This window comes from Fringilla coelebs (genome assembly GCF_963513975.1).
Source record: "Fringilla coelebs genome assembly, chromosome: 17".
NCBI classification, from domain to species: Eukaryota; Metazoa; Chordata; class Aves; order Passeriformes; family Fringillidae; genus Fringilla; species Fringilla coelebs.
Genome location: NC_140043.1, coordinates 7,523,751 through 7,595,662, shown reverse-complemented (window position 1 = coordinate 7,595,662; position 71,912 = coordinate 7,523,751). Strand labels below are relative to the sequence as shown.

Here is a 71,912-nt window from a genome sequence, read left to right as displayed (position 1 = left end):
GATTTTATGTTGTCCAAATATTGCATTTTTAATGCTTTTTGCTCATAGCTAAAAATGTAGGGAACTTTGGTAATGCAGAGGGTGGCTGATGTGAGGACAGAAGAAAAAGGGTGATGCAAGAATGAATAAAAGAGAATATGGTGGGGGGAAGACTGTAAATTAAAAGTAAAATGAACAGGTAGTGAGACTGAGCTGTGGGAATAGAAGGGTCCTAGTTGGAGGGGTGATATCCAGACCCCACTGCATCTGGCTGTGTGCAAGTGAAGCCCCTGGCAGACACCCAAGTCTATTCATGGAGAACCAGTTTGGGGAATGATGCCAGGCCTTCTAAAAAGAGCTCACCAGGACTTGCTTTCCCTGACGTCGGCGTCTGCTGGGGTGACGTTCATCACAAATGCGTGCGGCTGATGACTCTGATGGCACACGTACACGTCCTACTTGTCTGCTGTTCTCAGATGTAATCTAAACCATGGGCAGTGGCTCAACAGAAACAAGTGATAGGGGACAGGACACTAATAGCATTCTGAGATTTTCACCAGGTTTGAACATTCAGCCAGCATTAATGGCTGTACATCCCATGACAAGTGCATGGCAGCCTTCAGGAGCAAGCTGGAGGCTGTAGCACAGCAGTTCTGGATGAAGGTTCCTCATACAAACTGTCACTCTGGGCTTTCCTGGGCATGTGACAAGGAAACAGGATTCCCTCTTAACTGCTGGGCAGGTCCTGACCTTGCTGACGTGGAACTGCAGAAGTGGCAGCTCCAGGTTTATGGCTGCAGGGAAATCTGCATCTTTGCTATCTTCACCTGTGCTGCTGGAGGGAAGGCAGGTATCAGTCTCCTTTCCTTGCACTTCGTTCAATCCACTGATCTGATAGCCCAAAGGTTCTTTACTGCTTATTTTTAACAGATTTTGTATAAATTATAGACATCAGTTTCTACAGTCCAAAACTGATGAATCATCATTTTTAAAACCAAATATTTCTTTTGCAGTTTTACATATCTATAGCAGATAAAAGCTGTGAAGAGAAGAGAGATTTCCTAAAGGAAGTGGTATCACCATATTTTGAGAAAAAGAGCCAAGCTGTTGGAATCTGTGTTGCATTATGGGGTAATGCAATACCTCTGAGCACTTCCTGTTTATCATTAGAGATATAGTTTTCACCACATCATAAAACTTGCAAGCATTTGTTAATAAACACTCCTAGGGAAAAATAATATCTAAATATACAACCCCTGTGGCATCTGTCATTATAAACAAAAGAAGGTTTTCATTATATATATTGGAGGACAATTTGTGTGAAAGCAGCAGATTTTGAGGGTCCCATCCCGCTCTTGCTGAAGGCCATGTCACATCTCTCATTAGGTCACTGCACCCCACACATGATTCTTCTTATATGTAAACAGCAAGATGTTTGAATGAGCAAGTATAATTTTTACTATCATAATTCGTCATTTTCTTAAACAATGTGGGGATACAGAGACCAAACATCTGCAGAATGGCAGGAGAGAGTCTTACATGAAAATGGCAAAAGTAAGATTTGCTTTTAACAACAATAATCTGCCAGTGCTGAGGTACCTAATCAAATACACAAAGTGTGCAGATGTTCACAGTTGTGCTGTCTTGCTGTGTGGCCTTTCTAACTTGTCAGCTTCGTTCCTTCAATTAATTCTTCTGGATAAAGTAACCTAGCTGGGAAAGGAAGAGCTGGGGAAAAGAAGGGTGCAGATTTTTCAAAACCAGCAACCTTGATGGCACAATTTGCACCCCCAGCAGATGAAATCTTTGGCAAGGAAATGCAAATTATTGTGACTGATTCAGGATGTTCTTGTGATCTGGCTGGGACTTGGTCTGCAGCTGACAGACCCACGGGGTGGGAGTTGGGGAGGGAATTCAAGGTTTCTGCCAGTTCCATGGGGAAGCATTTTGATAGGCAACCGTACAACAACAACACTGTACAGTCAGACAGAAAGACAGGCTGGTGCCTCACACAGCTTCACCACTTAAATTCACTGTTAAGTTCAAAGCAAACTACAAGGCTTATCTGTTTGTTCAAGATGGGAACATCTGAACTGCAGTTTCATGTGGTAAGATCCTGCTGTATGGAAATGCAAGATGGGCAATGACTGTGTACAATTCTTACTTCTTTAAATGGCTATAGCATTTCAAACTCTGCCACACAGACTGTTATCAGTTAGACAAGAGGAAAGACTGAACATCAGAAAGATGTTCCCTCCAGCTACCAGCAGTAGATGTAGCAAAATTGAAAAATTAAGACATCTGTAGCTTTTTGGATTTTGAAAGTTTTAACAATGGGAAAATGATCTGGCTCACATTATCTTTGTCTTACCTGACATATGGTGGTTATTATTGGAGATACACAGAGCCTCATGATAAGAGATGCCTTTTATAAGTCCAATACATCCACTGTAATCAGGCACTACATTTATCTTACTGCATTACCAAGTCTCTGGGTTTTGTACAAGTGACACAAAATTATTGTGAGGATATATCAGTGTCCTGAATATCAACTAACTTTTCAATATGATGTCTCATTTCCAACTGATATTAACAGCCCAACTGAATCCCTGGCCTGGAAATCCTGAGACAAAGACAATAAAGACTGCTTAAAAAAACCAAAACGAAAACAAAACAAAAAAACAAACAAGAAAGAACACAATTCTTTTAGCAAGATATGGCAAAATATCCGTAGGATGATGCTCTGCATCCAATTTTCCCAGTGCCATTAGTGTGGCAGGATAAGGTTAAGTGATCAGGCTCTGCCAAGCAGCACGTGTGGGGGAGCAGACAGCAGATGTGCAGCCACTTAGCCTATGCCTTGTGCACCAGACCGTGGTATGGAAATGCACGTGGATATTTAATTGCTATTCAACTACAAGTTGCTTGGATTTATGAGTCTGGGAAGTGCAGATGCTGCAGTGAGGAATGAGTGTTTATTAGCACAGTAGCTGTGCTGGCCTCTCCTGCAGAGGCAAAGTGCCCCCATCTAGAGAAAATGGATTAAAAGGGGGCAGTGCACCACTCTCATGTCCCATTTACCTTTGTGAAGTACAGCTGGAAAAATGCCAATATATGGATACATTTCCATCATGAACTCTAAACAGATTTTACTGCTGCTTATCACAGATAATAAAAATGCAGCAGCTGTCCTCTTATCAAAACCCAATTTAGAGAAATGTATGGCTAAACAAGGGACATAAGCACCTTCAGGGGCAGCTACATGGATACATGAGAATAAACCCTTTAAGAGCCAGATTAGGAAGATGGGACCATTACCCTATACTCAAGCATTTTTCCAGTGCTTGTTGCAGTAACCTTCTGTAGTTACTCTGCACGTGTCCCCATTCCTTCTTGGTTCCTCTTGCACTCACTCTTCCCTATGCCAGCGTCCTGCTGGGCAGTTGCAGTCCCACTCAATCCTCTCTCTGCCCCAGGGGCTGGTGCTGCTGGGTGACCTTCCTTCACCTCCCTGCTCAGGCATGTTCATCCTGTGCCCTTCTGAGGGAAGCCCCACCTAGGTGGTGAAGTGAGAGGTTAAGCAAGGACAAGGCACCCCCCAAAACACCCCAAATGTGCAGCAAAATTCTGATGTTCATACTTCTCCCACTCACTGCAGTCTCAATTCTCACAGTGTCCAATTCTTCTCCTTTCCTGGACTGGTATATTTTTTACTGAATTCATTTTCTTGCAGTTTACTGAGCTGCATGAGCTCATTAAAGAGTCAGACAAGCACCAGACCTGCACAAAGAAAGCAGCATGACTGGAAGCAGAAGCATCATTTTGATACCAGCAGTCCTTTAGATTTGGCTCAGCTGCCAGGTGATATCACTCCCTAAGACTAGTTTCGGCTCTAAAATCAGGAGGTTTGACTGCACTGCTGAGAAACCTTCAGACACTTCTCTTGCCTTTGCCATCCTCTGCTGCACTTTTCTCTCTTTTTGAAAAATGCAGGAAAAAGCAATCATGAGGGCAGTTTTGTAATGACTTCCTTAACCACCTCCTTTCTGCTTGTTCTCTGCCTCTCCTGTTTTTGCCATCTCTGCTTCCCAAAGCCTCCCAGCTGGAATTCTCTGTGCTCCTGGTGACATTGTCCTACCCTCTCACGAGCAGCCTGGATCAGGAGAGCCTTTCCACTAAAAATTTTCCTTTGCAAACTGCACAAGCAAGACAGACAAACCCAGTCCTCCTTTCTCAGGACAAGTGTTCAAAAAAAAAGTATTACACAATCCCCAAGACATGCACATTACTCACCAAAACAATCCTGGGAATCCTACTTGTGCCTCTCCTTTCTCCCCAGTGGTACCAGTGCCCTGAAGGCAGGACCCAGTAGCAGGACTGTGGCTGTGTAAACCCAAAGCCTGCAATGGAGGGCACTGCTTTGTGCAATGATCAGCAGCCCTACTGTGAAGGACAGAAGTATCTTGCTGTGTTTGTTTTGTGACGTGTTCTGCTAATTTATACTGTTGGATTAATAAAAATAACAAGATAGAAGCTTCCAAATGGAATCCATTGCTAAATGTCCTTCATAGCTCTATTCTTGTTCCACACACGTTAGGAAGTGCACATTATCTGGTAAATCAAGACATTAGAAACAAATAAATGCCTTTATATTGTAAAGGGGGGGGGAAAAAGCCTTTCTAGAAATACTGTAGAAACAGTCACATCCTCTATTTCTGCCTTTTATAAAAGGCAGGCTGTGTCTTATTATCATCAAGGAAGAAGTAAACAAATGTAATTTAATCAGTTCTGTCTTTCGTTGATTTGCATCAGCAAGAATAAAAGACAAAGGCAGAATGGAAAACAGCAGCTTTGTGCTAAAAGTTTCAATGCACAAAATACTTCTTTCTCCAGCTGTCAAACATTAAAAAACGCTCTGCATACCAGTAATAATAAAAGTGTCAAACAATTGACCACAATGGGAATCACAATGCTTCATTAAAAGCTCTAAAGCAGAGTAGAAAAGGTTCCAGACATTTGCTAAACAGAACTAAATGCTCAGATACTTTCAAAAAGTGTCAGAAGATGCTTTCATCTAGTCTAGTCATGCAGATAAATATCTCCTTGCTTATTCCAGCCCAGTCTCCAAGCTCCTGCTGTTTCAGCAGTAACAGCTGCATGTGCAACTTGCTGTCCTGAGACTGAGGCAGCTCTAGTGCACCACAAGAGGTTAATGTCCTCTCCAGTGATGAGGCTCCATTGCATGTGGCATTGCAGGGATTTAATCAGTAATTTTGTATTTACATACATAATTATGTATTATTTGAGAGCCTAACCTATTTGTTCAGCTGACAGGCGATGTTGTGATAAGGAATTTCAGCAGACAGGATATTTATAGATCCTTTATCTCTATGTACAATCAGAGCTAAAACATCAAACAATACCCCGAATGAAGGGTTGTTCCAGTTCAACTTTACCCCATTGTTGCTTTTCCTTTTTTTTTTTTTTTTCCTCCCTGTCTAGTTAGTACCTAAAACTTGGCAGTGAGGGAAAAAAGGGAATGTGACTCACACTGACAACTTCATTTGCTGTAAGAGACCTCAGTAATTGCTCTAACCCACTTACAGGAAAGCTACCCCTCCTCTTTCTCTCCTTCTCCACCCTTGGACAGACAGAGGCCATGCTTGTAACAGGAGCAGCAGGCTGCTCCCAGAGGTCAGGCTATCGCTTAAGGAGTAACCGGGCCTTCCTTTTCACTTTCCTCCCTCCTTCTGCATTTCAAGTTAACCCCTCACAAGAATTTAGAGCAGCTTCAGCTTAAGGGGCATCTTCCCACCATGGCTTTTTCATGAACCTAATAATAAGCAGGGTTTGCAAAGGGCTCACAGCTCAAACACAGCAGGGGTGAGGTGGCTGCTCCCACAACACGCAGGGCTTGGCAGGCAGGACAGCAGCTCTAGGATAAAGCTGCCGAGGAGTCAAACAATTGTGGCCTTTTCCTTTCCTTGTTGGATGGGGGCAGGGAGTGGTAAATAGAAACAGAAGAATCAGCACAGTGCCATGCAGCACTCTACCAAAATATATTTTCATTTTTACTTACATAATCAACATGAGAGCACATTCGTAGTGAGGTGGCGGAACAGATGGCAAAGACTTCGTTTTCAGCAAGACGTTAATTAACAACAACTCGGGTTTCTGTTAGAGAGAGGGTTTGTTCTGCTCTAGCAGGGTTGAGATGGGTGCTTACTACATAAAGCAAAACTCAGTTTCCCCACACAAAATTGTGATTCTTGTTTCCATTACATCCCTGTTACTTTTCCAGGATACTCTAAGACAGCAACATCCCAAATGCAAAGCCTTATAAAAAACCATCACAAGTTTGGGTCCTACCAGAAGCTTGGGATTCTGCTTGCAAATACTTTTGAATGCTCTATGGATATATAAATACAGAGAGGAAAGGGAGGAAGAGTCCTGACTAAGAGAGTTGTGTGCAACTTAAACTGCAGGTGAGGCTTGTGTTATGTGCAGCAGCTTTCACAGAGATATGATTGAAGCTAAAGCTTCTTAGATGCTCTGCATGAAGTTCTCTCTCCTCTTTCCCACACACTTGGACTTCACATCTTCAGCACACTGATGCAGCTGAGTTGGGAAGAGCTGTCCCAAGGGGGACTGAAGCAGAAAGTAGCTATGAAATATATTTATTCAAACCACAGGCAGAGAATACATCACCCAGACACAATGAATAGGGAAATGGCACACGAAGCCGAAAAGTCTGGCCTCTATTTTTCATCTGATAAGCTGTCTGGACAGCCAGGCACACTGAACAGCCCACAAATATCCAGCTCTTCCCTCCCTGTGCTGCCAGGTGATAGGAGGTTGCTTTTCCCTGCATTACATTCAGCATCAGTGGCTCCCCAGAGTCACACGCCCAAGTCCTGCAGAGGCCTGTGGGCCACATTCCTCCAGGGATTACATCCATCCCAGCAGGAGAGAGGGAAGAGATGCAGGCCAGAAGGGATGGGCAAGCAGTGGGGAGGGAGGAGTTGAGGGGAGCAGGGAAGGAGTGAGCAATAGAGAACATCCAAATTAACCCAGGCAGGAGCTGGAGGGCAGTACTGCAGAAAAGTGAGAGGGGAAGCAGTCATACACTCCATTATGTAAAATAGGGCAACTGGGCATCTGGATTGATCTGCTGTGGAGCTTGGAAATGAACCCATTATTCCCATGTCTCAGCACTCATCCCTGTGCTGCCAGCAAATCTCTAACACCTGACAAGAAACGTCTCTGCCCATTCTAGTGACATGCACATCTAGAAAGGTTGCTGTTCCATTACTCCCACTTCCTCTGTGCAGGCAGTAGATGGCTGTGGGTCTGTGCTGCAAGCTGAAAATCACACCCTACTTGTTACCCAGAGGTACTGAACAATGCAATGATTCTTTATTTTCTTCAATTTGGGTTAAAAACATAGTTGGGATAACTGGAAAACTGTATGACAAGAATACTGCAGTTATCAAGTCTAACTAAAAATGAGTATGTGGTTGAACTAAGTGTCTGTTCCACCTTTCAGCACTTTAAATCAAAATTTCAGGTAGGCTCCTGTGCCTATTGCTCTCAACAACAAGAAAATACATCCTAACATTGTCATGCTGAGCACAACCAACCTGCAGAATTGTACAAGTCTTTGGCCTCCACCAGTTCATGTTGTGTTAAACCAGAAATGGGCCACAGAGAATATCTTGCATACATCAGATGGCAGAGATTCTTTGCAGAATGATTTTCAGGAGAAGTGCCAGATATCACTGAAACTGTGCTTAGGAGGTGCAAAGTAAAAGAAAGAAAAGAACACCAAAATTGTATTCTGCTTAGTCTGTCCTCCTCTTGCAGGGGTTAAGAGGGAGATGTGAGAATCAGCAGAACTGCTTCTGTACTTAGAGCTGATTTTTTGGGAGGAGAGAAGAGTGATGAAAAATCCTTTGCAGGTATTACCTTTAAAAAAAATATCAGCATAGAAGAAGTTAGCTCTTCAATCAAAACCAAAAAGAGAAGCGACCAACAGATGCACAGACAAGCACTGACTTCAGTGGAGCTGCAAGGCTGAATTTGGCTCCAATTCTGTGAAGTACTTTCAAAGCAGGAACATACTGCATACAAATGAGCATTAAATAATTCGCATCATTAAGAGAGCTCTGAGCAGCTCATCTGGACTTTGAAAAAAGCTAAAGCAAATGTAGATTGTTTGAATACCATTAGGGACAGTCATTAATGAGCACTAAGGCATCTACAGTATTGACACAGTGACCCATCCTCCTTCTGAGGTTATTTTCCTTATTGATTTGTATTTTCTTACACATGAGCTTTAGAGTGTGACAAAGCTCAGCAATTCAGGTAGGAACACCCCTTAAAGCACTATACAATTACATTTTTTTGTACAGTGCATCTTTTAATTTTGGTTTTAGAGAAACATGGCCTGTCTGTTTGGTGTAGATACCATAGACAGTTTCAACACCAATGAATATCAAAGAAACAAAGGCAAATAGGTAAATGGATTCATCCAGGGTGACACAGAAGGAGCTGTGTAACAGAAACAGTCCAAAGGCTCTGGATGCCTCGTTCCCAGGCTGAAGCATTTCACTCAATCAGCTCTAAGCAGAGCTGCTGTAGCACTGGGATAAAGTGTAGCCTCGTACCATATCTCGAATGCTGGGAAACAAGTGGGACAGTGCAGGGACAGTGCAGAAGAGATCAGGCAAAGAACACAAATTGTGCAAAGAACTGAAGGTACTCAGGTGCCAGAGCTGCAGGAGTTGAGAAGTGATGGAATACTGAGAGCTAAATATGTGCAGCAAAGTGCAAAGGGGGAGGCAGGGGCAGGCACCAGCCTACAGGCAGTCGAAGGGGAGCTGGAAGGAATCTTTAATGAAGGCAGAAATCATTCTGGGTGACTCAGAATATTGGTATTCACAAAGAGAATTGAGAACGGGCAAAAATAAATAAAGCTGAAAGCAAAACCCAAAGGCCAAATCCCTCTCAATAGCCAGAACACTGATATAATCTGAGCAACCAAACAACAGGTCCTTGTGAAAACCCCTCTCCAGCTACTTCCTGCACATCAGCCTCTCTCCCAGGCTGGCAAGGGCTGCAGGCAGCTCCCACTGCCCAGCCCCGGAGCTTTGCAGGCTGCTCTTGTGCTGACACCTTTTTTCTGCAAAATGCAGCTCTGGGTGGTCCTCCCTCCACACCCCCAGCCCTTGGCTTTCCTGTGACATCTCAACTAGTGCATTGTGTAACCTCACAAACTTCCCTGAGCAGCTCTGTGTGGCTTTCATTAGCTGCCAGCTTTTGTACATGACACAGGCACACACATCGGCCCCTGACAGACCCAAAGGCGCAGTAGTTTTATTTATGAGTGGATTTAATGCTAGCCAGCTTCAAGATCTTGCTGCCATCAGCCAAAAAATGTCTGCAGGCAGCCTTTAACTAAAACCCCAAGCTCTACAAGTTTTACAGTGAAGATTGGAAACCAGGTTAGTTTCAGTTTTATTTTTTTTATACAAGTGTGATGACTTTTGTTCTTTCCTTTTCTTCATTTTTAACTTCTCATTGAAGAGTAGTCAAAGAAGTTACAGTTATATATTTTGGAGCTGAGATCAGTAAGATTGAAGAACAGGAAAGACTTCCTGACAGTGAGATCTATTAGTCAATGGAGCAGTCTCCCAAAGGAGGTGCTGGGAGCACAAGAAGTGCTTTAGCAGAGCTAAAGGCAGTATTAAGTGCTCCAAGTGATGCAGCCAGCTCCCGAGGATTGCCATGACACACAGCAAGGACGCCTGCCATTAGCCTGCTAATGCACATCCTGGCCTGGCCAACTGCTAGTGGGAATAGCTAACTGACTTAAAAGGTTATTAACAAGAAAATATTAGAAGACAATTTTCTAATGGCAGGGGCAGTCTCTGCAATGTGTCTTCCATTACAAAAGGTGATTATTAGTAGGGGGAAGAAACAAACAGCTTTTGTTAGTATTTGTATTAGGGCTTATTCATTAGGTCTTCCTTAAACTACCTCAAAGTAAAAACCATTAAATTGCTCAGATCCTCTTCATGTCTAACTTGCCCTGCAGAAAACAGTACTTACCCATCTCTTGCTAGCATTACCAAGGAAATAAAAAAGTACAAACCACCAATTACAAAGGTTTTAGACTGGCAACACAGATCTATAATCTCTTTACCTTACAAAGCAAACAAACCCAAGACAAATTGAAATGCTACAATTCAGGCAAAACCCAGTCTTATGTTCTTTCTCATGGAAAAGTTTATAATTGGCGAGGGGAAGAAGATTAAACTATTTCCGAAATGTTTTAGTGTCAGTACAAAATCCAGCACTTGAAATGCTTTCCTTACAATTTTCTGATATCACTGCACTGTGCAGCGAGAACCTTGTCTCAGTGGTTTAGCTGGTAACTTTCAAACACCTTGTATTTAGACTTTCAACGTAACCTTAGTACTGAATGTCTGGAATTTGATACTCACTTTAGTGTCCTGATCCATCAGGACACTAAAAATTGTACAGACAACCAGCACATGGTCTATAGTAAGAGTAAGGTCTGTCCATGTATGAGTTGATATTTCTATCCCTCTGAAGAGATGGAAATCCTTTGGAGGGAGGACAGAGAGAGGGAGAGGATTGCTGTTTGGTTTTAAAAGCAGACTCACCAGTGTAACACCAAAGCCTGCCTGCACTGTGGAATTTGACCTTCATCTCACTGGCAACATTTCCGTTCTTCAGAAAGATATGGGGCAGAAAGAGGGACTTGGCAGAGTCATTTCAGCAGCTGATCCATTCTCCCATCTCCAAGTCCAACAGGGGGTTCAACAGGAGCAGGGCTAAAGTGGCTGTGCTCCAGGGAGCCTTCTGACAGCCAGCACTAAGGAGGACACAGTACCTGTAAAGACCAATGACCTTGTGCCAGTTAAGTCTATCAGGGAAAACTCTTGACGTGCCTCAGCCCATGCTGGTCATTCCAGCTGCTGGAACAGTTGTGTGGAATTAGCTGCATCAACAGAAAACAGTGGGGTAAAATATCTGTTGTCAGTGGCCCAACTCGTGTTACCTGTGCTTGTCTGTAACCCAACAATTAGATCCATCGTTAGCAGCTTGGCTTAATTATAACTTAGAACTTCTCCAAGCATAGATTTGCTCAAGATTTTAAATGACTATAATTAATTAGGCAGAAAGCCTGAAGTGTCTTCTCATCCATTGTTAGAATTATTTTTTTCCTTTCCCCGCATTGACACCAGAATGTGGTTTCATAAAGGAACTGGGCTGTCAATTACAAGATTAAAAAAGAGGCATCTCTTTGTAGAGAAACACCGAGAAACACCTTTTATATCCTATATAAAGAGAAAGAAGGCTTCAGAATTTTTTAATCTTGACTAAGAGATGCAAAAAGGAGTATCATTCTAACCTACACTTGTTTAGTCCCAGTCCCTATAGGAAAGATTTATTTCTTGCCTGCCATTTAAAAAGCTTTTTGCACCCTCCCCAAATTTCTGCTGTTATCAGAGATCTGGTATCGGGCAGCTGGGCCCCAGACGGAGCCAACGGCTTGGATCTTAATTAGTAAAAAGCAAGCCACACAATTAATGCCAGAAAAATGGCAACTTCTTAAAGGACACAGGGGAGGAAGGAAGGCGTCACCATGCAAAGAAACGCTTCCCACTCGGCTTTCCAGTGCCCACCCGCAGGACGAAAACATTAAAGGAAGGACAGCACTCGCAGAGGGCTCTTTAGCGCAGATTGTGGCCGCCGCCAAATGCCCGAGTACTCTCCCAGGCTCTTTGGCTCGCTCCGGGCGGAGGAAGGCGGGAGCCCTCTAGGGGTGGCACACAGAGCCCTGAAGGGACGCTGGGCACCTGCTGAGCCATTCATTCGCCTTTTCCATGCCGAGCCTCTCCTGCCTTCCCTGGGCACAGGAGCGCTGTCCTGGCACGTACAAGGGCTCAGCAGCTGAAGGTCAACACAGAAAATCAGGCTGGGTACAAGGAAGTCCCAGACTTTTTCCTGGAAGTGCTTATTCTACAGCCCAGAATATGATGTGGGAAGTCTCTTTTCTGTGGTTGGTTCAATCCTCCCAGGGAAAATGGAATATCACTAAAGTGCAGACTGCAGTTCTGGAGCTAGCCTGGCTAACCACAGCATAGCTGGAATTTTTTCTTCTAGGCTATGCAAAAAGGACTTGGTTTTGCCTTACTATGTGCCTCAAGCATACTGTGAACTCTTGTATAAAATGAGCAGGTTTATCTTTGTCAAGGCTTGTTCAAAATAGTCCTTTCCAAGAGCTACTTCTATTTGAAGGCTAGGTAACAGCTGCAGCATTTAAACATTTAAATATTTTCTCATTCTAATGAGAACTTAAGATCCTTTCCAAACAGCTCAACATAACAACATGAGAACATGGCAAACTCAAACTTCAAAACATTTTGACTCCAGTAAAAAAAAAAACCAAAACCAAACAACACCCAAAACAAAACAAGCATCAAAAAGCATCTAACCAGTTATTAAGAATTTACTGTAGTGCAACCAATAACAGATTTTGTTAGTGATCCAAACCAGAAGAGTGCAAGAACAGCTTAACACTTTGGAAAAAACCCACCAGGGTTGTTTTTTTTTAATATAAGAGATATTGACCACAAAAGTCCTGCACAGTTACATGAGCAAAACTGCAGTATCAGTTTGGTGAAACAGGTAAATACCCATTACAGCCTCTACATATAATTTACAAACAACTTTCTGCATGACATATTCAAGGTTATGCTCAATTTCTTAAAAAAAATTAGAGACAGTAAGATGAATGCCTGTAATCTACACTAGTGCTACTTGAATAGCAAACTTGATCTGGATGCAGAAAATGTTTTATCTATCCCTCACCAAATGGCAGAGATGTGAAGTCTGCATTACTAGGAGAAACCATATTTCTTTAAGTTCTCCCAGTCTCTGAAGAAGCACTTCTGCTCACTCTGTTTCCCAGGTGGAAGGGACAGGCATTTCCAGGATGTTGGCAGAGCCCTGGTTTTGGCTGGGATAGAGTTAATTTTCTTTCTAGTAGCTGGTACAGTGCTGTAGTTTAGATTCAGCGTGAGAATAATGTTGATAACACACTGATGCTGTAAGTTGTTGCTAAGCAGTGCTTACTCTAAATCAAGGGCATCTCAGTCTTCCAGGCTCTGCCAGTGAGGAGGTGCATAAGAAGCTGAGGGAGGGAGCACAACCAGAACAGCTGACCCAAACTGGCCAAAAGGCTGTTCCTTGACATTCACTTCCACAGGCATATTGATTGTTTCTTGCTCAAACCCTTCAGCAACAGAGCCTGCAATGACTGGATTCCTGGAGCAGAAGGTTGGCTCTGAGCCCCACATTGAACACATGGGTGGTGGGGATCTGTTGGATGAGAAGGAAAACGGTCACGAGTACAACAGCATGCCAAGAATCAGCAATGCCTGGATTTCATCTCCTACTGTTCAAAAGAAGACAGCAAAGCCAATGTTGGGCACCAGCAAGGAGAAACAACAGTGATGTCCAGTCCCGTTTTCAACTGCAGCTGGAACGGGCTCTGACCTAGAGGAAGGCAGTGCCCTCTGGGAAGGGAAGCACCAGGGATTCCCATGAGACACCAGGGTGACTTTGTTCAGCTCTGTGTTGTTATTGGCAAAGACCAGCTGTAGCTGCCTTTGGACTGTGGAGTTACCTGGCTGATGGATTCCCACAGGTGCTTTATAAAACCACAGAAGAACAGCAGCAGTCAGCTGCTGCTTGTGCTCCCTGGTGAGCCCAGTGAATCACAGGCTAGAAAACTGCTGCTAAACCTAGTCAAGCAAATCCCCAGCCTACACTTTTCTAGGAATTTGCTGCTTTTTTAGGGATTATTGCAAGTGAAGTTTCACCCCAGCAAATTTTCCTTTTAAAAACATTAAATAAAAACAAACAAAAAAAAGACATTTGAAACCATGAAATGGAAGATATTCTCAAGAGACTTGAGGTTTGATCTGAAGTAGGTTCAAGCATGCCCATAACATCTTGACCAGAACACACCTGATGATTCATTATGGTTATACTTATTTTTGTATTTCAAGAAATACTTCATATGCCTCTCTGTAATGCAGCATTCTGGGTTCTTGTAGACTTTTATTCTCTCTAGGATAAATACAAAAGCATTTAGACAAACTTCCTGAAAGATTGCATCTCTCAGATCCCCTTGTTAAAGCTTGCCTTTTGTCAGGTCTCCCGTCTCAGTCCTGCTCTCCTTATGTCTTCCTCTCACACAGATATGAACACCTGCACTTCAGAAACAACTCTAACACAGGTTAGCTTAGCTCCCAAGACTTACTTGTATTTCACGTTACCATTCCCCTTAGAACTTTCTCTATGTTCTGTAGTAAATTAGCCCTAACATACCCTGAGGATTTGCTCTCCAGCCTCCCACTTCAGTGGTCAAAGACTACTTCTTTAAGAAGTATTCAAGTAAATAAATTGTCACCATGTCTGGCTGCAACAGGTCTTTCTGATCATTATCCTGTTACTGCAGGACACCTGCAGTACACCCCACTTAACCTGCATTGTCACTGTGGTCAGCTGGGAAACAGCAGGAACAGATCAAATTAGAGGTACACAGTCCTGAAATGGTTTCAGTGGCATTCATCTTTTCACACTATGTAATCCCAAGGATTGCTTCCTTCTAGTGCTTCCACTGATCTCTCTTCTCCCAGAAAAGCCCTACGGAGGAAGGCAACATGGTGAGACAGGGTAACCACTCAAAGATGTGCAACCTGACCTACATGAAAAAAGTTACAACATGAGGCACCTGAAATATAAGAATAAAATAGATCTTTAAGAAAAGAAACAAACAGTGCTTTGAGTCACTATACTTTATTAATACTTCAGAACCATCAGATCCTACAGTGGCAAGTTCTTATCCCCACCTGTTTCCAATCACTGTTTTGAAACAACTTCTTGCAATATGCAAATAGATACATGAGGCACTGTGTGAATACAAAAGTGACAGTACAAAAAATTCCCAACAATTAAACCTCATGCAATACATACATATATAAAAAATATGGCAATGTAGCATAATACACACAAGCACTATTAGAACAATCCATGTAAATGAATGTACAATATGCATAGCATTTATGATCAATGACAACAGGTTTTCAACTTGTGCATAAAACCAGTCAGCTTAAATAAGAGTTTTAAGGGACTAGATAACTGGTTAAGCCACAGCTTATAAAACCTGCTGTACTGCAGCTTTTCTGCTCAGGGTCACAAGTGCAGATTAGCATATAAAATAAATAAGGACTATGATTCTACAAAACTTGGCTAACAGCTCCTATTTCAAAGTCACTGGCCCTCTTACTTCCATTCAAGGTTCATCAGCCAACACAGTGGCAAGAAATGTGCCTAAAGCAACAGCTCTGCTCTTGTACTGTTTTAATACTGATAAGAAGATATATTTTTAAGTCAGCAGGAGTAGTTACAGAGGTCTCACTTACCACTCCTCAAGCACTGGCGTTACAGTACGGGGCAGACACTGAAGAACGGCACTGGCTGAGAGGTCGCTGAGCCTCGGGCTGTGCTGCTGCTGCCACCCTGCCTGCTCAGCCAGCTGGGCTGGGACAGAGAGCTGGGGAGGGCAAGGAAGGCAGAAAGCTTTTCCCCCCACTCTCAACAGTGCAAATGTTTGAAAACAAACAATCTGCAGGAATAAGGAAAGACGGAGACAAGAACATTTCTGAAGTCCTGTAATCAGGGTGAGAGCTATTGTTACCTGAAATAAGCTTAATATTCCTATGAAGTAAAATACAAATATCAGGATTTTCTTCTTACATATCCAATACTGGTCCATGCCAAGGCAACAGTTATTGTAGTCTCTTATCTTCCTAGCTGACATGGTTCTTTTTACACTCTTGGTGTTGCAGGCCTCCAAAGATCGGACCAAATTCACTATGGACACAGACGAAGTGAAAATTACACAGTGGCAACTAAACTGACTTAACAGCCAACAGATTTTATAACCTAAAAAGCAGCATTTTGAGGGGGGAGAGGGTGGCAATGTAAAAGTACATAAAAGATAGAGAAAAAGAAAATTTGGAGCAAAATAGGGAGGACACAGAACAGAGCTGACTTTCAGAAGAGGAATTTAAAAGTCATTAAAGTTATTAAATTAAAGGAATTTAAAGTTAAAAACTTTATACTGGCCTTTTTTTTTTTTTTTTTTGTCAGTATAAAGTCTTGACCCCAAATTAAAAAAATCTTGCTATTATTAAATACACTAAAGAAAAATAAAAGTGGGAAAAACAGACAAAGAAAGCAGCAATAATCATGCAATATTCAGCCAAATGCCTTTTTACAATGGTTTCACCCTGGTTTCTTAGCTATTATCTCTTTATCCTTGGACATCCAAAAAGAAGCATCATTGCTTTGATAAAAGGATAAATAGCTCCTGGCAGGAAGGTCACACATTCCAGCTCCATTTGCCAAAGCAACAAACCTTTTACCTGCCTAATGTATGGCCTTGAAAGGGATAAATAACTTTAAGGAGTGATCCACTTGATCAGGAAGGACCAATGACATTCCTGTGCATGGAAATCCAAAACCATTTAATCAGTAATAATTTCAGTATTTTATATATTAATATCTCCTGGAAATTAGTAATCAGGCTTAATAGTTGAGAGAAAACTCAATAATCAGGATCCAGCATGTCACAAAGCCCAGATATATTTAACTTTCTAAGGAACTGAATGTATCTTGTCTCTTCAACTAAAAGGCACATAATAAGACATAAAACTCTGACTGAGAGGAGTTTGTTATCAAAATAAAACAGACATTACAACACAGCCAAATTCATTTGCTTGAAACAGCGGTTTTCAGCTGACAGTCCACTGCCAACTCTTCTAGGCTGCCTTTTTTTTTATTCCATTGTTTGCATTCCAAGAAGCTTGAAAACATTTCTTTTCCTATTGATTCAGTCCTCTCCTGCTTAACAAAAGCTGCATCTTGCTAAATTTTCTATGTGGCCAGCACAGCTGTCCCTTGTTTATTTTTGTGTGCATGAGCAGCAGCGTGTGCAGCTTGGAACATGCATTAAACCAGGGACACTGAAGAGTGTTCAGGTCTGATGGGTCACACCAAAATAACGGTTTATGTGATTCTCTGGAAGATGTTGGTTTCCTGTTCCATGCAGAGATAAGGTTATCTGTCACAAGATCCTACCAGCTCATTTTAAGGCATTACTTTAACAAGTGTCTACGACAGATACATGTTCAGAAGTGCAGTCACTCCTTCAAGTCTCCCTTTGTTTACTTCTCAGCTGACATGACTTATATAAATAAAAATAACTTTAAATTAAATAAAATCCAACCAAAACACATGCAGAAAGTGTCTGGCTTAGCTCTTAAGAGCTGTCAATGCTACAAAACAAATACTCCACAGGGCTGGCTGGTTGAGTGGCTCAATTTAGCAATGCAGAGAGGACCAGCCTCTTGGTTTTGATGCTGTTTGAAAGGTTTTGATGAGCTAGGCAGAAACCCCCCTGGTTTCCAGTACTACTCAAATGCTATAAATTTGTGTTTAGGAAGAGTACATAACTTCATTTAGATTGGGTAGTTTCACATTCATTTGAAAGCTCATTTTTCTCCTTTCCCTAACCTTCCTGAGTTGCATTTTGTTCATCAGAAGGGTTTGCTCCCCAAAAAGGGGGAATAAACCATTTTTTCCTAGTAGGAATCTGTCTGAAGGCACAGGCCCAATTGCAAAAGGGACAGTAATAGAACTAAGCAGGGAAATTTAAATCAGGCTTAACCAGAGCTAAATTATACATGAATCATCTGCAATCTGCTCTGTTGTGGCTAACATCCCCCCACCTTCTCCCTAAAGTGTTTGCTTGATACTCCAGTACTGTAAGACTAGAAACAGACAATGGCTGGTGCTGCTGCACATCCAGTACCTGCATCCACAAGAACACAAATAGTTTAATCAACAGAGTCAAATTTGCACTAAGAGTAGAGCTGAAATATTAACTTAGACTTTACTGTCTATGTCCTTTATAGATTGAGGATATTTGCTGGGTACTTTTTTTGCAATGCCATTTACATATACCAATTACAAAAGTTCTTAGCCACTTGTTTTGGAAACACCTTTTTTAGGTTAGTTTTTAGGTGTTTGGTTTTTTTGTTTTGGTTTTTGTTTTTGTTTTTTGCCTGGAAGGGAAGCTTCAACCCCAAATAACTCATTTAACCAATCAACTGAACACAAGTTTTCCAGTGTAGACAGCCAACTTATCTCCAGAATTCAGAAAACAAGAGAAGTACTTTTCCCAACATCCTACCAAAAAGTGGAAATTTTAGTGGCTCCTCATGACAGAAGGTTAATGGCACTGGAAATGCTTTTTGAAAGAGCAGTATCACATCTGACTTTGAATTGAGATAAGTGTGTATTAAATGCTATTAAAGTCATCACTGTGATTAACACTACTCAGCTGCCAGCACTGCTGTAACCACTCAGTGCCCAATTACTCATCCTGCAGGGCTCACCATCCCCTCCACTCATTAACACACTCCAGGTTTACTCACAGCAGCACTTGCACAGTGACCAGGAACTGCAGAGGCTGGGTGCTCCCTCTGAGCACAGGAGGATGTTTGGAAAAATCCATTTAGGAGCATTAGCTGTCATGGTAGTGCTGAGGGGTCACCTTGGACACTTTAGTGCTATTCCTTCTTTGGCTGTTTGAAGACAAGAGTTACCACAGCTGAGCTCTGCCTTTTCAATGGGTGTGTTTCTAATTCTTTCAAGCACTGGTATTTCGCTCTAAAGAACTGACATTTGTAGCTCTATTTTCCAGCCCACTTCCTTTTTAAAATAGGCATTAATAATACTTAAATGCATTCCTGTCTCTCTCTTTCACTCCTCCATCACTCAGAGGGTGGATTTTACTTAATCTCTCTCTGTTCTAAGAATTTTCCTGCGCTTCTATAATCCGTATTCTCAGAAAGAAAAAAAAAGCCAAAATGAACCCCCCAAACAAATGTTATTTGTAAAATTGTTCATCTTGTCTCCATCGGACCCAGAATATTCACTGTTTTAGGTGTGTGGCTTGGAAGGAGAGGATGGGGAAAAGAAGGGAAGGGAGAAGCATGAATTACCTATAAGCAAAAGAGATGTTGGATACCCACTAAACAGAAGAACTGAAGTCAGTTTCCAGCCAAACAACAAAAGAATTTAAGTGTGCTCTGTTTTAAAATTTCAGGCTTCTCTAAAGAGCAATTTTTCTTCTACTGAGTGCTAAAATGCACTCAGCAGACATTAATTGGTAGTCTAGTAAGACATGAAAATTATTGAACATTTGTCTTGAATCCTTCAGCTAATTTCTACAGCTTTCCCCCAAACCTTAGTTGGGATTTTGCTGTAGATGACACATCAGGAATTACTTATTCTAGCTATGGGATGCAAACTGCCTTTTTTGACCCATTACAATTTCTGTTGACCTGACCAGACTTTTTAAAGCTAGTAAGAAGTATCTGAAAATGAGAGAAATACTCTTAATCCATGCTGTAATCTCTCTGATTTCTCAAAGACTGCTCCTAGTCATTTGCATCTCAAAGAAATGAAGCACTATGTCAGTCAGAATGAATGCAAATGTAAGGGAACAGCTTCTAAGAATGCAGAATTTCTTCCCTAGAGCATTTCTTGAGAATTAGATTTTATGATTGCCACAGACAGCTTTCTAAAGGCCCACTTCACTTAGCTCTCATAAAACAGAAATTATAAAATTTGAAAAAATTATATTCTCACATAGCTGCAAGCATCCATCAAGAGACTTAGGACTTTCTTCCCCCTGTAATGCAAATCTGCCCAGAAAATGTTGAAAAAAATAACCATTACAAAGAGTTTGGCTTGTTCAATCCCTCTCACCTTTGAGGAAATCTGGCAAATTTCAGAAACTAAACCAATATCATGAACTTACCTATATTTCACACCTTCCTTCATAAATACAATAATTTTCCCTCTCCTGAGAACCCTCAGATAGCAATCAATTCTGCATGATTCTTACTATATTAATAATAGAACTATTTCTAAGACACCAAGAGGCACTAGTGGTCATCAGGATTTAGCATGGAATTGAATATCTGGCTAGAAATCAAAGACAGAGGAGTTGATAAATCCAAGGAGATTACTGAATAAGCCTGAGGACTTCCTTAACTGAAGAAGGTTCACTACAAACACTGATGCCCACCCCACCAGGCTGCCATAATGGAAATCCTTCCCCATACATTTTAAGACACCAAAATGTAGGGTGGAAAACTGCTTACAACCTTCTCAGCAGAAAAGCCCCTGTGTCAAAACAAGGCAGTTCCTGTCTGAGCTGCTGTGTAGTGAGAGAGGAGGTCACTGAGGAGTTCCTACATTAAAAACTCATCCTCAGTAATTCCAGCAAAAGCCTTGGGGTCACTGCACCATCCCACATCAGCAAAGGATCCAGAGACTGGGGACACAGACAGTGCTGCTCTGTTCCTCCTCTGAGCCATTCAGCTCTTCTACCTCAGCTTCCTCCCCAAACAACATTAATGCTCACCAGATTTTAATCAACAGGACTGACATATTGCAATGACGTGCTTCTAAATGTGGCATACAATCTTGCTGCCAGATGCAAAGCACTTCTTGTTTGGACACTGAAATTAATAACAAATTTACCATTGAGCCTTCAGATCTTGTTGAGTCCTGCTAGCCAGGCAAGACAAAACATAACCACAGGCTCTAGCACGTCATGAATAGAGCAGTTGTGCAAACACCCTCACACATTCATTACACTTCTTACATCCTCTGAGCTTCACAGTTCTTAGAAAGTTATTTTGACCCAAAACATTCACAAAGTGTGGCCAAATTAACCTTCCATTAGGAAAAAAAATTGTTACTAAACTGTTTCGAGTTTGTGTTACTAAATTTTTTGTGAAGGCCAGAAGTCACTTTTTAAATGAAAATATTACTCAGATTGTTACTTTATGATTAAACCTCTAGAGCATTCTGCACAGGGCAGGGAGTCAGTCACAGTGAAGCTTTTACTACAAACCACAAGATTTGGCAACAATGAAAGATGTTTTCTTGAAACCTAGTTACCACTAAAATAATTCACAAACTGAAACATTTAAGTGCATCAATGAAAACAAAAAGTCACATTAAAAAATGTAGAACTGGCTCACCAGACTATGATAGGCAGCCAGAAATCCTTGGGTGAAATATTTAAGGCACTTGAGGGTAGTCAGTTTTTTTTCACCAGATAATAAAGACAGAGCCGCTTGAAAATTCCAGTTTAAATAAAAACCACAACAAAATAAAGTAACACTGCAAAACATTCCTCAAATGTAAAGTTCAGAAAATTAACAAATAAACATTTACAAGAAAAATAAATTCCTCCTTTGCTATAGTACACAAAATAGAGGCAGGAAGAGGACATTTACCTGCTTGAGCACACAAATTGTAAAGATCTCTCTCAAATACCACAAGAGGGGTCTTTTCAGGTTGCCAAATAGCCAATAAGCATGTTTGTTAGGGAGAAATTATTCAGTGCAGTTAAATATCAGATTCCAGTTTATAAACCAGAGCATCCCAGAAAGCAGTTGATTTTCTGTCATTTTCCCTGGGATATTTCTAGCTAGCTTTCCTGCTTTTCTGGAGCATCCAGTTTTATTTTCTCCTCTCCATACACACAAATGTTAAGTGTTTATGTTTGAATAAAGAGGCCACATCATTCTTGTACTATCTTTGGTACAAACCAAAAGCACCTTACACAGCACACTGGTGTCACCCAGTCCCTGCACCCCAAGTCTGTTCCTACAGAACACACACAGGAAGAAGCTTTTCTGCAGTGGGGACAGCTTCTCCCCTCCAACTTCCAAAGTAACATCACAGTTAAGTACAACATACAGTGCTCTTTTAAAGCACTAATTCAAATTTTCACTCAGAATTCATGAAATGCATATTCTCATCCATTAGCTTATACCTATTATGGTTTCTTACCCTTCCAGGACAGAGGGATATGACCAACAGCCCTGGGACACACTTCAGTGTCTGCTCCCAGAGGTGAGATAGCTGTACAAATCTCCACGTCCGCTCAGTGTTTTTTGAGGGGATGGGGGAAAAAAGGGAGAAGGGAAAGACAAGTGGGAACTCAGTAAAAGGGATCTTGCCTTCCTGTTCCACGTTTGTCCATTTGTCTTTTTTCCTGATACATTTTGCCCACTGTATTAGAGGCTTCTTCAATGGAAAGCAGTTCCTTACATGAACTTACTTGAACCTTCTGGACTAAAGAGATTCTGTCACTGTGCGGCTGCTGCCTCACAGCTGAGGAAGTTAAAGGGTGAGCTCTGAGCATCATCATCAGCCCTAGGGCTCTTAGAGTCTCTGAGACAGTCTGCCAGGATATCCTGAGGATCTCTCAAGAAGACCACCAGAACAGTGATGTTGTCACTGGATCCATTCTCCTTGGCAGCAGCCACCAGTCTCTCTGCTGCTTTGAGCCCCACTCCTTTGGTCTGCATCAAATGATCCAGGACCAAGTCTACAACCTCATGGGGCTTGATGGCATCAAAGAATCCATCACAGGCAAGGAGCAGGTAATCTTCTGAGCCAGTCAGCTCAAAGGAATCTCCATCTGCATCACCAGAGACATAGGGCTTCTGGCAGATGTCACCTGAGACAAACATACAAAGCAAAGGCTTGATTACTTCAGATGGAAACAGGTACTTCTTTACCCACCAATTGCTTTTACCATCCTCAAGGATGGCCAGATCACGTTCCAGAGGTAGCTGCTGCAGAATGAGAGTAGTCAAAAGCCATGGAATAAGCACAGAAGACTTTTGTTTCTTTAAGGATGCTTGGAACCTACCTAAATCTGGTGGGTTTCTAAGGAGTTACTTTAACTTAAAAATTAAAAGTAACTCCTTAGAAAGTAAAAATTAAAGTAACTCCTTAGAAACCCCCCTAATTTTGCAGGCAAAATAAGGAATTTATTCCTAAGTTTTTTCTCTCAGAAATATATTTGTGCAAGGAGATAGTCAGGCCTTCATTTTGCAGAGGTGCTTCCTGAATGCCATTAGCCTTCAGAATGCCATTAAAAGAAAATTTTTCTCAGCTATCCAGATATACATCACAATGCCCTAAGAATCTGCTCATTATGTTTAGGTTATCAGTTTTGTATGGTTATACTGACCAAACATGGGTTGCTACTGATCCAAACAGCATTATACAAATTCCATACTAATCTGCTCCCACTCATACATTACATTTATCTACTGTATTGCTCAGGGTTTTTTCTCTTTCTGCCCTAATTGGCAATTAGCAAAGTAAGCTTGTTTAATAAGATTGTGAGAATACTACAATAAAAATGCCCTAAATTGCTGGATATTAAAGGACAATGCAGTGATTTGACTTAAGCAGAGAAATCCACAGTCAGGAGAAAGATACATTCATAATAAAGTGGACAAGACCCCCTCACAATTCAGACATTCAAGCAAGTAAAAAGGCTAGAGAAACATTTATTGCTTCCTCCACTTTTACAAATTAAATGCTGCATATTTGTTAAACTACTGTAAAACATTGCAGTACTTTAGGCATTTATAGGAAGCAAGATCTTAGTAGTAGGAAAAAAAATAGGACTATCATGGCTAGTATGTAAAATAAAACAACATTTTATTCTCATGATAAAACCAATAAGCTGATGTAGCTGCAAGCCATGTAAGTCCTTGCCTTATGGGAAAGACAGTAAGTAGTTTATTTGTTTGATGCTGAACAAGACACCATTTACAGTAAACACAGTCTCAGGTGGTGTGTTTCAATCAAATTTAATCCAAAGTTTACTGATTCTGATGGTTTATCTCACCAATTGCTCTGGAAACAGCCAAGGTACCATTAACCCGCCAGCAGTCCATGTAGGTTACACAGCCACCCAGAGTCTCAATCCTTGCTCTCTCATCCTGAAAAACAGTGGAATACATTTTGTTTGCTGCTCCAGCTTCTGTATTTCTACAATGAATATAGCAAACACACATATCAGAATCTAGCACAGAAACAGGCAGAGAGGATTACTGGAAACAAGCCATTACTTTCCATTGCTGCTATGGCTTGTCCACAAAAAAGCAGAATGCTCAAGTTTCTGTATCATCATATGCTTTCTCATATGGATGAGTAAATTTTCCTGCCACTTCTTCCCATTCCATACAGAGTTGGGTGAATATATAAATGTTCAGAATGAAATACACGATAACTAAGCTAAGTAACAATTGTCTTTGCATTGGTACCCTGTAACTACTCAGTTGTTACAAATATTCATGCAGTGAAGGCAAAGGGTCATGCAATGCCAGCTAAACTTGCAAAGACCCCCTCCAATTCCATGGAATAAAATATCTGGCTATGAAAATAGATAGGAAATGCAACACACTTTAAGCTAGTTAGGCAAATAGATTAGCATTAGCTTTTCAATGACAGTACTGCATATAACGAAAGATTTCCATCATGCTAATATGGAAGCTATTAATCTCAAATTACTAAAATATTCTGTAATAGGCAGATTTTAATTCACACACAAAAAGCCTGTGAAAGTCTTTAATTACTGCAAATTTTGAATAGTCTGAGCAGGAACTGAAGTCAGGAACTATCAGTACCATTCATTAGTACTTCCAAGCAGGTAAGGTGTAGGGATCACCTTGTCAAGACACAGGAGTGGATGCAAAACAAGAAATTGTTAATTCCATGCATCCTAACATCCAGTATATGTAATTATGTAAAGCACCAAACACTTAAAAAGGCTTAACTCCAAAAGGTTTCAGGAGAGAATCTGACATCACACACTTAAGAGGAAAAAACAAGTCAGACTTACTTCTCTCTCTGGTTTGTGAGGTTCCATTAATGTCACAGCTTTCCCTTGCTGCACCAGCATCACCTGAGAGTCCCCCAGCCATGCTATGTGCAGTTTGTTCCCCACAATCAATGCAGACACACCTGTTGTGCCACTCCGCAGCTTCTACAGAAGGAACACAGGCGTGTCAGGTGAATATTCAACAAGCCCTACTAGGATATATGGCAATATTGAAAACTTCAGTTTGATCACACTAAATGCAGCAGATTAGACCTGCTAATCCAAATGCAGGTACTTGAAAAAAGGGTACAAGATAGTAGAGAGATATGAAATAAACTATTTATAAAAGTATTTTCTAATATGCAGATGATAAATACTGTCTCTTATGTTCTTCCTTCCCTTGCTATTCATTCCAAAACTGATCTAGGAGACTAAGAGCTCAGTTGTTTAAAACAGACATGCAGAAAAGCAAAAGGATCTGAATTTCACTAGAATGAACATTTCACATCACAAACAAACACATCTCTACAATCCCTTCCACATTCTCCACCCTAGCAACTACAGATACCTTGCTCCACACAGATCTCCTTATCCTTGGGTATTTAAATGAGAATGTCAACAAAGGAAAAACATATAACTCTCCTAAATTCCCTGAAAAGATTAGTGAGAGTCAGACCTTATGAAATGCTGATCCCTCTTTCGTACCTCATTGGCAGAAATAAAGGTATTGACAATGAGTACTTCCACAGCAGTGTTATAATAAGAGTTCTCAAACAGTGTAATGTAGTTTTGAAGAAAGAATGTTCGTCGGATCAACTAAATTCAAAGTTTAATCTATAAGTTTAATGAATTGAGGAGTCTGATTCAAATCACAGAACACATTTTTCACTTACAATCACCAGTGACACTAATGGTGGGACAAGAAAGAGGAAGATAGCAACCATATTACCAGGAAGAAAGAAATCTCCTTTCCAGGTAAGAGGTAAGACAGCAGAACATCTAGAGGCTGCCTGGTTTAGACAAGGAGGCACCAGTATTCTCTCAAGTAATTGATATGTCAGAATCATTTAAATCACTTTAGTGCTTCTTTTCAATTACTCATCTTGAACTCTCAAGCACTGGTTTTCCTCAAAAAAAGAAATAATTTGATCAAACAAAATCTTTACATGTAGCATAATTTCATAAAGAAGCCAGTGATTCAAATAAACTGTAGTGTCAGAATTTTCTGGATAATACCACATTGTCCAACAGTTCTCAGTGTCATTTAAATAAAATGGAATTAATCTCTACCCACTCACCTCTCTTTTGGCTTTGAAAAGAAACATTTCATCTGTCTTCTGGAAAGAGCATTTCAAGGCTTCAGCTGGATTCTTAACAATCTCTTCATGTAACCCAACGTTTACGTGTAAGTGGGTTGCTGAGTAATTGGCAGCATCCACTCCACCATGGCCATCGAACACCGCAAAGTAAGCACGATCAACATCATCCTTTTGCAGGGAGGGAGAGAGGGGAAGACATTCATGGTCAAAACCAAAATAGCTCAGACTGCTACCAACAAGCAAATTCTTTATTCTGGGCTTTCATCCATACAAATGACAATTTAAGTCCATTTACACATGTACAAAATGGATAAAATGGGTACTTTGCAGGCCAATTACTTTTCTTTGTTTGCTGTTAGTCACTTCATGTCCCTAAGAATAACCTGGCACTGAAGCAGCAGACTGCTGCTTACATAGTCCTCAGCAGTTTCATGAACTGCACTTGTACAACTGCTATTTTCCATACCATAGAATGGTTTGGGTTGGAAGGACCTCGCAGACCATCTAATTCCAGCCCCTCTGCAAAGGGAAGGGACATCTACTAGACCAGGTTGCTCCAAGCCCCTCTCTTGTAGCCCCTTTAAGCACTAGAAGTTGCTATAAGGTGTCCCCAGAGTTTTCTCTTCTCCAGTCTGAACAACCTCAGCTCTCAGCCTGTCTTCACAGCAGAGGTGCTCCAGCCCTCTCATTATCTTTGTGGCCTCCTTTGGACTTGCTCCAGCAGATCCTTGTCATTTTTGTGTAGTGAGTCCCAGAGCTGGACAGGTGGGGTCTCACCAGAGCAGGGTGGAGGGGCAGGTTCCCCTCCCTCAGCCTGCTGCCTTCCCTGCTTTTGATGCAGCCCAGGACATATTTGGCTTTCTGGGCTGCAGGCACACATTGCTGGGTCACATAGAGCTTCTCATCAACAAACACCCCCAAGTCCTGCTCCTCAGGGCTGCTCTCAATCCATATATAAGTTGTGTCAGTCAAAAGAACATTGTAACTCCAGCAACATAACACTAGGTGAACTTCCCATCTTCCCATAACATAACTTATGACATGAATCCCAAAGTCACAAGATCCTCCCTGCATCACTTCTTTATCAGGGCAGTAGCTGGCCCCCAGCAATCTGAGTCACAGAGTCCTTGCTCCAATGCAGACATGACAAATAACTTATGGCAACAAATTCACAGATCATCCATCACCGGGGCCCTGTGCTTACAGCAATGCTGCAAACCTGCCCAGCCAGCTCCCCCATTGTGTCCAGACTTACTGAGAGACCGAAGAGCTGATTGAACTCGGGGAGCAGGACGTGGCGATCCTCCATCTTGCGCCGCGCGTTGCGGATGGCGTGGATGGACACCAGCAGGAAGCGCGCCAGGGGCCTCAGCGGTGGCAGCTGCTTCTGCCACTCGGAGCACACGTCCCGCAGCTTGTTAAAAAAGCAGCGCTGCAGCGACTCCCCATCCAGCACTGACAGCACAGAGGCAAAACAGTGAGTGCTCTGTCCCACCTTCCTACACTATTCCATCTTTTGGCCTGTCTTTCCCTCAAGTTTCTTTCCCTACAGCTACATACACATCTAGCACCCTGCCTTTACAGGCTCTGCAAGAATTAAAATGAGGTCCTGAGAATAATGTGGAGAGAAAGTTGCAATGGAAAACAGTGTAACATTAAGGAAAATAGCAGCTTCTTTTTGAAAATAGAGGTTTATCAAGCAGGTGATTACATTACAAAGACCCCCAAAAAATCAGTCTACTATATTAGACATAAATATTATTATGTAAGTAAAATCAGTAAGATAAAGCAGTAGGAGTTCATACATACTGAAAAGTAAAAGGGAATCATCAAGTGGGCAGAAAATCTTTTAAGATGAGATTGTTGCTGTCTTGAACACAAGGGCTGAAAAAGCACTGGCCTGGCTTTGGGTCAGGTTATGTCCTACTGAACCACTTCCACTGAAAAAACAAGGAAGTCTGAAAATGTTTGCTGAGGTCAATAGCTCAACTCATAGTTGAGCTGAACAGATTAGAATTTTAAGCTGTTATCTTTATCTTTTTAAATACTCATGGTTTTAGGAGCTGCAGGGAAAGAACACTTCCGCTACTCTCCAGCTTTGTCATTACAGAGCAGAACTGTAAACACCCATTGGGCATAGCGTGAAAAGCTCCAGCCAGATACTCAAATCCTTTTCTGGACAGATCCCAAAGATCAATTAATCCAAACTTGTTCATCAGAATGAATGGCTTGGTGCTTGGCATTGTGTTTAGCTCTGCAACACAGTATCCCTCCAAACAGGTAACAATTTAAAGTTTTGTTCTTTGAATAGGAAACCTGCCCCAATGCTAAACCAACTAACTTCCAGACACACTGAAAAGAACATTTATAGAGCAAAAATAATTTGCTGGTCACTACTGTATACTCTAAAGACAGTGCATGAACTATCTTTCCTAAATCTATTTTATCCTGACTCCTGCTAACACTGCTAGTATTAAAGCTTCCTCAGAATTCCTTTTTATAACTCCTGGTTCTCAAGCTTTTTTTTTTTTCTTCAGCAACAGTAGCTGGCCAGCTTCAGATGCATCTCTGGGCCTGGAGAATTGAAAGCTTAAATTTAAACACACATCTTTGATGAGCAGCCACTACATACTAACCAAAATTACTTTTGATTTGCTTAATATGTAGGTGTTAATGGACAAGCTATAAAAACCTTTAGATATTAAATCATACCAAACACAAAATAACTAAATAGGACAGCATCTCTGACAGCCTTGCCTACAGCTGTTAGCTTACATATTTGTAAATGTCTAGACTAATACTGACCAGAAGACACATATTGCTGTTTAAATATTAAGCTTGTGACATCTGACAAAGAATTTAGTATCTTAACAGCAGAAATGCCTCTGCAGTGTACCACAAACAGTGGTACTCACACGTGCACGCATTTCCCCCCCGCCGTTGCTTTTATATAATCACTTCTCTTTCATTCCAAGAATGCTTTTTTTGGCAGATTTATTACTGCAGTGCAGGAAGAGAGTCCATACTGTGCTGTAGCATGAGGAACAGCTTTCCTTCTAGTTGTACAGTTAAAGTGATGTAATAGCAATTACAAGATAGGGGAAAACAAGTACAGTCCAAGGGGGCAGAAAAATGAACATCTTTAAAGTAGCTGTTCCTTGCTGAGATCGGGCAACTCAAGTCCCTGAACAATGAGCCAATTTCCATCCTGTTTGGTAGGGGAATGAATGGTCAGTAGAGATTTGATCTAAATGGCAATGATGACAAGAAGGAAGAAACAAAATAGGCAGGAATATGTAAAATTGAAATTAAAGAAGGTTTCAACTATCAGAACAGGGAGGGCTCTAGGGCATTCATCCACAAGGAATAGTGAGAGAGAATGTGAACTAGTTGAATACGAAACTCATCCAAGGATTTTCCAACTTTGCCTGCACTATCTTAAAAGTAGACTCCAGTCCTATCTTTATGGCCTTCAGAGCAAAACAGCAGCCTGAATATTCTGCAAACGTCCCCAACATATAATAACCAGAGACATCAGACGCTTGTAGCCAAGAAAATGTCCACATCCTATCAAGTTCTTCATTACTTCTTGTTTCAAAACATTTTTTCTTTACTATTCAGATAGGGTTCATTTTGGTTTGTGGGCCCAAGATTTACATTAGACACAGAAGTACAGATTACAGTCCTAGGCTCACAAATGTATAGCAGTTCATGTCCTGTATTACTGCTACAGTTCACCTCAAAGATAATTACATGGGAGTCAATGAAGAGGCTGCAGCAGAGTGTCTGCAGGGTGCTCTGGTAACAGTTTCCAATTGCTTTGTGCAAACCTACATAATTATCCTAGGTGAGTTACAATATGCTGCTTCTGACTTTCCTGTAGAGGCTGCAGTGACCTGGTCACACCACATTCATATTTGCCAGCTCTCCCTCAAGGCAGAATCCTGCTGCAGGCCAGGTTAGCTGCAGTGAGTGAAGGCCACAAGCATTAGGGCAAGGGATGACATAATCAGGGTGCAGCATGGCTTAATTAACTGAGTTCCCCCTCCTGCTGTTTCAGACTTGGACATGAATGCTGAAAGAGGCTTCTGGGAAGTGTCATATCCTGGCCACTGCACTGCTCTGTTCGGGACACACTGAACTGCCTTTCAATTTATCCCAGGGAAATGGAAGGGTGAGTATTTCCTCTTACAGAACAGACTGGTTTGCCTAAGACATCTCTTCTCCATTTTTATCTTCTACTCTGCCTGCATCCTGCTCCGTTTAAATTCTTGGCACTGGGACTCAAGGTTTGGTGAAGTCTAACGTTAAACACTTCAGTACGTAAATGCAGTAGGACCATCTGTTACACAAGGCACAAACCCAATACTCAGTCACCAAGGTCTGTTCTCTCTCCAGTTCACTCAGGAAAAAATGCAGGCATCAGGTAGAAAAAATGCAAAGCTCTTCTTCCCTCAGTATCTCACTTTTATAGGGGAGAGTGGGAAGAACAGAAGTCATTGATACAAACTATTGAGCAACTTGTCAAGAGAAAGATCAGGAGTTTCAGGATGGTTAAGATGTAGAGGAGCCAGAGTCTGGTTGCCAAGACAAAAGCAAGATGGTTAATATAGATGAATTGAAGGTGTTGGTCTGGCTGTTCAACAACTGTGGTGATGTCAATGTCAAAACATGGAAATAATAAGGTCACTCTGCCAAAGGGAAAAGGACACACTCTTCCCTTTCAGAAAGCCAATGCACAGGATCAGTCAAGGCTCCAGACACTGTGTTTGCCTGTTGCCCACAAAACCAGGACAGCTTCCTTTCATCCCACAGGTATACAGCAAAAGTAAATGAAGTTCCATTCACTGCTGCTTGCCAGGCAGCCTAACCAAATAAATCTGGGAAACATTTCAAAACCTAAAGTCTTCTGGAAGACAGCCTCTGGGAAAACCACAGACAGAAGGAAAATATACTTACAGGTGAACCTTTCCTCATCTCCTTCTCCCTCTGTTTCCACATTTTGCAGCTTAAATTCAGTCAAGTCTTTTTGGAGAACTTCATCAACTGCAGCATGGATCAATGATGCTGCAAGAAGTGGTGAAACATCTCTGCTGGTAAGAAAAGGAAGGGAAAGCAAAACAGACTCCATTAGTTTAAACTGAGCTACAACCTTGTGGTGTATGGCTGGTGACCTCAGAAACCATTACACACAATAATACAAACTTCATTAGTAAACTAGTAGAGCAAACCATATGTTCAATATTTATTCACACAAATCTTTAGTAAGATCCTCAGTTAGACAACTGCTTTCTCAGGAATGTAAAGAGGAAGAAGCGTATGAATCATATTTTCAAACTGTTGCCTCACACTCCAGTCACAGATGGTACCTCTTTCTCTTGAGCTCTCAGATGGGAACTGCTACCTTCAATTCCAGCCTCTGAACACACACATTTTGTTTCTACTCACTACACAGCACTTCTTGCTTGCAGTCAACAATCTCACCACAGACAGCATCAAGATCTCAGCATTGTGGTAAATGCAAATCTCTAAAAAAGTTACTTGGAACTCTCCTTCCCTTCACAAGAAAAGTCACGCTTAATGCTAACCTACAGCCCTTATCATTCAGTTAATTCTGACTGGAAGTTTTCCAAAGAAACCACCCAGGCAAAGAGTTGAGACTGGAGACTAGGATGAGAAGATGTTCCACGTGTTGTTATTTGGACAAAACTTTTAGGTAGGCATCTAGAACACAATAATGCTACACAGTCTGCTCGCCATCTCCTGCTCACTCAATGCTTTACTCAAGCCACATGATTTATGAGAAGCACACACTTGCTATAATGTCTTTGAATATGTAAACAAATAAGTCCCATCCAACTCCAAAAGGAGGCTACTATAAAATAACTCCTACACTCACTACAGTCTCATGGCAAGCACCGACAACTACAGTATACATACAAAACAGGTTCCAGCCATTTTCTATGAGCACAATGAAGAATAAGCATCAACATCCATAAAAAGCCGCTTTATCCATTGTTCATGGAGTGTTTGATTCCCACAAGGCGTTGAATTACCCAACCAAAGCAAATACCACGCTAAGGTGCAAGTCAAGGACAAGACTTTGTTTTCCCAGGAAACATTTAGAAAGTTCTACATGAAACTGGTTTGCTGGGGAGTATGAAATGGTGGAAGCATTTGGTCTGTGATGTTGCTCAGCGATGAGTGGTTTGTGTGTACAGAAGGGCAGGGAGGGGAAGGCCGCGGGGTTTTAGATCCCAGACAACAAGCTGAAATGCATTTTGCCATTGTGCTCCTGAAAGAGGGGCCTTGTCACATCCTCACAGCCATGTATGAGTACCTCCTGTGGCAGCAAACAGAAAGCATTGTGTCAGTCAGCAGGCTCCAACACAGGCCTGCTTTATGCCACGCATTCTGTGGCAGTGACGGCCCAATTTAATGAGTTATTTCGGTACTTCAAATAGATGGCAACGTGTTTGCAGCCCTTTCAGTGCTAGCTGCAGTCATGTCACATCAAGGGAAAACAGAATGTGGCTTTTTATTTCTTTTTTAAGGCTGATATGTTTAGGGGAGTCAGTTCCTTTCCTAGCTCATTTAAATTAACAATGCCTGCTTATAATGGCTCTGACACTGACAGACAACCTTTTAAAAGGTCAGGCAAGAAATACATCCAAAACAGATATGGCACCCCTGCCCTCCAAAATCCTTCTTCCTGTTGTTGTTCATGTAAGAGAAAAAGAAAGAACTATGAAAATATAAGCCCCACAAACAATGTCAGATATGTTGTTGACACTGCTGAAAGTCAGAAGCTTTAGTCAAAGCACGTTTCAACTCCAAGAATAGAGACAAGAACCATTAAGAAAATAGCAATGCATTTAGCTGCACACTGAGAGCCACAGCTCCAGACATCTTCAGAATTTCTCTGCTATACTGGAGGAAAAAAAATGTATCTATCCTGGGTTCACAGCTCAACATCAGAAGAGGGCTTAATACTTTGATTTTAAATTTTGTACATTTCTGTTTTCCAGAGTCCAGAATTGCTGAACTGGGTCCATAAAAAGCAGCTTAAACAAAAGGAAATCTACTAAGTGCTATAATGCACAAGTGATGTATAAACCTCTGCTTACAGGATGCCTATAACAAAGGGGAAATTTACAAATTATGTCACATCCTTCAACTTTTTCCAGTTGCCACCCAGTTCCTAAAAAGGAAATTTTGTAATTCCTCAGTACTGATATGCTTCTTTCAACTTTGCTTCCTATGTATTTCCTCCCACTCCATAGTTCTGCAAATCTATAAGAAAGTGGTTTTTTATTGGGATTTTGTTATGCAGACAGCAACATCAAATAATTGATTCTGACACACAGAAAAAAGATAGAAGTCTAAAAAATACCAAACCTATTTAGTTCAAACTCAGTTCTGAACAGAACATATTTTTGATTACTTTATTAAATCTTCATCACAGCATTACCATATTTGACAAGACTGGTTTTCACTTGAGCTCAAGTAAGTGGAGCTCCAAAGAATGGCATCTTTCATTTAGGTTCAACATTTACCAGTTCTAAGTTCACATTCTAAATCAGAGACTTCAAGAGTTAACAAAATGTGTCATTAAAAAGGAGCAAGAACTGCTGCTTTAGTTGAGAGCTACAAGGTCTCACTTGGCTGGAGAGTATCTGGAAACAGCCACAGTACCTATGGCAACCAATGCAAAAGTAAACCACTGCAATTACCATTGCAGACTTCAAACCTTTCCTGTAAGCAAAGAAGAATGTCACTTATTGTTAAAACCTTCCTTTCAAAGAGGCCCAAGACACCCTGGTGATGAGCTGACCCAAGCATAATTTAATCTCCATGAATCAGAAGGAACACTGTAGCTGTTTCTTAAGTGGGAAACCAACTGTATTGGGAAGAAGAGGAAAGCTGGTGGGGTGTGTTACATGCACAGGATGCTACTTTAGGGGAATCTTAGAAGAAACACGTTAGCCTCATTTCTCTGACACGCAACACTAAACACTCAGCCCCAGCACACACAGGCTAGTAGTAAACAGACCTTGAATTTCTTTGCTGCAGGCTATTTCTTTGCTAACATAAAGGGTGTGTTCTGACCACAATAAAAATATTTTAAAAGAATTAAAGCATGTCGTAACAGTGCAGACAAGGCATCATAGCTTCACCAGCAGCTGAAGTCAGATCAACAGTGACTGGAGCATGGAGCTCATCTCCTCCAGCTACTCACAGCAAAACACAAAACTTGTTTCAAAACCTGAGTACAGGTAAAAGAGGTAAGTTAAAGAGTAAAGCAATACTTATGCTAATAAAGATGACACTTAAATTTATATGCCACCCTCCTCCTCAAAAGATTCTGGACTACTGGACATACACAGTACTGCTAAGTGGAGCTGTGCAAAGCTCCTGTTGATACACATACCTCCGGGCCAAAATAAAGTTACACACAGAAGTAGAATGCAATTATGATGTTTTGCATACTTTAGATTTGGCATAAATTACAGAACAGAACTTACTTCTCTTGTTCACCTTGTTTCTCTTCTGCAATACAATTTAGTTATCTATTTTTTTTTTCATTTCAAAAGACCAGCTGTCACACCACCACAGCCATACTGTAATCACATATGTCAGGTCAATCAAAAGACTGTTACTGACCCTTTTAGTACCAGTCTTCAGAAAGAAAAACACCAAAATACATACATGTTCTTTTGGGAAGCAGAAACACATAAAGATAACTTCTCACTCATTTTTTATTTGGGTCATTAAACCCCCAGTACACTTGCAGCAAGCGTTGCAAACAAGTCACCAGTTCAAAGATGTTCCCACCTCTTCCCTTCCAGTTTAAGAGAGCACATTCAGAAGTTTCTGGCAAAGCGTTTTTTGGATAACAGGGAAGCATCCAGAGCACCAAAGGTCAGGCCACCACACCCTGGCCAGAGCCTCAGCTACTACACTTTTTGTGAAGGCTTGAAAACAGCTGACAGACTTCCTGCAGTGCTCCATGCCCAGCTTATAGCGGCTTTGAGGAGTCAGAGTTGTGCAGCAGATGGCAGACCCCAAAAAGATGCTCCTCAACACTGAGAGCAGAGAAATGAGCTCTGTGTCACCTTGGAGAGTGGTACACAGCCTCTCTGGGATATGCCAAACACTCTATGTTTACACAAAGCCTTCTGCATTTTTACGCACCTATTTTGCAAGCATAAGAATTCATGTTCCCCCCACTCCAAATACACACATTCTCCCACAGTACAGTCAAAAAATCTGTTTGTATAAAATAAAGCACAAGAGATTACCAACTGTCTTGGCCAAGTATTGATTACTTACCTTTCAGATTAAAAAAAAAAGTTATTAATTTTGTTTCTAGACATTATTACCAAAGTCATGGCAACAAGGCCGCAGTGATACTTGCGGGCCAGAGCACCAGCGTGTAATCCTCTTTTCCTTTCAGACTGTGCATACACACATGTTGGGGAGAACAAGTGCTAGATCTGAAAGCACAAGCTCTAGCATAAGTCAGCTGCAGCTGCCTTACATCTGAGGGAAGAGGTGCCCTTATTTGCTCCATGGGCTCTGGAACAGAAGATCACACAGAGCTCAGCTCTGGCACTGCAGGCTCGGGGTGTGTTTCTAGCATGTTGCAGCTCTATCAGCAGCGGGTTTAGTGCAGATCTGCAAATGCCAGCAGTTCTCTCCAGCAAGTGAAAGATCCTCTCACACTGCCAAAATAATAGCAGGTCACAAGTTTCCTCATAAACAAAAGCTGCTTGTATTCAGTATTTTCTCCCCAGTCTGATGCTTTTATTTTCCTCTTGCTTTTTATTCATATAATCAACTACAGAATGTTTCCACTCAAGCAGCTTTAAGCATTAGCATTTATTAGAGCAGTACCTAAAGTTCCCAGGGTGACGGTAGCCAGAAAAGTACAAATTTATATCCATTAAGGAGAGAACATCTGACATTCTACAATGCACAGGAAGTTGTTTCTTGTGCTAATGACATCAGATCATTAAAGGAGATGAACAAGAGGGAATCAAAACAAATACATAAACAATGCCACACACAGAATTTCCATCTCTTATGGTTACATGAAGCAGGTTTTTTTCCAGCTTTTCTTATGAAACTACCAGAAGCAGCAGCTTTAGAATCCAGAATCCATCTGTTCAGGCCCTTCAGTCATTACTGAACAGTTTTTATACAAAATGTGCAGTGAAGAGTCACCTGCTACTTTCATTTTATTCTCAGCAGGAAGAAAAACCCCACAGCAGAACAGGAGAGGCTTAATTCCACAAAAGCCACTTTTCAATTAAACCCTAAACATGTTGTTTCAAAATTGAGTATTTATCCTCAAACAACAACAGAAAGGTTGTTTCACACAGGTCATGAGAGCAAAATATGCAAACATGCTCTCAAGCAAGGAGAGGTACCAGTGCATTACATCAAATTGTTCAAATTAGGAATAAGGAAGTAAGTTTTAGGGAATTTATTAAAAGCAGAGGTCACAGTAGAAAGTAGTTTTCACAGAGGAAGAGACTAAATAGTGTTTTGAGATTGGGAAATTAGAGGCAAGATAAGATTTTCTCTTCCCCCTCCTCATACTAAAATCACACTAAGCATCAAAACATCAGAATCGCTGAATTAACTACTCTACAAGAAGGGAAAACTGGAAATAAAGATACCAGGGCCACACCTTGGTGTGAGCACTACAATGTAAAGCACAAAGATGCACAACAGGATGCCGAGGTAACAGCAGATCGCTTGGGAGGGGGCAGAACAGGAAGCCCAAGCCTCTCAACTGTTATTGTAGTAAATGTCCTCCAACAGGAAGGCTGCAGTAATTTCACATTGTTCTTTGGATATGTCACAGGATGGCCATACAAGTTTCAGCTCCTATCAAGGGGAAGATGAAATTTCTATATTTGGGGGTCTCACTTCATCTCATGTTCTGTTGCAATCAGGAATATTTCAGTTTAATTTCTAAAGCTTGGGAAGTAACTAATGGTCACTTCATTCACATTCACCTATTTTCACAGACTATCAGAACACAGCTATTACCCAAAAATGTATGTTAATTGAACTTCTGCAAAACAAGATTACTTAAGCCTGTTCTGATTCTTCAAAATGTTATGCATGTGTTCAGCTGCAGTTAGCAGCAGGCAGTTCCATAGACTTAAATGAACTATTCAAAGTAGAAATATCTGCAAAGCTTTACCAGATTAGTGATTTAGGGGCAAGGCCTGCCAGAGAGCAAAATAGTTTGCTGTTTTAACTGGTGTTTCACTATGGTAGCTGCATTTGCAGAAATTTTTAAAATAATTCATTTTAGATTAGGCCATTCAGAGATTAGCCTGACATATCCAGCTGCTTCCATGTAAAAAGATGCATGCAGCCTTGGAGGAGCAACAGCATTCAGAAACTCCTTGCTGGACCCAAAGTTGTTTCTAGGCCCATTCTCTTCTCAACAGAAATCCTTCTCAATAGAGGAGGAACAATGCTCCTCATTGCAAAGGCACAAAGGTTTGTGCCTCCAAGCAACTGGAAGAATAAGCTAAACATCCCCATATGTTGTCTCGTGAGCCAAGGATATTGCTGGGCCTTTATTGGCTATGGACCTTGATTGGCTTGGGCCCTTCTGGGCATGACCCAAACACCTGAGCACATGTGAATGAAGTACCTGACAACACAGAAATGAACAGCAGAACTGAATGTCAAACTTGCTTCCCAGTAACACTTTGATCTACATAGAAATCCTTCATCAGTACTAATCACTATGTAAAATACATTCTGTGATGCTGGAGTGTGAGAGAAATCTCCCACTCAGGAAACAGAGATTGGTGTTTTTCACGGAGCTGCCCTCCATGTGTTTGGGATGCTGCTGTGACAGCCTGCAGGTTGCTGGATCCCAACTGCAGTGACCTCCTGCACAGTCACTGATCTTGCCCCCCTTCTAAATCTTCAACTTTTATACAAACACTTAAGTGTCTTCTAATGTCAGTCCTCACCCTTACTCTTCCATTTCTTAAAATCTTTAACATTTTTCTTTCTCTAATTTCCTTACTACTCCCTCATCTATTTTATTGAGGATTCACATCAACAGAAAAGTTTATTTAGCCTTCAAAGATGTATTTTGAATTGATCCACAGTAGCAAACATGGGGGAAAAATGTAATGTTGGCAATTTCTCACACAATCAGAGACTTCAGTTTTAGTTCCTAATTACAGGGATTACAAGAAGAAGGCCTGCAATTTCAAAACACAAGATTCCTGTCTTGGCCTTGGGCTGTATCAGTCTTCTTGTCCACATGCAAGAACTTAGCCTACCCAACAGGAAAATGCAGCCTTTTTGCAACTGCAAAATGAGGTTTCTCTTTGTTTTAGGAGCCCAAACCTGAGTTTAATTGTTAGGGAATCCCTACATTTGACACTTCAGGTACACTACATTACACCCAAACACAGAGCTGCCTGCAGCCAGCCATGAAAATTCATAAAAAAACTTATCTACTTCTGTTTTTCACAGACATTTTGTGAAAAGAAGAATTAATAAGTAGAATGCTGCACTTCAATTCTTCAATTCTGCTTTACTTACTTCAGCTCTCTTTCCCTTCCTTTTTTTTTTTTTTTAAATTTATTTCTCCTAAATTTCCAGCTCAGGACTTGGGCAGCTCCACAAGAGAGCTGTGGAGCCAGAATTGGCTGCAGGGCAGGTATGTGAAAAATGAAGCTTCTGACACTGGCAGGCTCCTCTCTGTGTAAACACCAGGAGTGACAGATGAGGTGAAAGCATTGCAAAACCATCATTCCTCTTCTGCTTCCACTTGTTACTGTGCCCAACAGACAACAACAGAATGTCAGCAGATATGCAGCTCAGAAATACTGATTTTTAAAGCACTGCAGTTTGAGTAACACATCCCACAACTCTATAGCCTCATACTTTCCTCTCTAAATCAACTGCAGAGAGCACCAGCCTGGCCCACGTGGCAGAGTGGGTGCCATGTGATAAGTATTTGCTCAAGATTGGCATTACCTTGTTCTTTAAAGCATTCACCCAGAACCACTCTTGCTCCACAGAGTTCAAAGATTCAATGCACGTGATGAATTTGCAACCTCACTGTGGAACAAAACACAGCTGTGTTTTGTTCAAAAGCAATTTACTGAAAGCACAACTGAAAAATGCAATGATTATCTGGGCCTTTTTAAACTACAGACTAAGAAATTGTATCTTTGGTATGCATTTTTCATCTTCAGATTTAGGCATACCATTTAAGGTATGAGTGATATTATGCCCATAATAATCTCTGTAATATGCAGGAATAACTTGATTTTTAAGGCAAATTTCCAGGACAATTTAAATATCTAAAAATCACATATATGCTTTCAACAACAACAAAAATCTATTTGGTGTTCATAAACTCAGTGGATGATAGTTTAAAAGGCAATTAATTCAAACCATGTTTATTATCTAGTAACCAGGTAACATTCAGCACATACCAAACCAGAACCAGTCTCCTCCACACTCCAGCACCACAGCACTGATTACCACTCATGCTCTTTTAGAGCATTCACAAACACTATTTTGGACTCCTAAAAGCAGGTTAGTGAAGTAAATTGTGGTAGGAACTTTGTAACAGCTGGAGTGCACAGGCCCTCCTGCCAAAGTGCATTAGGAGAGTGGAATTGGTGCGAGATAACCTGCTCTTGATGAAGCACTAACTTACCAAAAGAAGTAAGTCATACCTAAATGCTTAGCAGCATTAAAGAGGAAATCTAAACTGTTCAGGATGAGTGTTATTAGGATGCAGTCAGGGAATGACAGAAGCATCACTGATGAGCAGCTGCATGTTCCAGCAGTGGTGCGACTGCACTCCTGAAGTTTTAAGAAAACATCAGCTTGAGAAACCCACACAAGCACGTCCCACCCGGGAGGGCTGGGGAGCTGAACACCCCTGGAGCTGACTCGCTCCTTACCCCGGCAGCCCTGCGAGGCACCTCACGGACTGCCTCCCTCCCAGACGGCCAGCTGAGCCACACGGGTGCCCTGAGGGACCCGAGCTCACGCTGCTGCCACTCCAGCACCGAAATCGCCCCACCGCGCTAACTGCGGACTTGTAACTGACTCCGCACCGAGAGTGGGAGAGGAATATTTTTGAAAAGCACACACAAACAATACTGTGAAGGCACAGGGCCGAAGGCCTATGGCCTCAACAGAAGTATGCTATTAACAGTCACCAAAAGTAATTTAGAAGGGGGAATAATAACAAATAAATCTCCAAACCTAAAATTCCCTGGAGACGCTGAGGGCTCTCCCCCGCCCCCGGCGGGCCCCGCGTCAGGAGGAAGCGCCTCCCGCGCCTGCACCTGCTGCGGCCGCGGTGCCGGGGCCGCCCCGCTCCCTCACAGCGGCCGCCAGCGGCGCCCCCGGGGCAGCCCGGCCGGAGCCCCGGCCGGAGCCCCCACCCGCCCCACCGTCCCCTCACCTGCTGCCCAGGAGGCTCCTCGCTCGCTCGGCCAGCGTGCCCGGCACCTCGGCCCTGCTCAGGGCGCCGCTCCCCGCGGAGCTCCACGGCAGCGGCTCCCCCGGGCCCAGCGGCGCCGGGAAGTCCCTCAGGAAGGAGCTGAGGGGAGCCGCGGATGGCTCCACTTCCAGCGCCATGGCGGCGCTGCCCGGCCGGGAGGGGCGGGCGGGGCGGGGCCGGGGCTGAGAGCGGTGCCGGCCCCTTTAAGGGACGCGCGGGGGCGGGCCCGGGCGGGGCGGGCCCGGGCGGGGGCGGGGCCGCAAACAATGCCTGGAATGCGGGGCGGAGCTCCCGGTGCCCGCGGCGAGAGAGACGGGCGGGACCGGGCGGCCGCGCCGCCTTCTACCCAGCGCAGCCACTGGTGCTCTCCTTCCACACACCCTCTGCCACCAGAGAAGGCATGAAAGCAGCAGAACGGAGCACGAAGGTGTTTCCCAGGGATACCTCTTCACTGAGCCTTCCCCGCGCTCAGCACTAATAGAATCTTAGAATAACCTCGGTTGGAAGGGACCATCGGGATGACCCCAAAAATTTTGCCATGTACCTGACAGTATTTTCCACCCCTCCTATGGCTTCCCCTCCAGACCCTTCCCCATCCTCGTGGCTCTCCTTTGGATGCTTTCTAATAGCTTAATGTATTTTTTACATTGTGGTGCCCAAAACTGCACACAGTACTCAAGGAGAGTACTGACCCAGGTGAGTGGCTTTTCTATCCTAAAATACTTACTCCATGTTATATTATGAAGAATTACACACCCTGACAAATCATGCGTGGAGATACACACAAATGGGAAGGGTGCAAAGAGATTTTACAAACAAAAGTTTGTCTGCAAATAACCAAAGTAAAAGCCATGCTTGGAGGAAGAGGAAAGCATTCCCACTCAGCTGGGAAGCCATGGAGAATGACCAGTGACAGGTTTCCCACAGCTCCAGAATCATCTCCAGGCGTTACAGAAATCCCAGCCAGCAGCAGCAGCCAGCTGGGCACACAGGTGTGTTCAGAGCAGCTCCTGGTGTACAAACCAGGCTACAGCTAAGAGAAGACTTGAACAACTGAATCAGTACAAGCACCCTGGAGCTGTTCTGTTGTAGTTTATGCCAAGACCTATGATTCCAAGGCACCACATCAACTTGATTTTTAAAAACAATGGCATAGCTCACATGAATAGAAGCTATTTGATCCAGCCTGCTTTTACCAGAAAGAACTAAAAAGAACTACAGAAAAAAAACTTTCTACCCATGGCTGGGTCTTCTAAGCAGTACTGTAAAACATAGTTCATGTTTGAGCTGTATGTGTATAAACATTTGATCAGAGGAACAGGCTTGGTGCTGTGGTATTTGGGCTGTGTTGTCTGGTTCAGTAAATGCACACATTTTGCCAACTAAAACAGCAGAGTTGTAAATTACCTTTGTAGGGACTTGTTTTTCCTCTTTGTTGCCAGTGCATCCCATGTCAGGTCACTCTGCACATTCTGTGTTGAAATGCAGCAGCCTTTGCACCTCTCATCTGACCACAGCTAGTGCTGAAACTGATAACACAAACTGTACTTGACCAGATGACCAGACATGCTCAGCCATGAGCCCATGGAAGGAAAGGAGAGAGTATTATATATTTGTACAATGAGATTTTGCAATGCGGCACCCAGTGCTGCAGTGGTTAGATACGGCTCCACACCAAAGCATGAGAACACCCTCCTTTTGACACCAAAACTAACCAACACTGAAACGACAATTCTAGGAACAGACACGACAAACTGTACTTTGTCAGACATGATCTGCTGTGTGACCACAGAGGAACAAACCAGCATGGATACTCAATCTGTCTTCCAGCAGCTGGAGGAGGTCTCATTTAACTGGGCTCCATTGACTGTGAGATACTAACTTGTCTGTGCAGGCCATAATTTGGGAATCACTGCTCAAGGCAGATATTCCCCTTCACATTTATAATTTCCATTTTGTATGTCTGTTGGCATTATTCACTTATGCAGCAGAATGACAGACTTGAAGCAGCGCACTTGCTATTGCAGATGTAATTTAAAAATCTGACAGTTACTACTAATTTCTTATTTTTGAAGATTCAAAGTCAGATGAAGCAAGTCTTATGTCACACTTAAAGACTATGGCAGCATAGCACTGATCTTAATCAGTTTTTATATTCCTGGCACTTGCATTGCTGACAAGGGCCCCAGAAATGTCAGCAGAGACAAATTCCATTTCCTTTCTATTAGCCCCAGTTAACAGTCCAAGCAAACTTCTTGAGTCTCCCTATTGCTTGTGAGCTCTAATTGTATCAATGAATCCAAATTAAAAGCTTAAAGGCTTGCTCAGTTACTGACAGATGATCCAGAATAGTTTGTTTCGGGAGCAACCTAAAGTGTTTAACTGTTCTAAGAACAGGAAAGCAGTGAAACATCAAAGGTCCTTAAAAATGAACTCAAAGAGAAAAGTTTATTTTCCTGTGCGTAGCCATTATACAAAGTAAGCAGCCAGAGCTGCCATTTTGTCCTTGGGTTTCTTTGGGTTGAGCCTTCCTCCAGGTCTCCGGCCTTTGCCCCTTCCCCGCCCTTGCCGCTTCCCCTGTCCCCCACGGTGCATGGGGTGCCTCATGGCCGCGTGTTTCAGCTCCACCAGATCCTGAAACACGGGGTCACAGAACACACAGCCTGAGTGCTGGGTCTCATCGCCGGGTAAGGGAGATTTGGCTTTGTTAAAATCCACGTCCACGAGCGCCGCCTCACACAAGTCGCACGTCTCGGGCGACACCCGCACCTTGTGGGCGTTCTCGAAGAAGTGCACGACCACGTTGCATTTGTTGCAGGCCATCTTCCACTTGGGACCCGACGTCGAGTCCAGCACCAGAACCCCGTTCTCACACTCCACACACTGCCCAATTCCAAGCATGCTAAGGGAATGCTGGCACGTGGGGTGGGTGCACTCGTTACAGCCCATTCCTGGGGAAGAAGAGTGAAACCACACCACCCTTTATCTCACTACTCACACTACCCAGTTTGAAGGATGCGAGACACAGAAGCCAGAGACACTTGAGCATACTGTACATTTTCTAAATCACTGAAGAATGGAACTGCTCCCAAAATGGCAACTTGCCTCTTCACAGTTTCAGAATAATTCCCTGCTGAAAAATTTTCCTATAATGGTTTTTAGAATTGCCATATACTGCCACAATACAGTACAGGCAGTTTAGACAGATTAGTGATGAAAACTCATTACATTTTCAACTAAATGTATGGCTCCTGCCTAACTGTTATTTTATACTTGAACTACTCACTGTTGGTCCAAGATATTTTTAATTAAAAGATGGTAATAAAAAGATGCTGAAAAGCTTCAGTGCACTACTTTAAGTCTTAGTCCCACAGTCACTAAACTAACTGCAAAGTCTACCTCTTCTTAAATCCTTGAACAGCTTTTAACACACCTTTTATCTCTGTCACAACATTCCCAAGACCTGGTCTTTGTTTATACTTCTATCTAAGCCTACCCAAATTTGCAAGGCATCAGTATCTTGGTGTCTTTCACTGCAGGCTGAGTGTTGTGAAGGTCACCTACAGTGCATGCAGGTAAATTATTTTCTTCTTCTATGAAAAAAAAACCTTCAAAAATTTGTTAACTAATAATTTTCGTCAGTAAGTTTAACGTGAATTTTAGGTATCTAGAACCTAATTTGAACAGCACTTTATACTAAGCAACACTGATTTAAAACTCCTAAAAAGCCCATTGTATAGACTGTACCCAATTTATTTCAAGTGAGGAACCTGCATGTTTGCACAACTCCTACCTTTTTTCATGTCCCTGAAGGGAGGATGGTTGTAACAGTATGGACAGAGTGGATAGCTCTTTCCTCTGGATCCAGATGACCACAGCACCAGCTCAAAGTCATCCAGGGGACAACGCAACTCCTTGTAGAGTTTAATGGTACCATTCTGGGGGAGACTGTAGGTGTCATCACAGTGAGAGCAGTGCAGGCGACTCGGCTTGGCCTGGAAACAGAACACAAATCTCCTGAGCAACTGCAGGGTCAGCAGAGTTTAAAACCTGTGGTAAACCCAGCTGTAGCTGCTCTCTGGTTTGCTCCCCAAGGCAAAACCCTATCAGCCTTTTTGTTTTAGAAAGGAACTCATGATGACCACATTTGAACTGAAGTAAAATAATAGAAAAGAAGTTTATACTCAATGCCCCCCAGCAAGTGAAATTCCAATTCCAAGTATGAGGTAAACTGACCTGAATGTACTTCATGAATCGATGGCATTTACCACAGCGGGAAAGGGGTTTGCCTGTGGCAGCCAAGGGTGAAAAAGACACTTCCATCAGCTCATCCATACCTGCAAAAGGAATAATCACACAGAGATTAGAATTCTAGTTCTTAAGAGGAAACTTTGCACAAAATCATCTCTAGACCTGTGAAGAAGTGAGAATGAAAATATTTTACTCGCAATGCTCTTCCTTGTCTACAAAGACAAACACAAAGTATTTTGCACTGAGCATGCACAAACATACTGGTTCAGCTAATCTCAAGTTTTCAAAAACTCACCACTGCACAGGCACAAAATAAACTTGAAGTAGAGTTTTGGAGACATGATTCAGTCCATCTGCCTTTGGAGAGCAAATTAATTTGACTGGAAACTTCCAGTCCTGGCACAACTTTTCAGGAGCCTAATATATAAGTATTTTCTATGCAACAACTAAGTAATTGTAGGGAACTTCAAATGTAGAAAGCTTTACCTGCAATAGAATCCACAAAATAGTGAAATTTCCTTTTGAAAATGTCAAGGGTGTGCTCCAAGACCTGATGATAATTTGCTTTACCCAGAGCTATCAAGTTGAGTTGCTTCTCTACAGCACTGCGGATTGTAGGAAGAACCAGTTCTGCATCTAACAGGAAACCAGAGACAGCAGCAATGAAAGGTCAAAAATGGAGGTAGGAAACCATTTATACCTAAACTGACACCAAAATAAGCATTATTTGAGACAGAAACGTTACTTAGACATTGACATCCGCCTTTGATATAGCAAAAGGAAAGGAAGGGAAGAGGATGGAAAGGGAAGAGCATTTAACTAACCTATTTTGTAATAACCATGAACCAGAACAATGCCAAGGTTTGTAGGCTTTAGCCTTCGACCACTCTCCACTGTGACATAGTTTCGCTGGCAAATGTTGTTAATGTGGACTGGAATGCTGGCATCAGTTCCTGCACACAAAGGAAAACAATATATCCACCCTGAACAAAAAAGAGTTTTCAGCAAATGACTTGTTTCTGGCTTCTCTGGTTTAATGTCAAATTACAGGGCTCCTAAGACTGCTTCAATTCAGATACCTTCTTACTGTTACCCAACTTCCAGCTCATAACTTCTCCATCTCTAGTAACTCTGATGTTCCTTTGCAATTCTGGTAAGTCTGAAACAGATGGTTTAACCTTAATCCTTTTATCTCTTCCAAGGAATAACTATTGGGAAGACACCTATTCTCACAGTTATTTACTCTGGAAAAACACAGTAGAATAAGAGACTGTGTTTGCTCTGACAGGGCAAATACATGAAAATATATTAAAAGAAACAAGTCAGACTGATAAAGGAAAGTGGAATTGTGGTAAATTGTATAAGATACAGAAGGATTATTGAAGAGAGCAAAGCTAAAACAAGCTGTGAAGACAAGAAATCATTCCTAAGAATGAGGAGGTGCTTTCTTCCACACATCAACTCTTTCTGACAGAGATGTGTTATGAAAGGATACTGCTTTGGCCAGAAACATTTGGCCAGAAACCAGAAACCACTCAAAATAAGGATAAGAAAGGGAAAAGAACGTGGGGGAAGAAACAACCTACCATCTGCTGAGGGGAGCTATGGGCATGGTGGTTTAGAGGGAAAGAGATGATCACTGTACAGATCCAAATGAATACTGAGAGCTCATCACTGACAGAGACAGTGCAGAGGAGTGACTCAGACTCTGCACTCTTGGTGGATGTACTGCAGAACAATGGAAGTTATGCAAGTTCCTACCAATGCCATGCTTTTCCATCAGAGTGATCAGTTCTGCTTCTGTCAGGTAATCAGGAGGGCTGGTTTGCTTTTCCAGCAACTTTATTTCACCAACTGGAAAAAGATCTCCTTTCTCACAGTGGGGAAGGCTCTCTTCTAATGGGATGCTGTGCCATGGCATAATTTCTGTGAACCCTGTAAGTAAAGAAACAAACACCTTGCCAGTTTACCATAAAAGTCTCAGTAGTGCTGCTGCATTGTTTTTACACAGGCCAAAGAAAAAACTTCTGCCTTTGTGTAATTTATCCCCTAAAAGGCATTTACTGTTTATAAAAAGACTGGTCTTCACACTGGCAAATGTGGCATTAAATCCTTGAGACTACTATGTGAAAAATAACACTTTTTCTGTCATAACTGAAGTATGAAAATTAGGACAAGATTTGATCTCTGGTTTTGAGAGCTCAAAAAAGTCTTCACAATTGCAATTGTCCCCAGAGCTTCACTTTTATATCCATTCAGTGTATTAATGAGGAAAAAAAAATTAATCTGCAGTTAATACTTTCTTCTGATTTGTCTTACCTGGTGAAGTTACCACCTTTCCAACACAGGTAAATCTTTCAGGGCCAATACTGAAGGAAATGGTGGTTTGTAGGTACTTGCAGTCAGCACTGACAGTGGCAATGAAGTGCCGAGTTATGTACTCGTACAGTCGCCACCCGTCTCCACCTGGGGAGAAACAACACCTCAGCCACCAAATATAATCAAACTTCAGTACTTGGGAGCTACTATTCTGGGACAAATTTCTCCTAGAAAAGTAGGTATTAAGTTGTTTTCTTTTTCTTGAAAGTACTATAGTCCCAATGATCAATTGCTGAAGCAGCTCTGAACTTCACTGTCACCAGAAGTTTCAGTGAAGATCAAGTTTGCTCTCTCTTCACTTATTGCCATTCAAATAATTTTACTTTTTGTTGCAACTCAGTGATTTTGAAACTGGCACCTTACACCTCAAGGGACTGATTTCCTCACACAGTGTCCCAATACCACTGAATTTGCCTGTACCTAATTCTGCTTCTGTTGCAGCTCTCATTGGGGTGATGGGAGGATGGTCTCCTGCATCATGGCCTTTCCTTGGACGATTGATGCCTTCTGAGAGCAATACTTTTACCTGGGTGAAGGAAGAAATGGCTAACTCACATCAAATCCATAACAATACAACATAAATAAAAGAAACTAGAGATATTTAAAATTTCTGAAGGCCAATAGGCCATAAAACACCAAGCAAGATCTAGTCGGAAACAGACTAAAGAATGATAGTACAGCTTTTGCTTCATGTACTCACAGTTTCTGCCCAGTAGGGGTTATTGGCTTGTTGTCTCAAACACCCTTTCAGGTCAAAGTTTTCTGGGTAATGGGTAGTTTCTGTTCGAGGGTAGCTGATATAGCCCTGAGTGTACAGACGCTCTGCTATTTGCATGGCATGTTGGGGGCCCATTCCTGAGAGGGGACAGGAGAAAACAAAAATCATATACACATCCCTGTGATTCTGGTTTGCTGCACCTGGATGTACACCTTACACAAGTATTTAAATAAATTATGATTTGTCCTTTCCATATGACTGACCTTGATCTGGCCAAACACTTCACTTTTGACAAGCAGCTTTCTAAACTTGATTCTTTGCCCAAAACAATGTATTATTTGTTTTGCTTGAGAGGCCAAAATATTTTGCTTTAAAACAGTGTGAAAATCTGAACTTTTCTACCTACCTAAAGCAGCACTGGCCACTCGGAGCATTTCTACTGTATTCAGGGCCAGTGGTCTCTGCTTCACCTTCTCTTTTTTACTCACAGATTCTACCTAGAAAAGAGCATTTTCACAGTAAAACTTCTGACATTTGGTAAATGCCTAATTTTAATCATGTCTATAAATACATATCATACCTACCATTGTCTATTCTTATAATATCTGCTTTGTTCCCTTAAAACAGTAACCACCAGTATATTTTTACTTCAGAAAATCTGACTAGAGATAATTTTATCAAGTTCTAAAATTAAAGTCTGAAAGTCCCTTTGTGCCAGGACTGGATCAGGTCTATAACTAACTGGAAACACAGCAAGGCAGCTTATTGCTGTCCTTACCTCCCACTTACCTCAGCAGCACCTACTTTCAGTGCTACAAGGATTTAGTGCTCATTCCAAGCAACAGTCCTAACTATAAGAATGCAGATTTTTAAATGCTTCAAACAGTCTTTGAACCTTGATGTCTATAAGCACTTAAATCCAAACACAGTGTCAAACAAGTATTGAACAGAGCAGAGTATAAGTTAATTGGCTATAAAGACTGTACCATACACGTGATTAAATATTTAACTGCAGGAATATTGCCTTACACATAATTAAATTCCAATTTATTCAATGTCTCGTGGGAAATAAGAGGTCTGCTTGGAGACATCTGAACAGTATTTCCTAGCAGGTTTAGTAATGAAGAGTTCCTATCATGAGTGATGAGCATTCCCAAAGTCAATACTAAGAAGAGGCTTCTGCTGAGAAGACCACACCAGCACAGTACAATCTACAATAAAAAAATCTCTTGCCTTTCAGCCTCATTTACATAAAGCTGAATGAAATAAAAACCAAAATACAGATATTCTACACTCTTTAAAAAAAAACAAACAACCAAAAGCCTCAATACACAGCAAATGAAATATTAAATTGTATTTCCTTTAAATGAAATATGGATCTACTGGCACTTGTTAAATATTCTTACCTTTGCTTCTTTTGCCATCTTTGTTATGTTCAGGAACATTTGAGCAACCTCACGATCAAACACCCTCACTCTATCCCAATCCAAAGTAAGAGAACTTTCTTTTTCAGGGTTCACCTATTGGACAAAAAAAAAAAATTATTCCCATCAACTTTACTCCTACAAGTGTGAGAATGCATATTCTCAAAAAGAGTCCAGCAAGCAAATCCTAGGACATATAGGATTTGTTAGGACAAATTTAGGACAAACCCACCCCAGGACACCAGTGCTCAAACATGCAGTTTTACTCTTTTTTTGGGGAACTTTTGTGAAGGATGGAGCACTTGGAGTTCTGGGGTCTGGGGAATGACCAGAACTATTCCTGAATGAACTGAAAAACTGTTCTTGTTTAGTGCTGGGAACAGTAAAGACTGAAATAGGCAGAAATTCAAAGTTTACCATTTTGATTTAGCAGAATCAATCTTTTGTATTAAACTGTAACTAGGTCACGTTTTCAGCCCCATGTACAAAAATTAATATGAAGTGACCAACATGAGAGAGCACAAACCCCTCTGTAAACAGCACCGAGTGTTTCCTAGCATGACACACAAAACACATCACAACAGATGACAGCAAACGCCAGATTTCATCTTTTTTTTACTTTTAAGATACAAAAATGGCAACTTTTTACCATGAATCCCTTATTTGCTTAAAAAATCCTTGTGATCACAAGCTATAAAACCCTGTTGGTTTGCTCCCAGAGCTTGGACAGCAGCGAGGCTGTAAAACCACTCTGAGCTGCCAAAGTACTCTGAGGACTCAATTGCCAATTAACACAATGAGCATTTTATTTGCTTTAAAATTCCAATACTCAGTAATGCCAATGTTTGTTGGCAGGCTAATTAATTCCTGGATTCAAATTAACAACAGTCAGTCCAAGGACCCCAGGGAACAAAAGAGCACCATTTTAAGTAGTTCTTTTGGCAGAATCTAAGCTTAGATGATTAGCACTGAAGAATTCTTATAAGCAGCAGACAATAAGCACTCTAATGCAAAACTGACATCCTAGAATCTGTTCTTGAGAGTGGTGACACACTTGTGAACAGAATGAGAACGCATGAGTAAACTATAGGCATTGTGAATTCTTGTCAGCAGCTAAGAAATTATGAATGAACAAAATACAAATGCATTTCTTTTGTAAAATCAAGTACTGTAAAACTTACTTTAGCTTGCAACACCCAGTAAGTCTCAGGCTTAAATGACTGAATTTTGTCATGCCTCTCAACACAGAATCCAAGTGTTGGGGTCTGACATGGCCCAAAGGAGATGAGGGAGCTGTCTAAATTCCCATATTTCCCCTGAAAATATTTAGTCTGGAACCTAAGAGAAGAGCAGAGGGAAAAAACAAATGAGAAATGTACACATTAATATCCTCATTCTCATGAAAAGCAGAAGTTTTTGCCATCATACATGCACAAAATATGAGTAATCTATAAAATCATTCAGGCATTAGGAAAAGAGCATTCTGAGAAATTACAGGTAATTAAGACATAATCATTTTGCCTCACAAGGAGCTGAAAGGGGACACAGCCAGGACAGTGGATCCCAGCTGAATAACCAAAGGAATATTCCAGATCATGTGACATCACGGTCAGCATATAAAGCTGCGGGAATAAGGAGGAAGGGGAGGAATACTTGAGATGTACTTGTTTTCCCAAGTAAATATAATGGGTGATGGAGCCCAGCTTTCCTGGCTGAACAACTGCCTGCCCCTGAGAAGTGAATTAATTCCTCATTTTGCTTTGCTTGTGCACACAGCTTTTGTTTACCTATTAAACTGTCTTTATCTCAAGCCATGACTTCTCCCACTTCTACCCACCCAGCACTCTCCCCCACCCCAGTGAGCGGCTGCGTGGGGCTTGGCTGTGGTTAAACCACGAGGGCACAGAGCCACTCCTGAACCTTTGAGAAAACCTGCAGGCTTTGTCTGCAGGCTGTGCTGGCACCTTGTGAAGGCACAGCCAATCCTCAGATCCAGCTCCTGGCGGGCATCCACGGACAGCGCCTCGTTGCGATTGGGCTCTCCCAGGTGATTCATGGCGTTGCAGATGTCTGTGTCGGTGATGGAACTGAATTTAGCTCTGTAAATCGTCCTCTCTGAGCCACGAGGCTTGTTCATGACAGGAAGAACAGCATCAAGAACCTAAGGAAAATCAGAAGCATAGTTAAAGAGGATTTGAAACATAAAGGCTTTCTCTCTAAAGATAAAAAAAACACTCTCCACAAAATATTTTTTTTCTGTGTCTCTGCTTTCTTAATTCAGCAAGATGTCATGCCAGTACAGTAACTGGTAAGCCAGAGCAGTATTTGTCCATCCACTCAAAAGCATATGAAGAATTAACAAAACTGAAGGGTTTATTTACTATACAGCAACTGCTGGGAGCAAATCAGTACTTTTGGCTAAGGCAAAGACACTCACCAGAGAGCTGCAGCACCTTTTGGTAAGTGTGCCACCAGTGTCTATCTGGGTTTATTCTACCCATTGCTAAGGGACAAGTAATGATACAGGGGTAGGTAAAGAACTTACAACAATCACTTCATAAAATGTGTTTCTTTAATCTAAAGAAAATCTCCAAACAAATACTCTTCATGTAGACTTCTGGGAAGAGGATGTTAAAAAAAAAAATCTTAGCAAAGTTTTTGCTTTATGCCTTATGTGCAGAGGCCAAATTTCTGCAGTGTGCCTATACTTGCAAGCAGCCTCTGTGCTCTAAGGCTTCTAATTGCTTAATAAACAAAAGATAACAGAGATGAAGTTCTATAAAGACATAAAAATAACTACTCCAGCTGTGGAATACAGACCAATTCTTGAGGCACTGGAATGTTCTAATATTTAAGAGGCCTGATTGTTCTTCTAAGATGAGCACACCTCTGAAATTTACTTATACTCTTACAGAGTTCAAAGCATATGTGTTTTTCCACCAAGGCCCTCTATGTCTTTAAAACTTTATTTAATACTTTGAATTTTACTGTATACTCATAAAACAATGCATTGATAGTCTTGTCAGACATATATTATGGTGTTGTGAGTCTTAAAAATGGAAACCTTACTTCAAAACAGATGTTTTCTCCTTCCTTATCACAATCCAACCACAAGACAATACAATCACAGCCTCTTCCCTCCACCTGTGAGAAAAATTAGCATAGTTATTCAGCAACTCAAAAAACCACTTCCCCCCTTCCTACCTATATATTTCTTTTTCTGGTTTCAGCAGGTGTGTGAAGTGTGAACAGTAACCAACACAGACTTATTTAAAGAAGGCATTTATAAGCTGTGCCTTGCACTTGCTGTTAAAGCTAAACTTGCATCCAGTGCTCCAATTCTGAGAAGCAGGATATCAACTGTCAAAAAACTCAGAAGGCAACGGGAAAAGTGAATTTGACAAAGATTTCAGACAGTGTAAGAACAAGCAAAAAAAAAATTATTCCTACTATGTTAATAAAATAGATCTCACTGTGACAAAGACCTACTCCCTGGAGGAATTCTTATTTAGGAACATAGAAAATGATGACTCTAAATACTACTCATAAGAAAGAATACCTGTAAAAACTTCACCATGGTCAGTTTGGGATTAGCTTCTTTCTTTTCTGTGGGAGCTTTACTAAAAAGTTCTGCTGGATCCACTTTGTCCCAGCTGTTATATTTTCCTGAAAAGCAAAAGTATATTAAGTGGAGCTCTGAGGAAATATTTATAAAACAATCAGCTTTATTTTGCAAAACACTTGGCTTTCAAAATTTGTATGGAAAATTTTCTACAGTAACACATCTTGCTTTACTGTATACCAAGGAACCTCTTAGCTTTTTCTGAAGGACCTGGCATTTCTACAAGCCATATTAGTTAAAGCATCTGATGAGCAGGCAAATACCTATGAAATCCAAAGTCATGACGTGACCACACACCGATGTCATCTTGAAGTGGGCACTCTGTCCTATGAAGGACCCGGTGTACTCGTGCACAGAGCAGGCACCGTTGAGTCCCTTGCGAGAGGACATGTTCCCTGTGAAAATAGGATCATAAATATTAATGAGGTAAAAAACCCCAGCTGGCGAAACACATTGTTTTGTGTGAAATTACATCCCCCTTTCCTTAGATCTTACAGCCAGGGTCTTTCTGATCACAAAACTCTACTCATTGATCAAGGTTTTATTTCATTTAGTATCAATTCAGGGCTTTCCTAAAGTATATTTCATCTTAAAATTAAACTATCCATTATCTCCACCAGATTTTCCCTCCCACCACGATACCTTACAAATATACAGCTAGTTTTCTAGATCACCCACTTATAATCAATTTATTTTCCAGATTTATGAAACTTTTACTTCAAAAATCTCAGAACAGCAACTTGCTACTTGATCGGCACTTTCCGATCACAGACACCTTATGCTCTAAGGCACACAGCTACACAAAATATTGAAACGAGATTCCTTTATTCTTGGATTAAACAGGGATCCATAAAAACAATCTGAACGTCATGGGACGTCCCGTTCTTTTATGAACCTGTCAGAAGCCACCGTTTCCAGAAGGCTCCGGCTCCAAGACAACCAAGCCACTGCCCAAGGTGTTTCTCACCCTCACAGCACTGACAGCAGCCCCGGCAGCTCGCACACATCCCCGCGCTCCGGCCGTGCCGGGAGAGCGCTCCCGGCGCCGCCGGCTCAGCACCGGGCACGGCCACGGGCACGGGCGGCCCCCCCGCCCCCCCTACCTCTCGAGAGGATCTTGGCGATGGACTGCGCCAGGGACGGCTTCTCCGCCACCATGAGCACGGTCCTCATCTTCGGCCGCTGCGGCGCGGAGCCGCGGGGACGGGCCGGCGGAGCTGGGGCGCGGCGACTCCCGCGCGTGAGGGGACGGAGCGCCGCTCAGCCCGCCCGCTCCCGGGGCACGGCGGCACCCGCAGCCCCGCGGCCGAGGGGCACGGCCGCACCCGCTTCCGCCCGAGCGCCAAGCACACAGCGCCGCCGCCGAGGAGCCGCCGCCCGCCCCGCTCCGCCGGCTCGGCCGCGCTCCGCGCCTCAGCGGGCGGCCATGGCCGCGTCACTGCCGGGTCACGGCGCCGGAAGGCGCGGGCGGCTCCGCAGGGCTGCGGCGGCGCGGGCGGGCGCGGGACACACAGACATACACACACAGGCACACGTGCGGACACACAGACATACAGAGGCACATGTACGGACACACGGCACACACACACAGACATATACTGAGGCACACACGTGGACACACACACAGAGGCACATGTGCGGACACACAGGCACACACACACACAGGCACACACACACAGGCACATGTGCGGACACACCGACACACACACAGACATGCACTGACGCACACACGTGGACACACACATTTACACACATACAGCTACACACACATATACACGCTCATACAGAAACACGTATACACGGACATATACACACACGCATGTAGACTCACACACACATATGTATATATTTATATATTTATATATATATGTACACACGCACAGGCGCTCGTTTCCTCACACTCAGACCCTTCCCGGGGCTGGCGTCCGCCCGCTCCGGCGCCCCCTGGCGGCGCAGGGCGGCACGACCCGCCGTGCTCCCGGCGGCGGGGCCGGGCCCGGGGCTGGGCACGGCCGCAGCTCGGGTCACTCGCAGTGCCCGGCACAAGGACATCGGCACAACGCACCGCCACCCCTTCCTAACGAAGGCTGTGTGCAAAGCTGGGCCGCGGGAAGCGCTGGTACCGTGCGGTAGAGTGCACAGATGCCCCCTCCTTCATCCACACACGTGCACAGAACATGTATCACCAAACTCTTCTAAGAGAGCGCACGCACAAATTGTATCTGCTCTGTTCCAGCGACACGGACCGCTGTGCCTGTGCCCAGTCTGTCACTCAGGTTCCAGTTTCTGCAGACCTGAAACACTACAAAGAGTGTTGGACACTGACAGCATCTCCTTCAATGCAAATAAATTCGCCTCAGGAGTCTTAAGAGCACCTGGTTCCCTTGCACCCCAATGAGATAATGGAAGCAATATTGAATGATTCTTGAAAAAGTGCAATTTTTACACATTAAATTTTAGTTGAATGTTCATGTCTTGCTTAGGCAGAAATACAAAGAGAAAAGACAGTGGGAAGAGAAGGCTCAGGCCAGGAAGAAGCACACCCTTCCCTCATCCCACCTTTCCCCAGGGAGAAGGCAAGGGCTGTCCCAGGGGATTTTGCGCCTGGGAGCTGCAGCTCCTTTCCCCAAGTCGTGGAGGGGCTCCTTGCCCTGTCTGTCGCTTCCTGGGGATGCTGGACCCTGTAAGGGAGATTTGGTCAGTGGGCTGAAGATGTTTCCAACCTTTCTTGCAGCCTTCAATTCTTCCACACATCTTGAAATCTGTCAAGGGAAGAGCTAAAGAGGGAAGCCCCAAGTTGATGGATTTTATAAGCACTTTGTGGAAGAGCTCAGCTCTCTATTTTTACCCCCGTGGCTGTGCATCGATCGTTGCCAATGTTTATAGCACTTTTCCCAGAGCTGCTCAGTACCATACAAACCCAAAGAGAAGAGATTGGGAAGCAGCCAGGATCAGGATGTATATCAACCTCATGCTGTCTGAAATAAAAAGGAACTAATTCACCTTCCATTTGATTAGTAGACAATTAATAGACATTGAAGTTGTTAGCGAAAGGAAAAATCAAAACAAACCCAGGCCTTTTAATTCTTTGGCAATACTAAAGTTAGAGCATATTAAAACAAATGCGTCTGCTGTTTCAATGCCTGGTTCCCTTTGACATCTGGGGAACATCTGGAACAATCAGGATGCAAGTTAAAACCAAGTCTTCAGATATGTCAGATACATATTTTTTAATTTCCTCCGGTAAAAGCCCTCTACAAAATCCAACCTTCCTTTTTTTCTTTGAATGCTCTACGAAACATGAAATCTCAACTCGCATTCACCCGGGAAAGCACGGTCGGGACTCTCCCCCACGTGGCCGAGGGACTCCGGACGCTCCGAGTCCCCGTGTGCCCTGGGCTGGAGCGGACGCGTGTGGCGGCTCCCTGCGGCCACACAGAGGCTCCCCCGGCCTGAAGGAAACCCGCGGCCGGACACCCACGAGCCCTGCGGGGCCACCAGGTCACACAGTCGCTTGAAGCGCTTTGAGAATTGTCCGGAAAGCCTCACCCCATTCCGAGCCCTGCGGCACGGAGTGCGCCAGCGCCGGCAGCGCGGGAGGGACCGGGACAGAGCGGGACCAGCACCGGGAGCGGGCCGGGCCGGCCGCTGGGGGGCGCTGCCGCCGCAGGAGCCGCCGCGGGCCCCGGGGCGCGGCCGCGCTCGGCGGGGACGGGCGGGGACCCGCGCTGCCACGGCTGCACCTCTGTCACCCATCCTACCGCTGCCACGGCTGCACCTCTGTCACCCATCCTACCGCTGCCACGGCTGCACCTCTGTCACCCATCCTACCGCTGCCACGGCTGCACCTCTGTCACCCATCCTACCGCTGCCACCCCTCACGCCGCTCCCCCGGCTCAGCCCCCGGTGCTCTCGCTCCGCTCCGAGCTGCAGTGTTTCCCCGGGGATTGGCTCCCGCCAGCCCGGGGAGCCCCGCGGAGCCTCGCTCACTCCGCCGTCTCCTCGTAGAGGCTCTGCGCTACTGCCAGCCCAGGCTTGGCCGCCCTGTCCTCAGAGGAGCTTCTCACCATACTGAAAAGGCTCAAAAAAGATCTCACCAGCCCCGTGGCAAGCACCCTCATTTCCATAGGAGAAACTCCAGGGAGAAGAGACTGTGTTTGCCAAGACTACAGCTGTTCACAGGGCTGGGGCAGGCTTCATCCAGGAGCACTGGCGCCCCATCCTTACTTCATCCAGCTCTGGCTGGTGTTCCTCCACCTTTCCTTTGAAGATCTGAAGTCTCTCCAGCTGTACCAACTGGGCAGAACAATAAAATCCCTAAATAAGGAGACTCTCCTGTGGTTTTCTCAAAGAAAAGAAAGAAAGATTCTAGGTTTAAATAATTAGCATTTTGTTTTACATCAACTTGGTAAGTGTGTCAAATCAAGAAACCACCATTCTGGTTAAGCACTTTGCACACTGTGGGCACTTCAGCCACACCAGTCCTGCTGCCTTTTTGACTCTCAAGTTTTTCAACACAAATTTTCCCCCAGGTTATTCCAGTGCACTGTTATTTAAGCAGTCAAAGCCCTCACCCTGACTGAGACATTCATGTTTCACTTGTCCATCAGAAGACCTTCTGAAGGATTAAAACCCTGGTCCTCCTTGTTCTACCACTGACTCACTGATTTGCTTCAGTAACATGCCTTGGTTCCTCCTCTTACCTCACTTACTTACAAGTAGTAACTTCCCTCTTCAGGGATGCTTTTCTGATGTATGCACAGAGCTCACTTTAAGAACAAGATAGAAAAAGCTGTAGAGATATCATGCTCTCTATTGTAGTGAGCATGATCATTCCTTTTTCACCTCCCTGGGCTCATTCTTGACCTTAGAGTAACTTTTCCCTGTTTGTTTCCAAACACACTTGAAAAGATTGTCATGAAATTAATAAGTATTGACAGGAGGGTCAGACAGGCAAAACCACATCTGGATGTATACCACAGACACTAGAAATTATTAAAATGCAGGTCAGATTATTAAAATAGCTGTTTTCTTTTTCTTTTAAAAAACTAAATAAGAACTATGAGGCCACAAAAATGTGCCTGAAGTCTTGACTACAAATCTGGGCTCCAGATAATTCAGTGCTGGGAAGAAGGAGAGAAAGCCTACTATGGACAGAGTAACTCCAGCGCTTGAAGTGTTTCACGCCGAAGTGAAAGTCATGCTTATAAGCCCTTATAAGAACTTTTTTCTTTAAAACACCTTTGAATAATAGGAGGGACAGAAAAGGGTGAAAGCTGATGAAACAAGATATTGCTGGGACAGGCACACACATGACACACAACACATCATTGGATCTTGACTGTTGACAGTTGTCCTGTCAGAGCCCCAGCACTGCTCTGGCAGAACAGGCTCTCATGTGCTCTGGCCATGCTATGCCTGCACTGGATATTGACCATATTTGCAGTTTCAAAGTTCTTGTTCAAGTGATAGAAAAATCTAGATAAAAAATTAGCATGCTATGAACAACCTCACTGCCAAAAAATAATACCTAGATGTGAGCAAATACATAATTCGTAATTCATAACCATACAGGGAGGCTTAGACATCACAATGTTATTGTCTATCTCCCTATTCATGTCTCTGCTGTCTAAATATCCAAGTTGTGTAAATTAGAGTTGAGGTAAATTCTTGCCTGTCACTTTGCAGAAATAACTTCATTTTGAACAACAGTTTTTATTGTGTTTGGAATTTGTACTTTGAATTGCATTGAATCCTCAGTGCTAAGGGCCAGCTGAACCCAGCTGGAGGCAGCCAAAATCTCATCTTTGCCTGAGTTTCACATCTCACTCATCACATATTTTCATATGTTCTCTCCTTCTTGTTGCAACCACATTTTCTTATGGTCTTTCTCTACCCCACACCTTTGAAGTTAAAATGATCGAAACAACTGTGCTGCTCTTTCTTTGGAAGGACCACCCATCTCCCTCAGGTCCCTAGGAGCTTGCTGAGGTTGAAGTAGCTGTGAAAAAAATTAAGGACCAGCTTTAAAAAAAACCCAACCCAACAAACTCCAAGACCTCTCATTACAAGAAACCTCTCAGAGTGCAGTTCACAATTACAATGCAGTTAAATTATACCTACATGTGAGGTTCATATGGCCTCTTCCTTCTGCTGGCTGCCTTTGCCATCCAGCCTCATCCCAAGATTTGTGAGTTGTGGGGTTGCTGCTTCCCTGCTTGTGGCCCTGGCCCTTGAGCTGTGAGTTGATTTTGCATTATACATTTTGAGCTGACACCCATGCTCGTGCTGAAGTCCAAATTTGCCTTGTGTCTGTACTGTTTGGAGGTTGCTTTGGGTCTGGATCCATGCCATAGCTCCCTCACCACCAGCTCCAAGCACACACACAGTCCGGGGAAAAGAGCCCCCCCCAGTTGCTTGTGATAAACCTTTTAATTCACTCCTACAGGAAACAGCTCTGCCTTTGCTCTGTACAATTCAAAGTAAAACCAAACCTTTACCAGGGTAGAACTGGTAGAGAAGAAGGGGTTTGACATTAAGTGTTAGAAACAGATTGTCCTGCTTTGCAGCTCTAGCCACCACGTTGGTGTGTATGTTGCTGCAAACTGGCTTAAAAATCCTCCCAGATAAAGCCTGCAGAGCTCAACACCCTCTTCCTGAGGTGTTACCTGCAATCTATACTGGGCAGCATACACTGAGAAAGAGCTTCAAATATTGGTTCCTTCTGTAAGGCTTATGCCAGTGCATGCACAGCCCTGACCTCCCTGCACACTTCTGCCCAGTCCCAAGGCACCTCCATCCTCCCTGGGTCTTTTTTCCCCACTTCTCAACAATTCTGAACTGCAGCACAGTGAAACAGCTAAATGGGGAGATCCCTCAAGCCTAACCTGTTGTGAGTTTGATTAACAGAACTGCTGCACTGTGGCTCTGGCTTGCAGCAGTGTTGGCACTTTTTGAAACACATCCTATCCATGTGTTTAACTGCAACAAGGAAAATCTCTTTACCTGTTTTTTTCTACAGCTGAGGCTACCTAACTCCACCTGGATAGTAAAGGCTGTACAACCTCCATTCAGACTGCCTTCAATGAGTTTGTTAGCCCATAAATAACATCAATCAGCAGTTGTTTTTGAGGTAGGGAAGTAACTTGACAGATTCTTTCAAAGGAGAATTAGATTCCTGATTATCTGTGACCTTGCGTGTTTCAGAATCATTACAGCCATTACAGGACATCACTTGTCTTTACTTTGACTGTTCCTGCTTCCTTTGCATTCTCCAACATTTTTCCTATTGATTTTCAAAGAAACTGATGGGGTCACGCTGTGGCCCTCAGCAGACACGAATGCTTAGTGCCTCCAGCAGCTCATAATCAGCACGTGGAATGAAAAGCCATATATCGCAGGACCAGTTAAACTCTGCAGCTCTGCCTGGGAGACTGAGGCAGAAAAAACGTCCATGGAGGGGCCTTGCCAGTTAGGGCAATTGCCTGGAAAATGGGCTAACACCCAGGGGAACTGCTGGGATAATTCAGCCTTCCTGGGACTCTCCTGATTGTGCTGCCGTTAAACCAATGCCCTGCAAAAGCGACGCTCAGGCACACAGCCCATATTTTCACAGATTTCCCAATTGCCTGCCACAGGCACTTGGCAGGAGTAAGAGCTGTAGTTCTTGCAACAAAACCTGAGCAGAGCAGAGAGCTCAGCGCAGTGACAGGGTGGTGTGACTGCTCCTGAGTATTTTGAAGCCGCTGTTGTGCTTGCAGTGTGGTAGCTCTGGAGCTGTTCTAATGCACAGCCTGCTGCCACCATGGTATCACCCAGAGTCCAGGGCAGGGAGCTGGATGCGCAACGTGGGTTTTACACATTTACTGACTCTGAGCTCGAGCTGAAATCACAGAGCAGCCAGCTGTCATGAACACTTCCATGGGAGGTGCCTGAGGTAATTTTTCCATAGTTTTCAGAGTAACTCAACATCTCTGCAGAGTTGTCTGGAAAATGCTGTCTGTGGGATGCTCATTTTTAAGCCTGCATGGGTGCTGTGATGGAAGGGGTTAACTGGGTGAGAGGCACGGGAATTCTGGAGACTTTTTCAGATACCTGGGGTACCTTGGGCTCTGAAATGTTGACCTCTGACTCTCTAAGTTTATCAGCACATTCACTAATCAGGGGTGTTTAATGGAACAGCCACATGGATTCCTGACATTCTTGAAACGTTATGACCCTGTCAGTTGTATGAAGACTGAAAGTCTCTTGCTTTTGAACTCACTAGAGTTTGCACTGTCTTAGAAGCCTTTGATAAATACTTGCTGGATTTCTTACCTAGCTGCTCTAATCTGCCCAAGGTCATCATTCCAGGAAAAAAAAAAGGTTTCATTTTGTGGGCATTCATCACCTAAATTGATTGAATTAATTCTTTCTCTAGTTCCAGAATGGTAAAGAGTGTGGTGTGTCATGTTTTAAAAAAACCCCAACAGATAAAAGGTTTATTTTCCTGTCATATGTGAGGGGGTTTGTGTTCATTGTCAGCCTCTAAAGACCAGTGAAAAACAAATGTAAAATGTTTTTCCGTGAAAAAACCCTATTATTGAAACAGATCTCCCTCAAGTACCCAAAGGTTTTATCAACAGTGTCCATGTGCATGTTTTTCCTTCACAGTTCACACCAGAGAGTTTAAGCACAAAGGCCTGGATTCAGTTACAATCAGAGACCTAGGCCTGAAGGTATATGTGATCCAAGCCTTGTTCAGAATTTAAATGGACCCAAATTCAAATGGGCTGAATTCACCATGAATGAGATATCCAAGTCACTTTCAAAAACTAAGCTGGAATTTAGCTGTCACTTGAGCACATTTAAAATTTTCCGTCAAGTCCAGGATACAAACATAACAGCAAAGGCCAAGTAAAATGGTTTGAATTTTGAGCAATATTTTCTTTTTTTAATTTCTTGTGGATAAGCTCCACACAGGGCAAGTCTTGCTGGGCCAGATAAGTCTAGATAACTCATCAGTGTAAGAAAGCCTTGTAATCAGGGTGCTGGCAACAGGCAAAGAAAAGAGGCTGGAAATATCAAGAGTTAACAGGTGACTTGATATGGATAGCAGTCTCTGCTATGAGGCTTTTAAAAGCAAACAGTTCACATAATTTATAAATGGTTTCATAGGAAGACTCACATTTATCCAAGAGGCCATGCCTCAGCATAGCAGACCTCCCAGGAGACTTTTCAGGTGACTCTTCCTTTATCAACCTCATTTTATTACTCCTAGTTTTATTCTTCTGCTGTTTCTCATCATATCTCTTGATATTTTTAAACTCATCACCCACTGGCAGTTTGTCATTAGGGTACATTGTTCAGCTGAGCTACACACCCTTATTTTGAAATGGGCAACAGCAAGAGCCTGACCCCTCCCAGGGCAGGGGAAAAGCACATGAAAAGAGCTGAGGAGGTCAGATCCTGAGCACTGTGGGAGCTGAGGTGCTGCTGTTAAGGCAGCATTGAGTAAAAGCCTCTCACTTGCAGGCTGACAGAACAGTCACCCGTGGTTCCACACACACCATCCTCTGCCTGTTGGCCTTTATCTGATGTTGTGAGGAGCTGAGGAATGGGGACACACAGCGAACAGGTTTAGATCCCCTGAACCTGACCCAGTACCCAGGCAGACTCCAGCTCACACATGGTGCAGCACAGCTACCTTGTGTTTCCTGGTGAGCCTCCTTACATGGGCTCAAAACCTTGGAAGAATTTTGTAGCAGTCTTGTTCTCATTACCTCCCCTGACCTAGCAAATGGGGGGCAGGATGGGAATGATCTTTGTATCTAGGTCAGATCTTAATCTTTTTTTCCTTTACTGAAGAATCACTCCCTCCTTTTTCCTCTAGTTCAGATTTGCCTTTCAACTCTGGTTGAGCCTGTGTCTGTCATTTTCTCCCGCCCTCTTCAGCCCAGGGCAGAACCATTTGTACTAACAGGGCAGCACTTTTCTTCATTTTCTGTCTCACACATTTCTTTTTCACCCCATGTATTATATCCCCACATCTGACTGACACAACACAATGAGATGTTTAAAACCACAGAAACTGTGCAAACCAACCATTCTTTCCTGGAGGAAGGAAAGCAACTGGGGACTCACTGATGTAAAACTCACTTTGCCAGTGAGACTCACTCACCTGTCTCCAGTCTCACGTCCCTCTGGTTAGTGGAGCAGGTACAACCACTCTGCTTTCTGTCCAGCAGCAGCTTCACCCAGTACAGAAGCCTGGTGTTGGGCATAACTCCGCTGCCTGACCCCCTGGCCCTGCTCTCGACCGGATTACTGTGAACACAGCCTTCACTGATGCCCTACCAAGTGACTTGGTCCTATCCTTGCCCACAACTTCCCTGGCACTTACCCCCCTGGGCAAATCTCCTCTTTGGAGCCTTGGTTTCCCCTTGGGTGTCAGTCTAATGCACTAACTGTTGCTGATAAAACCCTGGCACACACCACATGAAGCTCTGAGCAAAGTAAAATATAGTCACAGATTTAGTGACTATCAAAATAAAGTTTAAAAAAAAAATTATGACAGTACAGGAAATTGCAGAGCAATGGCAACTACAGGAGGAAAGCAGGAGAATTTCACAAAGGCCCTGAAAGTCTGCAGAGGCCAGACAGACACATGGCTCTTCCTGACCCCTCTCTCCTGGCAGAAGGGGGAAAGCTCTCCTCCTCCGCTCAGCAGGGGCCCAGCCTGTTGTTAGTCACCCGTTTTGAACTACTACAAATACATTAATTTAGCCAGCTAGAGAGAAATAAAGCTTTTGAGAGAAGCAGCAAATAAATCACAGAAGCCCCATGTATAAAAACCAGGCAGCATGACGTTACACCTCCACACAGGGCAGCTGTGACCTGTGTTAATCTGCCCAGGCTCTGGCACTTGAAAAACACCAGTGAGAAAACTTTAGAGACTACAAACTCATACAAGAACCGCTGCTACAAACATCCTCCTCTATCCATCCCTCCTCAGGAAGGGGCTGGCAGGACGACCCCAAGGCTTTTCTTCTCCTGCTGTGCTTGTGGACTCTGATCTACAACATGCAGCTGAGCCAGGCTGTGGGCACACAGCCTTTCCCAGCTGCTGGTGTTCAGCTGAGAGCTGGGTCTCCTGGTTTGCCCTCATTTCTCATCTCCACAGCCTCCTCCTGACTTTTAGAGATTATTGCTGTATAAGAGCGGAGCATCTTGTGTGGCATTCAAGAGGAGATGAGTTAGTTTCAAGCAGCAGAGCTTTGCTGAGCTGACCTGGCTCTTCTAAATCAGACTGCGCCATGAAGGGAGCAATCAACTCCAGCAAAGGGAAGGACAGCAAGCAGATTAGAGCTGGGGAAGGCTGGAAGAGGAATCAGACAGGGGATGAATCTACAGACACAACAGCTAAGAGAGCCCTGGCTGCCAGACCTACACTCTTCAATCAACAGAGACAAGTAGGTCCCATATTTTGACCAGGTACTTATTTGCTATTGCAGTTTATTTGGTGTGTGTGTACAGGGAGGTGACAGTGCCAAGCAGCAGGCAGGATAGATGGTCAGCTTGGACCTTATCCCACCACTTAAGAAATGTGTGGCAGACTGGGAAACCTGCAGGGAAGCCAGAGCCCACCATCTCACCCCTCTCTCAACTTGTCCTCCAAGTGTGAATTCTGCTCTCCTGGCTGTACATTGAACCCTCAGTAATACTGAAGAAGTTCTGAGGTTTATTCCTTCACATTTGTCCTTTCCTTGTTCATTTTAGGGAAGGAGCAAGAAAGTAAACTCTAGGCAGTGTGTGAAACCTGCCAGTCCCTAAGAGGCTGAATATCTTTCCACTCACATGACTGTTACTGATCTGAGACTCTTGGGCAAATTGCTCATTTCTGACAAAGCCAGTGACACGTTAATGTGGCTGTACCTCTGCTAAGGCTGCAGAGCACTTTGCCTACTGGTGAAATTTTGCTCAAGTTTAAATGAACAATTTAGCTGAAGTGAACAGTTGATCTCATGCGTCACTTGCAGAAGTGCTCTGAGCTCTGAGGCTCCCCTCTTGCTGTGGCTGACTCCCCACCTGTGTGGCTTGTGCCTGCTGCTCTGGTTCTGGTGTGCACTGTTAAACTGGAGCAGTGAGAGACTTTAAAGTAGACAAAGTGATAGCTGGGAACTTCAGTCACTGCGCAAGAGTTGGCACTCGTGGAAAGCACCACGATCTCTGTGGCTCCCAGCAGAGAGGAAGCTCAGCCAGAGGATGGATGGCTGGGTCCAGCTGTGCACTTGAAGGCAGAGGCTGCTTGCACAGCTCCTCTGCTCCAGCACCTGCAGAGCTCTCCCTCTTTTGCTCCTTGGACGAGAAGTTATTTTTGGCTGTGTTTTGCTATATTAAATATTAGCTCTAGGCTTTCCCCTATGTACCGTGTAATCCTGTTCTGTGTGGGCTTTATATATTGTTCTTTTGACATTATCACTATTGCATATTAATAAATTAAACTTTCAATTCGTGTTACTCTCTTGGGCCAATGTATATTGCTAGGGGGTGAAAAGAAGGGATTAAACTGGCTTACAGTGTTCTGCTCTTGTACCATGTTACAGCAGACACGTAAGAAGGATCAAGGAGCTTTCTTGGCTCGGAATTGTTATATTAATGGCAGAATTGTGGGGTCATAATTTTTATTACACTCTTTTAATAAGCTATTGATGCAGACACATTTTACACCTATGGGAAAATATAATTATGCTGGAACTGTAATGCTGGATGTTCTTAGCAGAATATCACAAGGAATTAAGAGAAGAACGAGTCTTCAGTTATGTTGAATGAAGTTTAACAAGCCTAGTGGGGAGTGAAGGTTCAAGATAGAGAAAGAGGAGTAAAATCAGCCTGAATGTCTCTAAGTTTGGGCTTTAAGTTACTAATAAGCATAGCCATTGGGGAGCTGGTGACAAACTGAACTCTCCTGAGCTCCTCAATAGGAGCATATGCAGGTGCCTGATGCGATGCTGCACAGAGTCAACAAGCCCCAAAAATAAAAATGCACTGAGAAAAGCCCCCTGTAGGGTACAGCTTATGCTGGGGCTTCAAGACATGTCTTGCACCTCTACCTTATAAAATGCAGTGTTGAGTAGTGGAAAGGTGAGGCAGAAAATGAAACAATGCCAGATGCAAGAGCCCGATCAACCAGCTCCAAAATAAGGGAAAAGTTGAAGCTGTCTAAAAGATTATCCTTGAGATGGGGTTTGATGAGGTAAAAGATATTAGATACTCTATGAAAGGTCAAATAAAAAGCAGAATGACAGGGTTGAAAGCCACAGATGCAGAGCAGCAGAGACCTCTGAAGTGGGCAACTACTCTCTGTTAACTCCCACACACCAGAGGAGCCAGTGCTCATCCAGATGTTCTGCAAACACAGCTTCTGTGCAGCCACCACCACCTCCCCAATTAAAAAAAGAACAAACAAAACAATGGAGCTGAAGCCACATACCAGAAACCCCACACCCTGTTTGGCTGTAGCAGGGTGTCTGCTGGAAAAGGTGACTTGTTTTAAATATATTTGGTAGTTCCTACAGCCATTCTTACTCCAGTTTGGTTTATGCTTAAGTAACAAACCCCACAAAAGCCCTGTGTCTGCACTGTCTAAACCACAGACAGAATATATTTAAGACACTCCCCTCAGAAGATCAGATTTCTTCAACATCATACAATGGCTAAAATACGTACAGTGTCATAAGCAGACAAATACAAATTATTTTTACTGTGACTGTTGTTATTTTATATCCTGTAGCACTACAGATATGACAAGCTCTTTACAACCATTACAGGAAGTCAGTTCCTTGCTCTGAAAACCTCTCCAAGATTAACTCTTGATCTTAATTCTTATTTTGTGGTTTAGCACTTGCCACCACACAACAGATGAGATACAGCTTCGTTCTACAGACAGCTTCACATTTATGTCCCAATGAGTGACTCCTGGGTTATGATTCCTGCTTGAAGTCCTGTCAAACGTATCTTAATTTGTTAACAGTTTTGCTCCACTAGGCTGCCTCTGCTAAAAGGCTATAAAAAGTAATAGTCCATTTGTGAGTTTACTGCTATTAGCTACAAGTGTTAATTCATGTGCAAAACCCATACACTGCATACCTGCAGTCAGTAACAGAGGGGAGGGGGTTACACACTGGGGGAGGAAATGACTCGTGTTGTAGATTTGGTGCATATTCATCTGCAAACAGTCACCCCTCCTGCCTCAAGAAAGGAGTGATAACTTCTTGGTTTTAATCACACGCTGCCAGTTCTAATTGCTTTACAAACAACATCAAGGGGAGGGTAATTGGACCCTTCAGCTTCTCCATCATAACAGCGTGACTATTCCAGAAAGGAAAACAAATCTTCACCCATTCCAAAAGCTAAAATAAAGCAAGTGATGGAAAGGAGGACTTCTAATTTCTGACCAAGGTAACACCCACATGATAATGTTAATTAAAAAAGTAAGAACAGGGGCGTCCCCAGTGACTTGCCAGGGGATGCACAGGCGAAACTGTTACATCTGGAAAAGCTCAGCCTCAAGCTGCACCTGCTTTCACACCCTTGCAAGGAAAGATGAGCTCGTTGTCACCTTTCACTGCCCTGCTTTCCAGTGCTTTTCCTTTTCCCAGGACACACAAAGAGCACAATGGAGCCTGGCAGGTGCTGGGCAATAAACTTTTCTGCAGGAGTGCCCATTGCTTCCCCAAGCATTAATACTGCAGCCACTGCTCTCCTGCCCCAGCACTGCCTGCCAGCACTGGGCAGAGCCACCACAGCACCTTTGCAGCAGGTGTGCAGCAGCAGCAGGCCTTCCTGCAATACCCCCCAGCAGGATGGCATCACCAAGCACTACTTCTCTCAAGTTAAGCCCATAAATTAACATGAAATACTAGGTTTTTGTTTTTGGTTTTTTTTTTTTTTTGTCACAAGAAGAAACTTTCAGAAGTCAAATACATCAAGGATACCAATTGAGCTCAGTGTACCCTATCCTGTAGGACAAAGAGCTATAATTTCCTAAGATGGCTCCTAATTCCATGCCTTTTCAGGAGATCACAGAATGAGCAAAGCCTGACAACTCAGTGTCCCATTGCTTCAGCAAAATAATTGCTCACATGCATTACAAAACTGCATCAAGGAAAAGCCCCAAGCCAGCACAGTGCTGTGTGTGCACCCAGCCAGATTGGTAACTATAAGTTGTGTTTCTTGAGGAGTATTTTCTGGCTTTCTGGGCACCCCTACATCAGCACTGTAACACCAAGACATTTTGCCTAACTTTACATAGGAAAAATAAATGTGGCTGTGAAGATAAGATAGAATAGGAAAACAAAAGAACTTATCACTGTTAAAACAAGACTCAAGTGAGACCACATGGAATGAGACAACAGGGAAGCTGAACAAAGGAAAATATTAGAAAAATGCAGGTTGTATTTGGTGGAACAAGATCTTGAAAATCTGAGGATGTTTGCAAAGCAGTGCTAGTTCCTGTGGATACCAAGTACTAAAAACCTGGCAGAATTTGTTATCCTGAGTTTAAAAAAAAAAAGTAACAATGGCTTTAATTATTTGATTTTTAAAAAGTAGCAGCTCCCTGGACAAAGGTCTCCAGAAGAAGAGAAAAACAGATTGTGACTATGGGTGCCAAGAAAATATTTAAAAAGCTATATACACACAAGTATCTCAGTGCAGAGCAGAATGCTCACAGGGAGTGTTACTTTGACTTCTATATTATATAGAAGCAGGAGACATTGAACCCCCTTTTACCCTATATCTGGAGAATTGTTTATAAGCCTTAGGGAATTTATTCTCACCTCACCCTATGAAAAGGGGAAAACCAGGACTAATTCTATGGCACAAGGGTTTCAGTGGCATGTAGACACCTATTTTCTGTGCACTCAAGCCTTTTCTATGGTCATATGCATATAAACATCACAGAGCCTTCTCCATGTTAAATCTGCCCTGACTGAATCTGTCCTGAAAGTACTTTGTTCAATGTTTAGACCCTGAAAAACATTTGTTATGTCCAAACTTCCTGCTCATTCTTAAATTAAATTTAAGAGGGTAACATTTAATGATGTTTTCCTTGAATTCAATCTTGTTTGCATTACATCACACAAAAATGCATTGCAGAAAGGTTCTTCACAATGCCATTATGCTATTAGTGATAGTTGGAGAAATTGTGATATTGAAGTATCAACAGAAATGTTTTCATTGGCTTTCAGAAGAGATGGGGAAGGAAAGAGAAAAAGGGACAATCAGCTGATATGTCAAACATCCATATACAAATGATGATTCAGAGAAGGGTTATGATGGTATTGAGGCTAATGAGACACTACAGATAATACAAGAGACACAAAATCGAGTTCACTTTATAATCTGAGTATATTATAGAGCTAATCAAGAGGAAGGAAGAAAACAAACAATTGCTTGTAGAAGTGGAGAGGAGGGGGAAAATGCCAGCAGATGATTCAGTGCTCCTGAGTCATTCCAGTTCCAACTATCCATCGATCTACCAGGGGAAGTTTGAAGAACACTCTTAAAAATGTTTTAAGTCTGCCCTATACTTTCTTGACTGAAAAGGCAAAACCAGGACAAGAGATAAACTTCTAGATCTGCCATTTACAGCCAGGGAAAAAACAAAGGGAGTCTTGACTGTAGCTGGTGGAGATGGCTGTGCCTGCTGCATTAGGCTTGCCCTCATATCAGCCGACCTTGCTCTGCTGATCAAAATTTTTTAATATATAAAAGGATTGCATGTACTGGTCTTTTAATAAGAGAAGATATTTGCTTTTAAGTTTACATCTCTTTCATCACCCTGCTTTCCCTGGGAAGGAGCTTTTGATGCTTTCACACTTTCTATGCAGTACCCCATAGCCAAACCTGTGACAGCAAGCACCCAGCACTCAGACAGCTGAAGGATTTGAAAACACCTATCCAGATTCACATCTGAATAGGGGAAATGAAAATGAGCCTGGCTCAGGGTGCAGTCAGCTCCCCGTATCTCTTGGAACAGAACTCAGCACAGTGAAAATCTGACCTTTCTGATTGCCTGTGTCCTGGGCTTCCCTGAAATCTTGTTACTGAGTGCTGACAGTTAGAAACTCTTTCCATGCTTTTCCTTCTGAATTTCACTGAAACAAAGAAACCATTTTGCAACTTCTGTACAAAGCATCTGATGTTGTTTGGTTACCTGAATACCTGCACTGGGTTTAGGTATTTCCAGGAAAACTATTTGAAAGCTTCTGTAACTGGAACTGAACCATCCTGTACCAAGTTAAAGAGAAATTCACTAGTACATAGTAGCCTTGTGTAGACAATGCATTATATTAGCCTGTGTGTCTTGTCATAATATATTCCAAGTGATGTGTGATGATGGCAAATCTGTTATCCATTAAAAAGGTGCTGAAGACCAGCCTGTCGGAAGACATTTTTTCCCCCAGTTTTACTCCTCATTAGTTTTTGAAGCCTGGAAGTTACAGAACAAAGTTCATGTTAAAGGCTACCACTAATATTATCATGCTGCTTTAATGCTGGAGTAATCAAATACGTGAAAACTATATTCCCAATTCCTAGCACCACATTTTTATTCTAAACATTAGAAAAGCACACACATCCTGGAGAGAAAAATGTTTGCAGCTGACTGATATTTATCCAAAAAGTGTGATTTCCTCAAAAGCAGCTTGGTGCAGCTTCCTGCCTGCACAGCTCACACTGCTGGGGCTCTGGTTCAAGACTTGCACACTCTGCAAGTGGACACTAAGGGGTGTAAATTCATCAACTTCTGCTAAACTTTAGATTCACATACTGCCGTAAAGTGAGGTCAGAATAAGACTGCACACTTCATATAGAAGTGCAATTCTATTTTCATGTGCTTAGAAGGGTTGTAGGGGGTTTTTTTTGTTTGTTTTAGGATTTGGGGTTTTTTTATTGTTTGGGGGGTTTTGTGTGTATGGGTTGTTGGGTTTTTAAAATAAAAATAAATGCAAGGAAGCAGAATTCGGTTTCTTCTCTAAAAAATTAATAGGGGTTTTTTTTGTATGTTTTTTTTTGTTTGTTTGTTTGTTTGTTTTGAGGACGAAGAACTGATTTATGTTTAGATATCAGACACCTTCCTCTGACTTGACTGAGTCAGGTTCCTCTCTCTCCAGCCTTCACATACCAAATTTTTAGAGCTTTCTCTTTACATCAGCTAGCAAGACATTTTGGCCATCCACCTAGCTCTTCCTCTGGGGGCTCAAGATCCATAACAAAAGATTTTGCACATCCATCATTTGGAAAAAAATGCCTCCACGCTTAAGTTTTCCAATCATCTTCACACGTTGCTTCTATGCCTTAACACATCTGATGAAAAATCTATAATATACTTTCATGGGATCTTTTTGGAGAGATAGCTCAGTACTATAGATCAGAATTTGTGATGATTTAGAACTATTTTATAAAGTGAATGAAGATTGACAAAGAAATTAATGTATCTCAGTATAATCTTGTTCTGAATGATGGTATTAGGAAGTGTCAGACTGGAGATTAGCAGAAGCAGAAACTTGTGGACTTCAGAGTTCCCTGGCAAAGATACAGTCCCTGGCTGAACTGAGGGCAGGATGGAGAAAACGAATATCTGATAGAGAAGGTCTCTGTCAAGGACTTGGGCACTAAATTTCTTATGGTATACACATAATTTACAGGCTTTTCTTGGTGCAGATAACATTTCTCCCAAAAAGCTGTATTCCAGAATGTCTGTTTTTAAGCACCCAATAGTCAGCATTATTCAGAGTTCTCCCCACCTGAGCAACCCACCAGGACTGGTGTCTGCCTGTA

At 42.7% G+C, this 71,912-nt stretch overlaps 2 protein-coding genes across 7 annotated transcripts; both read right to left on the bottom strand.

Annotated features, from left to right (window-relative positions):
- Window positions 1-14,867: 14,867 nt before the first annotated feature.
- PPM1F (protein phosphatase, Mg2+/Mn2+ dependent 1F) lies at window positions 14,868-40,839 on the bottom strand. Of its 6 annotated transcripts, none has more exons than XR_014616592.1 (8): window positions 40,658-40,839; window positions 31,138-31,271; window positions 27,434-27,633; window positions 26,158-26,346; window positions 24,881-25,024; window positions 23,885-23,978; window positions 18,582-22,696; window positions 14,868-15,954 (listed from the first exon to the last, which is right to left on the bottom strand). XR_014616592.1 is itself a non-coding variant. In XM_084217395.1 (8 exons), exons 1-7 carry the CDS (start codon window positions 40,831-40,833, stop codon window positions 22,323-22,325), a joined length of 1,311 nt encoding a protein of 436 aa, XP_084073521.1. In that variant the 5' UTR covers window positions 40,834-40,839; the 3' UTR covers window positions 14,868-15,954; window positions 22,295-22,322. The 6 variants fall into 6 exon arrangements, 3 of the variants coding, with proteins under 3 accessions (XP_084073521.1, XP_084073520.1, XP_084073522.1); XR_014616593.1 differs by having other exon boundaries at window positions 14,868-18,731; window positions 22,024-22,696; XR_014616594.1 differs by having other exon boundaries at window positions 22,024-22,696.
- Window positions 40,840-42,937: 2,098 nt separating this feature from the next.
- Window positions 42,938-54,511, bottom strand: TOP3B (DNA topoisomerase III beta). The gene is made up of 17 exons (XM_084217274.1): window positions 54,194-54,511; window positions 53,354-53,485; window positions 53,028-53,134; window positions 52,538-52,612; window positions 51,433-51,629; window positions 50,650-50,806; window positions 49,451-49,564; window positions 48,451-48,541; window positions 48,027-48,181; window positions 47,747-47,852; window positions 47,267-47,413; window positions 46,709-46,882; window positions 45,772-45,900; window positions 45,434-45,583; window positions 44,933-45,033; window positions 44,490-44,691; window positions 42,938-43,647 (listed from the first exon to the last, which is right to left on the bottom strand). The coding sequence occupies exons 1-17, from the start codon at window positions 54,261-54,263 to the stop codon at window positions 43,166-43,168; spliced, it is 2,589 nt and encodes an 862-aa protein (XP_084073400.1). The 5' UTR covers window positions 54,264-54,511; the 3' UTR covers window positions 42,938-43,165.
- Between the last annotated feature and the right edge of the window lie 17,401 nt (window positions 54,512-71,912).

Coding starts and splice junctions, on each gene's coding strand:
- TOP3B (XM_084217274.1), bottom strand. CDS start 54,263: ATGAGGACCGTGCTCATGGTGGCGGAGAAGCCGTCCCTGGCGCAGTCC. Junction 50,807..51,432: donor ATTGGCTGTGCCTTCACAAG/GTGCCAGCACAG, acceptor CTCTTCTCTTAG/GTTCCAGACTAAATATTTTC. Junction 44,692..44,932: donor GATTCATGAAGTACATTCAG/GTCAGTTTACCT, acceptor TTCTGTTTCCAG/GCCAAGCCGAGTCGCCTGCA.
- PPM1F (XM_084217394.1), bottom strand. CDS start 40,833: ATGGCGCTGGAAGTGGAGCCATCCGCGGCTCCCCTCAGCTCCTTCCTG. Junction 31,272..40,657: donor AGGAGCCTCCTGGGCAGCAG/GTGAGGGGACGG, acceptor TTTTCTTACCAG/CAGAGATGTTTCACCACTTC. Junction 22,697..23,884: donor GGCTGTTTCCAGAGCAATTG/GTGAGATAAACC, acceptor TGTTTGTCTCAG/GTGACATCTGCCAGAAGCCC.